The sequence below is a fragment of the Anoplopoma fimbria genome, chromosome 2, assembly GCF_027596085.1.
Source record: "Anoplopoma fimbria isolate UVic2021 breed Golden Eagle Sablefish chromosome 2, Afim_UVic_2022, whole genome shotgun sequence".
NCBI lineage: Eukaryota > Metazoa > Chordata > Actinopteri > Perciformes > Anoplopomatidae > Anoplopoma > Anoplopoma fimbria.
The window spans coordinates 32,708,798-32,762,123 of NC_072450.1; the positions used below are offsets into that span (position 1 = coordinate 32,708,798).

Here is a 53,326-nt window from a genome sequence, read left to right on the forward strand (position 1 = left end):
GTTTATTTTTGAGGCAATAGATTCCCAACCTTTCAGTGCATCATGGAGGGGGCCTAAAGTAGTGAATGTGATTGTCCATAGTTGTCACAGTCTTCAACACGCCCCCATATATTGTATAATCATGTTTTCTTTCTGATCCCAACCCGTATCCTGGCCACGCAATTACCAAAAGTGTATTTGGAAAGCCCCTGATGAACTGGTTGGGGTGCAGAAAATACAGCCCTGCATTGCAAAAACCTGTTAAATTACACTTTATTGTAATACACACACGTCATTTACTGTATTACTTACTGCTTCTCAATACCCATCAAGAATGGGGAGTCCTGGAAGGTCAGCAACTGCACCACAGCTACCTGCACCAATGGCAAGATCAGAGAGACACCCACTCCCTGTCCCACAGTAGAACAACCCATCTGTGCCAATGGACGTAAAGTTGTCGAAGTCTATGATGATGACGGATGCTGCTTCCACTATGAATGTGAATGTAAGTTGAAAATTGAACCTTTCATTACAAGTTACAACTTTTTTTATTTTAAATGCGGCAGAGCAACTTGTGCCAAGATGCTAAGACTATTAGCATATATTCATATTAAACTAAACATAAATATACTTAATTAAAACATCTATTTACTGAAAAATTTCACTTCTAAATTACTTTGGTTATAGTAGTTACTGAAGCAACTATCTACCAAAAAAATACTATGAATAAATATGAATTGCCAATAAACAAAAAAAGCCTTTTTGGTAGAGGTAATTATGCTTTCTGCCTCTTCTAGCTCTTACTTATTGTTTCCAATTGCATTGTTTGTTATCCTGCAGGTGTGTGCAGTGGCTCTGCTGGATCCCAATACTTAACATTCGATGGAAAGTCATACAGTTTCAAGGAGAACTGTTCTTACTACCTGGTCAAAGAGATTATTACTAAATATAACCTGACTATAATAATAAACAACCATAACTGTGAGCCTTCAGACAACACATTCTGTCCCCAGGCTCTCATTGTAACATACGGGTCCTACAGGGTAGTTTTGACTCAGTTGAAGACTGCAGGAACAGCAGCTATCGTGGTAAGCAACATAACTAATTGTCAAAGACATTTATTGTTTTAGTGTTAGTTACTCACTTCCTTTATTACTAAATGGTTTAATCTGTCAATCAAAGTAGTGTTGTGCATTGTACAGTTAGAAATGCTACTGTCTTCTCTAATGTGTTTTGTTACCTTGTTCTACAGGTGTATGTAAATCAAAAACGTATCTATCCTGCCTACGAAAATTCTGTCCTACGCCTCACAGGCACAGATATGGTGATCACATTGGAGATACCTGAGATCAACGCAAAAGTGATCTATAGTGCCTCCTCATTCAGCATTGACCTTCCTTATTCCTCCTTTGGTGGAAACACTGAGGGACAGTGTGGTGAGTTAGCAGAACACTAGATATATAATGTGAGACTAATCAGTGACACTTAGTTGGCCAAAACATTTGGTGAAAGAACTTAGAAAGATTTCTATGCCACTGATAACCAGAGTGCACCGTTGAGAACAGCCTGTTGCACCTGCTGACACTTCACTGCCAATGGCATACCTGCAGTTATTGTAGGATAGGCCTTATATTGAGTGCAGAGTTAGAATAGACAATACAACAATTCACAGATCTGAAGCAACCAGAATGAAAATAAGAACAGGAAGACCCTTCATAAATACTAAGAAAGAGGTATGAACAGGATGAAACTGATATGTTGTACAGCTGAGCCTTAACATTTAGTATCTAGAAGGCAAAACTAAAGTTTAAATTCAAGTCAACCAGTCGACAGCGTAACACTGCTAAAAGACACATTTGGCTAGAAGTTGTTTGTATTCAAATGTTGTCTTCTAAAACTCTCTTCATTCAATTTAGAGGTTTGCTCAGACAAGTGTTCTTCCTTACTTCTTAACTCCACTAACTAGTCGTAAATCACTTGTTTTAGACTGATTATCAATTTCAATAAAATGACGTTTTCGATTTCATGTTCCGTTTCGTGTTAGAGCAGACTCATTCACAAAATTGTTACTAAAGAGTAAAAAGAAGGATTTTACACTATGGAGCTTAAAGTCCTGCTGTCTTAAATCAGCAGACCAAGACAGGGCAAGCTTAGCGGCGTCAGTAGTCATATTTAGAATACTTTCTAAACAGTAAAAAATAATATTACTTTCACAGCTACGCACAATATGGGCAGAGGAGCTGTACTATGAAAGACCTAAAGAGTGAACATCTTTGTAGGTCAGAGTCATCCATGACTAGTATGAGAGGCTGTCAAAGAGACGGCAGAATGAATATTATAATAAATGGTGCTACGAGAAAACTGCATTATAATTCTTGAGTCAAATTACCTTTCCCTTTGTGAAGAAAGGCAGATTATATCTTCAGGTCCGGACTCTTTGTTAAATATCATAAACCTCTTCTCCTCCTCCTGCCTCTTCTTTTCCAGGGACCTGTGACAACTCCCAGAACAACGACTGTCGTTCTCCAAACGGCCAGGTGGGAAGCTGCTCACACACTGCGGGCCAATGGCATGTCCCAGGGACACCCTGTGTCACCCCCACGACCCCAACAACTACCACCACTTCAGAACCACCTGTCTCAACAACAAAGCCTGCTTGCAAACCTGCCATTTGTGATATCCTAACCAGCAGGTAAGGGGAACCACAAAATAGTAAAAGGTCTTCATTCCGTCAGGCTCATGTATTGCTTTAAGGTACATTGCTTTTGTATAGAGCTAATCATGCATCCATCCTGTTAGCTTGCAATCACAACCATATTAAAGTTCTCCGTGATTCCATTCAGAGTTAGGACCGAGCTCAAACTTCGAGTGGCATATCATCTAGTGAAGGTTTAGAGGTTGGATAACACTGTTTTGTGCAGTTTTGTCAGCACAAAACACAGGATCAAAAAGACACATTTACTCTTCCACAGTTAGCTGTAGATGTAGATGTAGTTATATCTTTTTTTTCATAAGCCTTCTGTCAAATGGAGAAAGGTAGAACTGAACATCTGAGTTAAGGTAGACCCTTAGCTTGGATGATGTGATAGAGCATGATTATTGCTATTCATTGACATCCATATTGGTTGTATTTTTTACTGATTAAAAGAGAGAGATGGGGTAAGGGAGATGGTAGGGAAGTAAAATGGATCATTACAAAATAATTCATCTCAACTCAAAGGCTTGAACCAATATTAATTAATTTTTTCTAGATATATATAAATGCTATCTTATATTGAGACCAAAAATGGATGTCTGCATACGTGTATTTGATGAACATTTTCAAAACAGTATCAGAGCTTGCTGTAGTTGACCGTATTCAAACCGATTTCCTTTTTTAATAGTGAATGAATGAGATTGTTGACAGTTAATTGTCTGTTTTAATGCTCTCTTATCTTAATTTAGTCAATGAACATTTTGAAAAGAATAATTCTTTGACGTTCTTGAACTGGGACCGTTTGTCATTAACTCTTAGATGATGATCTCTTCTAATTTCTTTTCCTGACGGCTTGTATGTTCCTTCTAGTGTTTTTGCACCATGCCATACAGTCATACCCCCAGGACCATTTGTGACATCCTGTACGTCTGACATTTGCAACAGTGGCAATGCCATAGGCTGCACCAGCCTGGAGGCCTATGCCACTCAGTGCTCTGATGCAGGAGTCTGTATCGACTGGAGGAATGCAACCAATGGGCAGTGTGGTAAGATATATGGCTAATCATTTATAGAACTACAAGAAATTTCATGGAGTTCTGAAAAATGTGTATATAAACATATCTCCATCTTACAGAGCACAAGTGTCCAAATAACAAGGTGTACATGGCCTGTGGCGCCTCTGTAGTGCCTACATGCAATGACAGGTAAAGAATAAATCAATAATGTGATTTTTTGTTTTTATTATTTATTGTTGTTTTAGAGATTTTTGGCATTTATACACAACTTTCCGAATTGAAATGCTTACACTTCCGCTTCGATGACTTAAATGCTGTTTCTTGTCAGTGTGTGAGAAAAATGAACAGAGAGTGTGCCCCGCTGTGTCTATAATAACCAATAATTATTTTTCTAACATCAGATACAACCGAAAGTTCCAGGCATCCTCTAACAACACTATGGAGGGTTGCTTCTGTCCTCATGGCACCATCTTATTCAACACAGTCTATGACACATGTGTTGCCTCCTGCGGTAAGAGGAGATCCTAAAGAAAACTTTTCACAAAAGCCTTTTTTTTTCAAGCACAACTCAAATCTACAAACAATTGTTTCTGATTGAATTTCAGGTTGTGTTGGACCTGATGGACAACCCAAACAGGTGAGAACTCTGCCTGTCGAATCTATTCATATTCTCTAGCAAAAAACTTAGTTGTGTGTCTGAACTGGCTCCTGTCTCTTAAACAGCCTGGTGACACATGGACAAGTGGCTGCAACACCTGTATGTGTGACAAGGATTCCATGAGCATCCAGTGTCAGCCTGTTCAATGCCCAACAATACAGAGTCCCAACTGCAGTGAACCTGGCCAGCAGCTGGTCAACAAGACAGATGTCTGCTGCACAACCCAGTCTTGTGGTCAGTTGCAGTGTCACAGAACTCAATGTGATTATGTCACTTTTGTTGCCACAGGGTGATAGTTGTTGGTTGTAAAATCTGCCTCTGAAGAGATAAACCCACAGGCCTTCTTTTAATGAGATTGTTTTTTGAACATGTGATCGTATATTCCATCTCCACCTGATATTAACACGTTATCTGTTTCTGCAGGTGTAAATACACACAGCGCAGGATCTACCTGGCCTTATCTAGAAGTGGTCTCATCTCAGCCGCGTTATTCAAGTCAGCTTTTCTGTCTGCGTGTGGATTAAACACACAAAATAGGAAGTGTTACTTGGTGCGCTTCAGACTTATCTCACGGAGAGGAGTTCGATATCCATCTGAACACCTCAATAAATATTACGATTATTTTAGGTTTTTAGTGCATTTATAAATTCATCTTTAAAACTGAACTGACTAAACTGAATCATCAGCTTTTTGCAATGAAGCTCCCCTCACAAGTGTGAGACAGTATCATTGTCAGCTCAGTTGTAATATGGACAATGACAGCCACCGGTGCTCATAGGAGGATGGGTTGTACTGAATCGGATGCAACAGAAGGAACTTACTACCAAACTAATAAATGCATTCAACCATGCTGATACAAAAAGCATGACTTCATCTAATATGCTGAACTGCTTCAAGTGCTACTTTAGGAGAAAGAGTTTTATTCATGGGTCAACCACTTTCTGTAGCCGGGCCTCCCTGGTAGTGAGCTACACAGGATCTACAGAGATGCCATTGTTAAGTTAAGATAACATGACTGAAAAACAGTGACTCCACTATAAATTGTATTGTGTGGGCAGGACAGATATAATGAATACTTGTATCATAATCAGACCGTCATTACAAAGGCCATGATCAGATTAATGTTAATACCAGGTGGAGAAGTAGTTTTAATTTATCTTAAAAATTGTTTTAAACCACTTTTTAAGTGATAACCTACCAGTGTTTGTATGTTGTGTTTGCTTATTTTCTCATGCTATGTCACCTTTACATGTATTGCTATAGGGTTAGAAGTGAATGCCTTGTTGAACAAATAAGATATATCCCTCATACAGTAGCATTATGGACAGGCCTCTGTATGTTGGGAATAAAGTAAACACCAGCAGTAACTCTTGGGCCTTTAGAGGACCCAACAGTGTTGAAGGTGTATTTGTGTGTGTAATTATATATACTTTACATTAGTGCTGGCTGCTGTCCAAAGCAAACGTACATGTTTTATAATGAACAATATGTTTTTCCTACCATCAAGCAGCCAAAGGTTTAAATTATTTTCTGTATGGTAAAATAAGTTTCACACCGAACATCCTCTGCCTTCTCCTAAAAAGTTAATGGCAAGGCCTTTAATCCCCAGCTGCTTGAGTGGAGCTGCTCAGTGACCATCAGATCAGTCAGCTCCCAGGTGTGAAAGTGTCAAACTGTGTCAAAGCAGTGCCTTCCTGTAAAAGAGAGTCTGGGTCTCCATCTAACTTGTCGTGAAACATCTAAACATGCAAAACTGATGTTTTTGTTTTTGAATAGAATGTCTCAGGCACCTTTTCACATTCATATATTATTTCCATCCTTTTGTCCTCAACAGAGTGCAACGTTAACCTGTGTCCCACTCCTGTCACCTGCCCGCTGGGGTTCCAACTCAATTTCATCAACAGCACTTGCTGCCGATCCTACGAGTGTGGTATGTGACTCCACTATCAATTCAGCATTATATACTGGTTTACAATATGTAATACAAACCTCTATGTCATGAAGAAACTCAGTGAGCGTCTAAGATAAAAAAAAGAAACAATGTACTGAATGTATTAGCGCTACCTTAGGGAGACTAAACCTGATGAACCCATTGGGAACTCAGGAATAAGTTCCTGAGCCTTAAGATGACCCTCGCCTTATAGTTGTGTATAATTGTGAATCACTTAAAACTCCCGCTGCACTTTTAACTTATAACGAGGCTGGGAAAAATAGGAGCTCCACATTTTTAATTATAATAGTCCACAGACGAGCAACATGATGTGATTGAGATTGTTCGGGTTCAAAACTGTCAGTGCATCATGGCGGGGTTAGCGCTGTGATAAAATGGGGTAAAAGTAGTGAATGTGTAAAGCACTGACTGTCACAGTCTCAAATGCACCCACCTATAATAAAGTCAATTTTCTGACGCCACCTTGTGGTCAAGTTGGCCACAGGTGCACCAAATGAGATTCAACACATAATTACTAAAATTGCATTTGGCGAGCTCCAGACGCACACAGCAGGGCTCACCTGACTGCGATCTGGCTGCGCTGCTGTAATAGTTATCACACCTGAAAGTGGGGTGACAAAAAGTCTCGTCCAGAGACTGCAGATGGAACAGAGACCTGCTGCCCTCAGATTGCTGTAAAGAGTGTCGCCAGTGTGAAGGAAAGGCCCTCAGTATAGTACAAACTCACTGAGAGTTTGAAAATCCTGTTTTCTTCAGAGGATACTTATTGTGGTCTGGAACTTGGCACAGAATCGTTTATAAGCTTTAATTTAGAACCAGAAAAAGATCTATCAAATCATGTTTCTCACCAAAGTCACGCACTGACCACAACCTTAATATAGTTGACACGCTGCCGTTACCCCGGTTAACCTGAGGATGGATGGGCCTCAGGGAGTTATAGGTGGAGCAAGAAGTTTTATTTGACAATTTCACAAATTGCACAAAAAGGAATCATCTGCCATGCGCAAATGACTCCAGTTAGAGACTGCAGCAGGGGGCACTGTGCTGACTCTCTGTATATAAACTTATCTTATGTGAACAAAATTATCAAAACTTGGCAACCTACTTGTACAAGACAAAAGAACCATACTGGTGGTCATACATGTATCAAGGTTTAGCATATGTGGGGCTACACACTTGAGATTATTGCAGAGCTGTAGAAGTAGATTTGTGTATATAGCACAAACATTTATAATATCAGTATCAAAGACGACTGATTGTTGATGGATTATCAATTTATGGGAAGGCAGAAATACGGTCCAGCTAATTAGTCTTGAAAGAAAGAACGTTGATTTACACGTTTTAATATGTGCTCGGAATGTATTGTTAAAGATATTTTTAAGAAATCAAACAATCGCTACTCATATTAACGGCTTTTTTAAACAATAACAGTTTTGGGGAAAAAACGTATTCTATGGATTAAACTAATAAAATATCTCTGCTGAAGATTTGTTTCTGTGCATCAACTCCAGAGATAGATAAGCCTATCTTATTACATCTGCATTAATTCTCTATACAACCAGTGTCAACCTAACTCATGTGTCTTTTTTTGCAGTTCCTAAAGGTGTTTGTGTCTATAACATGACTGAGTACAAGGTAAGGACACAGTCCAAACTCCAGATGTCAATATATCTGTCAAAGTTCAGAAACGACGGCTAGGAGTATTCAAATACAGACACAGGCAGAGCAGGTGGGATAACAGGTACCGTATTTTCCGCACTATAGGGCGCACTGGATTATAAGGCGCACTGTCAATGAATGGTCTATTTTCAATCTTTTTTCATATATAAGGCGCACCGGACTATAAGGCGCATTAAGCGAAACAAAACAGTCAGTCAGTCAAACTACATTACCCATGACCGTTAGCGGGTTGATGAGTTAATGATGTGGGACGGGGGAACGCGTGTTGTGTTTTCAGAGCGAATGCAGAGTGTGAAATAAAGCCGACGTTTATTTACTCCGTCCACAAAAAGCCTTTCTCAGCCCTTTTGTTTCCCACACTCCTACAATATATAAAATACTGACAGCCTTGAGTTTGAAGTCCGCGTCGTAAGCGTGTCTCTTGACAGGAGCCATGTTGGGTCCTTATACACACACACTGTAATGTGATGGTGAAGCACAGTATGTATTACTCCTGACGCTCCTGACTACGGTGGCCGTAATGCTGCTGCGGTGCGGCTTTGTAGTTTACTAAGTCGTACTAAAACATGTTGACAGAGCGCCGTGTACCACACAAAACCGCTTCGAGGTCAGTAAGCACAACCAGAATTAATCCATATATAAGGCGCTCCGGATTATAAGGCGCACTGTCGTTTTTTGAGAAAATTAAAGGCTTTTAAGTGCGCCTTATAGTGCGGAAAATACGGTACTTTACTTCACTAGAATCAAAGTCCATGTGTGACAACATCTGAGTCCCTCTGCAGGTTTGAACACACAGGAAATATCAACATTCAACAAAGCTCTTACTTAAACAGTCACACCACCTGCCGTCTATTACCGGTTTAAATCACAGTGAGGATGTCTTTATTTACACTGAGATAAAACTCTTCTTTAATGGTCATTGTGTGCATGTGTCCTGTTTCTCTCTTCAGTTCTGTTTGGCCATACCAAAGAAACAATTATTACATTGTTCCCTTTCATATCCACACTTACCAAATTCAAATGATTAATTAATCCCTGGACAGCTTTGGTGCCTGTTGTCCTGGGAGAGCAGAGCTACATGGACCATCGTAGGAAAATCAAAACAAACTTTATTCCTTTATTCCTATTTTACCTCACAAAGAATTAGCTGATGAGAGCGTTAGCTGAAATCAAATCTCATCTGTCATGATTATTCACATACATATAGAAACAGGACCAGAATGATAGTTGCTGTCAAATAACAATCAAAAACAGACCAATTAGCACAAGCTTTCTGTTCGAACCCTTTTCACTTTGGGACGTATCAGAAAATCCCAGAACTCCTGTGCAAGCACACCACAAACAAACCTAACCAGAGTTTTCCTGGAACGGGTCCTGTATTTGTTTGTGCACCCAATGACAGCCACACAAACCTGAACCGCATGAAATTCCATTTTTTTTTTCAATTCAGTTTATTTTGTTTAGCCCAGAATCACAAATTTGCCTCAGAGGGCTTTACAATCTGTACACATGCGACATCCTCTGTCCCGGAAACAGCCTAGATGACTTTTACTGTTTGTCTGGTTCAAAAAACTCTTGTGCTTTGGTTTTGTTTGTGTGGTGTGGACTAAACAGCTGCACCAAAACCTCTTGATGTGGTTTATGAACAAATTCGGATCTGGACTGTGTGATAATAAATACATGATTTACCAAGACTGGTATTAAATTTACATAATCCATACACTGATCACACTGTGAAATAAGCAATATTGTTGCATCTATATGAATATGGATCTTATTTTCCCCTTGGATCCAGAACAATGAATTTAAGTACAGGTTTAAAAACTTCCTTAGAATACAGAATTGATGTTTGAGAGTAAAGCTTTGATTAATGTGTATTTTATAGCCTGGTTCCAAGATACCAACGCCAGAAACACCATCAGAACCCCCACTAGAGGCACCAACAATACCAGAACAACCATCAGGGACAACAACAGCACCATCAGGAGCCGGAGAAACAACATCTGGACCTGTAACTGAGGAGTCTTTTAAACCCAAACCCTGCCATGATTGTTACTGTGGCCCCCAAATGGATCCAATAACCAAGCGAAACATCATCACTTGCAACCCTACTGTCTGCAACACAAACTGCTCCAAAGTAAGATTATTCACAGGACATACCAACACACACACACTCACTGGGATACATTCACACTCAGAGGCAACTTTCTCTGGTACTGATGCACAATGAGGTTAGTGTTAGCAGTTGCACTGGACTCTTCCGTACTGGTGTCATGTATTTAAATGTGGTGGACCAAACATGAGCAATATCTCTCAGTATACTGCAGTATAATTGATTTTTGTGTTTTTTCCTTCTTTGCTTTTTTATGAGCATTTTTTGCCAAACAAAACAGCTTTTGCCCATATTCTAAGCCAAACTGGTATCTCTTACTGTATTGACCAATACAATTTTAGCGAGTTATCATTTTCCCAAAAATGTGCGGGTAGTAAATTAGTCTTTGAGTCTAGCAGGAGTTCATCAAAGATTTATCTTTTTTCCGTGGTATATGGGATGAGGTGTTTAAATAAAACAGAAAAATGTATATGTTCATATACCTGAAAATATGAACAGAAAATCCCAGTATCATGTGCCAGCCTTTGAGAAAGCTACATTACATACATGGTGTGGAAATGCTGTACACAAAAAGTGGCTTAACAGGAGGACACTAACCACCCGCAGTTTCTTACAAAGTCAAAGGAGTTTTTTCTTTTTCTTCTCTCTCCCTCACCCTCTCTCACTTTGTCTCCAGGGTTATAAATATCAGACTGCAGCTGACAAATGCTGCGGTACTTGTGTTCAGCAGAGCTGTATTTTCACCACACCTGAAAACACAACGTATTTCATTGAGGTCAGTACTGCCGCTGTGTGAGTTTCCTCACAATTTTAATAGCCATGGATATTCAAAAGGGACGTCTTTGTACCAAGATAGTTTTTTTTGCTATTGACTATGTATTTATTTGTTAACGAATTTAAGACAAAGAGAAAAGTACATTTTTATTTGATACAAAGCAAAAAAAAATACATTCTTAAAAATGAGGTTGTTCACATTTTTAAAAAGGCATATAAAGATCTGATATCAGAAACCATTAATATCATCTTCATCACATCTGATGGTGTTAGTTGGTAGGCTTCCTTTACTGCAGAAGTAAGTTGGGTTTGTGTATTAGCCAAAGACATAAAAGGATTATCTCTTTTTTGACTTATTTGTTACAGGTCAACAACACATTTGTACCACCTAATGACAAGTGTAAGCAATATACATGTGAGAACATCAATGGACAGCTTGTTACCAAGGAGACCACGACCAAATGTGATCCCATAAACCCCTTGGACTGTGAACCTGTGAGTTTATTTGAACCCGAACCCTAACCCTAACCCCCCCCCCCCCAAAAAAAATAAATGTCTGACCCACAGAATACATGACATGTTTTTATCCTCCAGGGTACCAAGACAACAGAGGCTAACGGATGCTGCACCACCTGTAAGTTACTGGACTCAGAGTTTTTATGATGAACTGACTTTGGAGGACAAAAAATTGTGAGAGCCTAAATGTTGCTGTGTGTTCCAGGCAAGCTGCGGAGCATCTGTAAGGTCCAGAGTAAGCAGACCGTCATCGAGGTGAACGACTGCAAAAGCAGGCAGCCAGTCAACATGACGTCCTGTGCTGGACACTGTGGAAGCTCGTCCATGTGAGTCTATTTAGCAACACAGGTTCAACTTTTAGCCTGTTATATGAATTCAGTTCTCTCAGGTGGAATAACAGTGTGTGTGCGCGAAAGGTGTCTCACTGGCTACTGAGCTGTTGTAATCAGTGGAGAGGGTAAGAGCTGTTGTCTGTGTGTGTGTGTTTGTGTACAGATATTCTGCAGCAGCTAACATGATGATGCACCAGTGTGAGTGTTGCCAAGAGGCCACCACCAGTCAGAAGCAGGTGGAGCTGACCTGCGCCAACGGCTCCAAGGTCAAGCACAACTACATCGTGGTGGAGACATGCCACTGCAGCAAAGCACAGTGTGTGGAGGGGGTAACGTCCAAACCACAGCGCCGCAGGAGACGCTGATCATACTGCTTTAAACCGGACTGAAACCTTACAAACACATTGCAAGACTTAACCTTGGATCTTCCTACCATGGTCAGGTTCCATTATTTATAGCTCAACATGTGCTCTTTTTCTTCACTTAAGGATTCATAGATAATCATTAATAAAATAATATTTCTGCAATATGAACACTGGTATTGACACTTTTTGATCCCTGGGAATGATTCATTCAAAACACTTTTAAATTGCAAGACAAAAGACAATACATAAACAGAACAACAAGAAGAAGACAAGGACAGTGAATACAGGTTAACAACATTTAGTCAGTGGAGGAGCGAACAGGGGGATGTGTGTGTGTGTGTGTGTGTGTGTGTGTGTGTGTGTGTGTGAAATGATAAAAAAAAGTAAATAAAAAAGCAAATAAATAAAATAGCAAATACCATAAGTTTGTGTCGCCCTTAAAGGGGTGGCTGGCCAATTGTGAGCTTGATCCCTTAAAAAACAGCTTGAAGACCTTGAGGAGGGCCCCTGTTTTTGGGTGGATTGACAGTCAGACTCATTCATTTTGATGAACCAGCCTATATATACACTTATATATGTATATATACACACTCTGTATTCTCATACTCGTATATATACAGTGGGTACGGAAAGTATTCAGAACCCTTTAAATTTTTCACTTTTCGCATTAATGTACACTCAGCAACCCATCTTGACAGAAAAAAACAGAAATTTAGAATTTTTTTGAAATTTATTAAAAAAGATAAACTGAAATATCACATGGTCATAAGTATTCAGACCCTTTGCTCAGTATTGAGTAGAAGCACCCTTTTGAGCTAGTACAGCCATGAGTCTTCTTGGGAATGATGCAACAAGTTTCTCACACCTGGATTTGGGGATCCTCTGCCATTCTTCCTTGCAGATCCTCTCCAGTTCTGTCAGGTTGGATGGTGAACGTTGGTGGACAGCCATTTTCAGGTCTCTCCAGAGATGCTCAATTGGGTTTAGGTCAGGGCTCTGGCTGGGCCAGTCAAGAATGGTCACAGACTTGTTCCGAAGCCACTCCTTTGTTATTTTAGCTGTGTGCCTTCGGCCCAGTCTGAGGTCCTGAGCACTCTGGAGGAGGTTTTCTTCCAGGATATCTCTGTACTTGGCCGCATTCATCTTTCCTTCAATTGCAACCAGTCGTCCTGTCCCTGCAGCTGAAAAACACCCCCATAGCATGATGCTGCCACCACCATGTTTCACTGTTGGGATTGTATTGGGCAGGTGATGAGCAGTGCCTGGTTTTCTCCACACATACCGCTTAGAATTAACGCCAAAAAGTTAAATCTTGGTCTCATCAGACCAGAGAATCTTATTTCTCATAGTTTGGGAGTCCTCCATGTGTTTTTTGGCCAACTCTATGCGGGCTTTCATATGTCTTGCACTGAGGAGAGGCTTCCGTCGGGCCACTCTGCCATAAAGCCCCGACTGGTGGAGGGCTGCAGTGATAGTTGACTTTGTGGAACTTTCTCCCATCTCCCTACTGCATCTCTGGAGCTCAGCCACAGTGATCTTTGGGTTCTTCTTTACCTCTCTCACCAAGGCTCTTCTCCCACGATTGCTCAGTTTGGCTGGACAGCCAGGTCTAGGAAGAGTTCTGGTCATCCCATACTTCTTCCATTTAAGGATTATGGAGGCCACTGTGCTCTTAGGAACCTTGAGTGCTGCAGAAATTCTTTTGTAACCTTGGCCAGATCTGTGCCTTGCCACAATTCTGTCTCTGAGCTCCTTGGGCAGTTCCTTCGACCTCATGATTCTCATTTGTTCTGACATGCACTGTGAGCTGTAAGGTCTTATATAGACAGGTGTGTGCCTTTCCTAATCAAGTCCAATCAGTTTAATTAAACACAGCTGGACTCCAATGAAGGAGTAGAACCATCTCAAGGAGGATCAGAAGAAATGGACAGCATGTGAGTTAAATATGAGTGTCACAGCAAAGGGTCTGAATACTTATGGCCATGTGATATTTCAGTTTTTCTTTTTTAATAAATTTGCAAAGATTTCTACATTTCTGTTTTTTTCTGTCAAGATGGGTTGCTGAGTGTACATTAATGCGAAAAAAAATGAACTTTTTCGATTTTAGCAAATGGCTGCAATGAAACAAAGAGTGAAAAATTTAAAGGGGTCTGAATACTTTCCGTACCCACTGTATATATATATATGAATAAAATAATGAGTATGAGAATACTCATTATTGTGTGGGAAGGTTTACAAAAAAAGATATGTTTATGACAAGATAAACTGATGGTACATTGATTGACTTGAGTTAATATCACTACTGGGGAAGATGTGAATTTATGTTAACATATATTAACAGTTTTGAGACAGCTGTATCAATGAGGTTCATTTAGGGTTAGTTTGGGGTTCATTTGAGGTACATTTGAGGTTCATTTGAAAAAAACGTCCAATCACATAAATAATATTATCAACAGAGAGAAAAGACTCTGCCGAACGAGTTGATGTAATTTTATGTTGATATGTGTGTGTGTGTGTGTGTGTGTGTGTGTGTGTGTGTGTGTGTGTGTGTGTGTGTGTGTGTGTTTGTGTGTGGTAGAAGCCAGTCACAACAGATATGAATTAAAGCGGCGAGCAGCACACTATCAACCCACAGTGCATTAAATTCCATAAATCACCTGAAACAATCTTAGATGTCAGCCATTTTGTATAGTTCAACTTCAAAAATACTAATCTATGAGCCTGAACTATAAACGTAGGTAGCTAGCTAGCTAAATACTCAGTTAATGAGAGTCAACAGCAACTCACCTAAAACGAGAAGTCAAAGAGGTCAAAAGAAGGTGAAGAACAGTATTTAAACAAAAGCCATAAAACAACGAGCAAATCACACTTCTCCTATCAGAAGAGTCCAATCGGATTTGTCGTGCTGTCTGTTTCCCCCCAGCAACGGCAGATTCATTGGGTAAAAGGTTCATCCAATCAGAGTAAACTTCAATTTTGAATAAAAACTACTGCTTTCGATGATGGGGCGAAATACACACACACACGCGCTCATGCACACAAACACACACACACAGAATCAACGCGCGTGCGCACACACACACACACACACACACACTCTCTCTTTGTCAATCAAATTACCAAGTTCATGAAGGCCACCTTTCTCACGGAGTAAAATCCCAATAAACAATCTTATATGTCAGCCATTTTTTCCTGCACAACCAAAGCTATCACCATGCTAGTGTGGCAAGGTGGTAAGCGAAAGGAAAATAAACTAAAAGATCTAACTAAGAAATAAGAAAAAGGAACCAACAACGCCACCCTGGGAATTTCACCTCAGGGAATTGATGTAAAGTGCAAAGCACACAGGTAAGTCCACTCGTTTAGAAGGCATGAGACGTAGTTTAAATGTCATAGAAAAATACAATTTATTCAATAACTTCTTTCCTCTTCAATGCAAAATCTTCACCATGCAACCAAAAGAAAACAAACAATCCACACAAAATAGTTGAGATAAACGCAAAACTAAATAAGTAATCAAATCAAAAGAAAACAAACAATACACACAAAATAGTTGAGATAAACGCAGAACTAAATAAGTAATCAAACCAAAAGAAAACAAACATTCAAATAATTAAAACACACATTAACACTCATGCACACACGGATGGGGGGAAACCCCGGTTAAAAGACACACTGGATGAGCACCCTTGGTAGAACTACCCGGGGGGGGGGGGTGCGCCGCAGCGACAGGCGGCAGTAGGCACGAGGTGCCAGCCGGAGCAAAGCACGTGAAGTAAACAACGCGGCGTGCAGCAGCAGTGAAGCGGAGTAGCGTGGGAAGACAATATCAGCCTGGCAAAGCAGCAGCGAAGCGGAGCCTAGCGTGGGAAGACAATATCAGCCTGGCAAAGCAGCAGCGACCCCAATGAGCTGATTGCAGTTGGTCCTGTTTACGAAAACATGATGTTAGTGTGGCTACATAAAACAGAAATGCTACAGTTGTTTGCTATGCTAACACATACCTGTTTACGACCAAACACGGGCACACACACACACACACTCGCGTTCACACAGGAGGAGGGAGGGAGAGAGGGCTCCGGCCGTCATCAGCGTTTACACCATAGCTCGCACGAAAACCCTGAAGCAGCAACAAATAGTCGCCCTATCGGACCAGACTACCTTTTGGCCCGGAAGTGACGCGCAAGTGACAGGAGCGCAAAAAGAAAGAGGCAGGTGGAGGATGGCTGCTTTTATACCGCCCACATCATGACGGCCACTAGTGGTACTTAACCGTGACTAACATGGATAGCACCTCTATCCTGCTACATTCTACCCCACCTTCTTGGATCGTCGTCCCGACGATCAACACAACAAGCTAACTCCAGGGTCTAAACAAGGCAGACACTGAGTTGGACACAGAAGCAGAAGGGTTGGCCACTTGCGCCCCTCCAGCAGGCCGCGGAAGACGATGCACATTCGGGTGCTGACCAGCCGTTTGACGTGGGGTCCGGCGTGGACCCATGTTGCTGGAATCAGGGCAAGTGACCAAAGGAGAACATGAGGATGCCCCCGGGTTTGGAATGGATGAAGGCCCTTGGGACATAATTGGTCCGGCGGATGGTATGGCAGAATTGGCCACAGAAGGTCGTTGGTCAAGGACTAACAAATCATACTCAAATGAAGGCTCCTCTTCTGGAGATGGTTCGTCCCTGGGTGACGAGTTGTGGGAAGAGGCAGGACGAGGTGAGTCCACCCCTACGACCGCCTTCAGCATAGTGCGGTGGACCTGTCTGCCCTTTGTCTCATCGTCTACTGGCGCAATAGTATACACTGAGCCACCCTCTCTAGGCATCCTCAACACTCGATACTTCATCGAGCTCCACCGATCTCGGGTCTTCTGGGGCCCCCTGGCCCTGAAGTCGCGCAAGTACACCAACTGCCCTTCCTGCAAAGGCAAATCTATTACATGCTGATCATGGACTCGCCTTCGCCGAGCGGCAGCATGTTTCAAGCGCTCCCTTGCGCCTTCAAAGGCCACCTCCAAGCGGGCTTGATGCTCTTGCACCCACTCATGGATGGACCCCCCGACCGGGCTCTCAACCCTACCCAACAAGAAATCGAGTGGTAGCCTTGGTTCCTGCCCGAACATCAAGGCAAAGGGAGATTCTCCCGTTGATTGGTGGGGAGTCGTGTTGTAACAATAAAGGACGTGAGGAAGACACATATGCCAATCCCTTTTACGAGACACTGGCAGAGTACGCAGCAGGTTGTGGAGTGTCCGGTTGAACCGCTCGCATTGACCATTTCCTTCGGGGTGGTACGGGGTGGTACGTGATTTTACGATACCATACAAGTTACACAATTGTTGAATGAGCGAGCTTTCGGAAGTTACGGCCCTGGTCAGAATGCAAACGAGCGGGGACACCAAACTTATAAAACCACTCTGACACCAAAACCCTTGCTACGGTGGTTGCGCGCTGGTCCCGAGTAGGGATAGCCATGGTGTACTTACTAAAAACATCAGTAAGGACCAAAACGCTCTCTAGACCATTCTGGGCCGGCTCTAGAGTAGTGTAGTCGATGGCAAGGATTTCGTTGGGGCGGGAAGCCAAGAGATGTCCCATGACTCCGTGCACCCTTGGGTGAACATCCTTGGCCACTTGACACCTCTCACATTGCTGACACCAACGGGCTACATCGGAGGACATAGCAGGCCAGTAGCATCGAGACCGGAGAAGCGCCAGTGTTCGCTCCACCCCTGGTGACCATGCTCTTGGTGCACTTGGGTCAGGACCTCGTCTCTCAGTACATTGGGTAACAACAGCTGGTACATGGCTTCAGCACCATCAGGTCGGAACACTTTTCGGTACAGGACATCATCCCTCTCAAGCAGGCGATCCCACTGCCGCAGCAACACTAGCGTAGCTTGGGAGAGCTGTGCCCGCTCCTCACTACTAGGACGCTGCTTCCTCCTCCAAAACACCAACAGTTCCTGTATCACAGGGTCAGTCTGTTGAGCGAGACGAAGTTCAGGCGGAGTAAGCTGTGGCATGGCTGTGATGGTAGCTTGGGTGGCCTCTGCCTTTCCCAAACCCAACGCTTGCTGCAAAGCCTTCGGTATGGTTGTCCCTGGAAGCATCGCCTCTACATCCTGGGGACCAGATGGGTGCTGACGAGAGAGAGCATCGGCATTGGTGTTGCTCTTCCCTGATCGATACTTGATCTCGAAATCGAAAGAGGCTAGCTGGGCTGCCCACCTCTGCTCAGTAGCAGCCAGCTTAGCAGAAGACAAATGACTGAGGGGGTTGTTATCAGTATACACAACACATCTATTTCCCAACAAGTACTCTCTGAACTTCTCTGTCATGGCCCACTTAAGGGCCAAGAACTCGAGTTTCATAGAGCTATAGTTCGCCATGTTCCTCTCTGTAGGTCGCAGGCCCCTGCTAGCATAGGCTATCGGCCTCACCTTGCCCGCCTGAGTCTGAGAGAGGACTGCGCCCAAGCCACCATAGCTTGCATCGACCTCCAGAATGAATGGAAGGGTGAAGTCTGCATAAGCCAACACGGGCGCAGTGGTGAGCTTCGCTTTCAGTGTTTCAAAGTTCTTGTTACACTCTTCAGTCCAACACCTGGAAAACCGCTGGTCAGGCTTCTTGGTGCCACCACACTCAGCCACAGCCCTATGCAGAGGAGCTGCCAGTTTAGCGAATCCCTCCACAAACCGCCGGTAATAACTGGCGAAACCAAGGAAAGAACGAAGCTCCGAGGCAGTAGCGGGAAACGGCCAATTAGCAACCACTTCAATCTTGGCCGGATCTGTGGAGACACCATCAGCTGATATCACATGGCCCAAGTAGTGCACCTCTTTGCGAAAGAACGAGCACTTGCTGAGCTTGGCTTTAAATATCCCCTCGCATTGAAGCCGCTCCAGCACCACTTTGAGCTATCGCTCCAGATGCTGTTCAATAGTGGAGGAGAACACAACAATATCATCAAGATATAACAATAAAGACTGACACTGCTGGTCACCAAAGATGCGTTGCATCAACCTTTGGAAAGTGCTGGGCGCATTACAGAGCCCAAAAGGCATTCTGTTCCACTCAAATAAACCGAAAGGTGTACAAAACGCGGTCTTTGGCCGGTCGGTCTCAGTGACTGGCACCTGGTGATAGCCACTGGTCAAGTCCAGGGTTGAAAACCAGCAAGCACCGGACAATGCGTCCAAAGACTCTTCTATGCGTGGTAGAGGGAAGGCGTCTCTGCGGGTCTTACGATTAAGCTGCCGGTAATCAACGCACATGCGTAGTTTGCCACTCTTTTTCCGTACCAACACAATCGGGGACGCGTAGGGGCTGCTACTCTCCCGAATTACTTGAGATGAGAGCAGTTGATTGATGTGTTCCTTCACCACCTCATACTCTGAGGGTGGAATGCGCCTATAACGCTGCGCCACTGGAGTATCATCAATCAAAGGAATGTCGTGGGAGATGAGGTTAGTACAACCCAGATCGGTGTCACTGGTGGAGAATACTGAGCGTAATGTCCAAGTAGTGACCTCACCTGACCCTGTTCACCAACCGACAATGGCGACACATCCACATCGTCCACCTGTTGCTGCACACTGGGTGAAGCTGTCTGGGAAGACACAGTGGCCACATTTGATGGCACCTCGGTGACTCCTGCAGGAAGGCTGACCACGTTCACGAAGTCCAGTGTGCCAACAACAGTGCGGGGGTACAACATAACATCGTTGCAGCCAACATTAATAACAGGTATATAGGCTGTACCCCTTATAACGCAAACTAAAGAAGGGGAGGCCAGCAACCCCGCAGGCAAACCAGCATCCAAAGGCTCAAAAAGTACCGTAGAACCTGAGTACTGCTCAGAACATGTGGCGGCCACCATTCTCATAACACCACCCGGAATCTGCCAGCTCCTCTTACCCCTGACCTTCACCGCCCCTGGAGTGTCTGAGGGAGATAGGCCACTTGCATGATGACACTGTTGCAGTGCCTGCACAACTGGCTTGGGGGCTTCAGAGATACAGACCTGGGAGAACAACGCTACACCATGTTGGCCAAAAAGGTCCTGGTAGCACTTACGAATCACGTTCATCCCCAGGATACCAGGCACTCGAGAAGGCATGCCACCAGGCGGGTCCCTAACCACCAAAACACCGCATTGCGGCATCAATTTGCCACAAAGTTTCACGTCAAGTTCCAAATATCCGAGGTAAGGAATAGTCAGACCGTTGGCAGCTCTGAGCTCCAACCAATGACAAGAACGGAGGCGCTCCTGGCCCCAAGGTTCAAGATGTTGGCGAAAGAAGCTCTCAGAAATGGTAGACACCATGGAGCCGGTGTCCACCAGACAAGGGACCTTCATGCCGCCCATATCGACATCCAACTGGGGGCAAGACGAAATCAATCCAGACGCATCCAGGTTATGTGAAACAGCTTGAGAGCCAGTGGCGGCCCCACCCGAACTGTGGCTCTGCAGTTCGATGGGCACTAGTTTTCCGACATGGAATGAGGGCGAGATTGTCGATCAGCATTCAAGGGGGTCGTGAGGGAAACTGTGAACGAGAGGGAACGCGCTCGCCATTACACTCATTTGCATAGTGTCCCGGCTGGTTACAACGCCTGCATATTAAAGGCCCAGGCCGTGGTGGACGACGGTACTGGTTGGAGTTTTGTAGCTGAGCAATGCTTCCCACAAGCTGATCAAGCTGCTCTTGTTGACGCTTCAACATCTCCCTCATCTCGCTCATCTCAGACACCGCGGTAGGTGGGGCAATAGCCTGGGGGGCGCCATGAACACCATACTGGACACCATACACTAAGGGGACCGAGTGGCTGCGACCTCTCACACCACCAGGCAAACCCTCACGCTCCCATCGAATCGCCTCGGCCCTCACCTCAAGCAAGGTGCTATCAGGTTGGCGACGCACCAACTGCTTCAACTCGCGTCGCAAGGAACTATTCAAGATGTGCTCGACAAACTGATCTCTCAGAAGGGCCCCGGCGTGTGGCATGTCAGCGGGGGCGCACCGCTTCACTTTCCCCATGAGGCTCATCAACGCGAGGGAGAACTCCTGAAGCGTTTCTCCTTCTTGTTGACCTCTGGAAAAGAAAGCTTGCTGCACTGCAACATACGACTCTGAGCACCCATACAGCTCGTCTAAAATGGCAAGTATTCTAGCGGGGTCCTCTCTCTCAGAGGCAGAGCGATACTTTATCTCCTCCTTGGCCTCTCCCTCTAGGTGGTCGAACAAAAAAAACGCCTGGTCAGACCGGGACAGATGTCGAGCCCTCACACTCGCCTGCACCTCCTCCACCCACTCACTCAATCCTACGCCTGTCCTTCCCCTAAAGATGGTACACTTCCTATCTCTAGGCACAAAAATTAGTCTCTCTGCTACAGAGGGAACAGAAGTAGGAGAGGCAGCAGGTACTGCTGAAGAGGTAGACGGTAGAGCACTTGAGCCAGCCTGTCCCTGTCGCAACCGCTCATTATCTGCTTTTAACTGTGCAATCAGCTCTCTAAGTTCCAGAGTTTCCTCCTCCATGATTACTACAAACTCACTACACTACTAGTAGCTACGATGATGCAAAAGCACCACGAAAGTCAAACCTATAGTGAGGGAGAACTCCCTCACGAAGATCCACGAGGGGCCACTGCTGCTTTGTCTCTGATCGCCCCAATCTGCACGCACAAAAACAAAATTTAGATCGCACCAAATACAGCGAGCAACACAAAAAAAAAAAAAGAAAATCAAACAAATATGTATACAAAGGAACACACGTCTCAGCCGTTCGAAAAAGAGTGATCCTGTCAACAACGCCAAATGTGGCAAGGTGGTAAGCGAAAGGAAAATAAACTAAAAGATCTAACTAAGAAATAAGAAAAAGGAATCAACAACGCCACCCTGGGAATTTCACCTCAGGGAATTGATGTAAAGTGCAAAGCACACAGGTAAGTCCACTCGTTTAGAAGGCATGAGACGTAGTTTAAATGTCATAGAAAAATACAATTTATTCAATAACTTCTTTCCTCTTCAATGCAAAATCTTCACCATGCAACCAAAAGAAAACAAACAATCCACACAAAATAGTTGAGATAAACGCAAAACTAAATAAGTAATCAAATCAAAAGAAAACAAACAATACACACAAAATAGTTGAGATAAACGCAGAACTAAATAAGTAATCAAACCAAAAGAAAACAAACATTCAAATAATTAAAACACACATTAACACTCATGCACACACGGATGGGGGGAAACCCCGGTTAAAAGACACACTGGATGAGCACCCTTGGTAGGGGGGGTGCGCCGCAGCGACAGGCGGCAGTAGGCACGAGGTGCCAGCCGGAGCAAAGCACGTGAAGTAAACAACGCGGCGTGCAGCAGCAGTGAAGCGGAGTAGCGTGGGAAGACAATATCAGCCTGGCAAAGCAGCAGCGAAGCGGAGTAGCGTGGGAAGACAATATCAGCCTGGCAAAGCAGCAGCGACCCCAATGAGCTGATTGCAGTTGGTCCTGTTTACGAAAACATGATGTTAGTGTGGCTACATAAAACAGAAATGCTACAGTTGTTTGCTATGCTAACACATACCTGTTTACGACCAAACACGGGCACACACACACACACACTCGCGCTCACACAGGAGGAGGGAGGGAGAGAGGGCTCCGGCCGTCATCAGCGTTTACACCATAGCTCGCACGAAAACCCTGAAGCAGCAACAAATAGTCGCCCTATCGGACCAGACTACCTTTTGGCCCGGAAGTGACGCGCAAGTGACAGGAGCGCAAAAAGAAAGAGGCAGGTGGAGGATGGCTGCTTTTATACCGCCCACATCATGACGGCCACTAGTGGTACTTAACCGTGACTAACATGGATAGCACCTCTATCCTGCTACACTAGCATCAAAATCCCTACACTGTGTCTCCTCTCCAAGACTTCAGTTGGTTGGTTTTAAATAAACATATTGTGGAGCCATGTTTAAAGCTATGTTTGTATGTGTTGTATATGTTTAAAATGTGACCATGAGGGTTAGTTTGGGGTTAATGATAATATTATCAATAGAGAAAAAAGACTCTGCCCATCACATTGATGTATTTTTTATGTTTGAAATGTGACCACAAGATCACTTGAGAATGAAGAGCTATCGCTCCTCATCTCTGTTTGAGAGATTCATAGGTCACACACACACACACACACGCACACAAGCATGCAGTGCGTGCGCTCATGCTTCTGTGCGTGTGTCACTGGTTGCCATGGTGAGGGAGCACCTGGGTGAACTAATTAAGAGAGATGAGAGCAGACACTGATTTTGAACAAAACTAGCTGTCAAACTCCTACCTACTATCGTAAAACCATGATTCCAATGGACAACATATTTATATATTCCGAAAGATAAGACTTTGACGAGCGCAGAGATGTACTTTTTATGTTTGTTTTTTTTTAATTTGAGCTTCAGAGCAGGTTAGAAAACTGGTACTATCTGCTTTCTTTGAGAAATTGTCATCAGAATTAACATCAGAGTCTAATGGAGCAGTTGGTTGGAGTTCATGTTGCTTTCAGGCACATGGAGTCAAATGTGTAAGACTGTTGGATTCCATAGACACATGTCTACGACCACCACAACATTTCCTACTTTTTTTTTTATCACAAAATGGTTTATGAAGAGTGAAAATTGTGGAGATTCAATTCAGTTTATTTTGTATAGCCCAGAATCACAAATTACAAATTTGGCTCAGAGGGCTTTACAATCTGTGCACATGCGACATCCTATGTCCCGGAACCCTCAAATCGGCACAGGAAAAACTCCCCTAAAAAAAACCTTTTACAGGGAGAAAAAAGGAAGAAACCTATGGGAGAGCAACAGAGGAGGGATCCTTCTCCCAGGATGGACAGAATGCAATAGATGTCATGTGTACAGAATGAACAGCATAACAGAGATACAACATTCAATGTATATGACATAGATTATTCATATAATAAGAGTAGTAGGCAGAGTAACAAAGGAAAAAATGAAGACTACTTATAATAACAGCAGCAATTACTATAGTAGAATTATAATTATGAAATAGGGAATAGTAATGATAATAATCGAAGTAGCAGTGGGTGTCAGTCGGCTCACAGCAGGAGGCACGACCACGGTCCAGATAACACAACGATTCCTGGAAACCCGCACAGCGAGAAAGCAAAAAGGGCTTCAGGGTGGAGGCAAAGCTAATATGATTAATGGTACAGGTAATAGTAATAGTAATGTGAATAATAATAATAATGGTAGTAGCAGTCGGTGTCAGCAGGGCCATAGCAGGATGCACGACCACAGTCCAGGTACAGCCACGATTTATAGAAGCCTGCGAAGCGAGAAAGCACAAAGACTCCAGGGTAGAAGCAAAATCAATAAGCGTAATAGTACAGGCAATAATAATAGTAATGTGACTAATAATGATAGTGGTAGTAGTAGTGGGTGTCAGCAGGGCCTCAGCAGGTGGCACGATGACAGTCCAAATATAACCCCGATTCCTGGGAACCTGCGAGGCGAGAAAGCACAAGGACACCGGGGAAGAAGCAAAACCAGTAATGTGCATAAATAGGAGATTAATACATAAAGGAGGAGTGAGAGAAGAGGAGAGAGGAGCTCAGCGTATCCTAGGTAGTCCCCCGGCTGTCTGGGCATATAGCAGCATATCTAGGGGCTGGACCAAGGCGAACCAGAACAAGCCCTAACTATAAGCTCTATCAAAAAGGAAGGTCTTAAGCCTGCTCTTAAAAGTGGTGAGTGAGTCTGCCCCCCGGACTGAAACTGGAACCTGGTTCCACAGAAGAGGAGCCTGATAACTGAAGGCTCTGGCTCCCATCCTACTTTTATATACTCTAGGAACCACAAGTACCCCTGCATTGATTGAGCGCAGCTCTCTAGTTGGGTAATATGGAACCATAAGTTCCTTAAGATAAGACGGTGCCTGGCCAGTTAGAGCTTTGTAGTTAAGTAGAATAATTTTAAATTCTATTTTTGATTTAACAGGGAGCCAGTGCAGAGAAGCTAATACTGGAATAATATGATCTCTTTTCTTAGTTTTTGTTAGAACACGTGCTGCAGAATTCTGGATCAACTGTAAAGATCTAAGAGACCTATTAGAGCAGCCTGATAATAAGGAGTTACAGTAATCTAGTCTAGAGGTAACAAATGCATGAACTAGTTTTTCTGCATCACTTTGAGACAGGATTTGCCAGATTTTCGCAATGTTACGTAAATGAAAAAAGGCTGTCCTTGAGATCTGTTTTATATAAGAGTTAAAAGACAGATCCTGGTCAAAGATAACTCCAAGGTTCTTAACGGTAGTGCTGGATGCTAGAGCAATGCCATCTAGAGAAACTATATCGTTAGATAATTGAATTCGAAGGTGATCTGGACCTAGTAGGATAACTTCTGTTTTTTCAGAGTTTAACATTAAAAAGTTACAGGTCATCCAGGTTTTTATGTCCGTAAGACATGCTTGAAGTTTAGAGAACTGGTTAGTTTCGTCTGGCTTAATTGATAGATATAACTGGGTATCATCTGCATAACAATGAAAGTTTACTGAGTGTTTTCTGATAATATTCCCCAAGGGAAGCATATATAAGGTAAATAAAATAGGTCCAAGAACAGACCCCTGTGGAACTCCGTGACTAACCCTGGTTTTCATCGAGCTTTCATTGTTTACATATACAAACTGAGATCGGTCTGATAAATACGACTTAAACCAGCTAAGTGCGATTCCTTTAATGCCTATAAGATGCTCCAATCTCTGTAATAGGATTTGGTGATCAATGGTATCAAATGCAGCACTAAGGTCTAGCAATACAAGTACAGAGACAAGTCCTTTGTCTGAAGCTATTAGAAGGTCATTGGTAATTTTTCAGTGCCGTCTCCATGATTCACTCTAAATCCTGACTGAAAATCCTCAAATAAACTATTGTTATGCATAAAGTCACAGAGCTGATTTCCTACTGCTTTCTCAAGGATCTTAGAGAGGAAGGGAAGGTTAGATATAGGTCTATAGTTAGCCAACACCTCTGGATCTAAAGTAGGTTTCTTAAGAAGAGGTTTAATTACAGCTAGTTTGAAGGCCTGTGGTACATGGCCCGTCAGTAAAGACAGATTGATAATTTCTAATAAGGAGTTGCTAATTAAAGGTAAAACTTCCTTAAGCAGCCTAGTCGGAATCGGGTCTAAGAGACAGGTGGAAGGTTTAGACTTAGAAATAGTTAAAGTCAATTGTTGAAGGTCGATGGGAGAAAAGCCATCTAAATATATTTCAGGTTCTACAGCTATGGATCGATCGGTACTGGTTGAGGGCAGTAGATTATAAATTTTTTCTCTAATAGTTAGAATCTTATCATTAAAGAAGTTCATGAAGTCACTACTACTGAGGTTTATAGGAATACACGGCTCAACAGAGCTGTGACTCTCTGTCAGCCTGGCTACAGTGCTGAAGAGAACCCTAGGGTTGTTCTTATTTTTCTCTATTAATGCTGAATAATAGGCTGCTCTAGCATTACGGAGTGCCTTCTTATATATTTTAAGACTGTCTCGCCAGACTAACCGCGCTTCATCCACATTGGTGGAACGCCATATCCTTTCAAGTTTTCGCGATATTTGCTTTAAATCGCGGGTTTGAGGATTATACCATGGAGCAAACCTCCTTTCTTTTATTAGCTTCTTTTTTAGAGGAGCTATAGAGTCCAGTGTCATTCGCAGTGAGCATGCAGCACTATCAACAAGATGGTCAATCTGAGACGGACTAAAGCTAGCGTAGGAGTCCTCTGTTATATTGAGCAATGGTACTGAATAAAACCCTGAAGAAATCGCTTCTTTAAATTTAGCTACAGCATTATCAGATAGACATCTAGTGTAGAAACTTTTGCCTAATGGCGTACACTCTGGTAGAACAAATTCAAAGGTTATTAGAAAATGGTCCGATAAAAGAGAGTTCTGTTGAGAGACAATTACATTTTCTACTTCAATACCATAAACCAGAACAAAGTCGAGGGTATGGTTAAAAGAGTGAGTCGGTTTATGTACACACTGACAGAAGCCAATAGAATCTAGTAATGAACCAAACGCAGTACTAAGGCTATCATTATACACATCCACATGAATATTAAAATCCCCTACAATAATAACTTTATCTGTCTTAAGGACTAAACTAGATAAAAACTCTGAGAATTCAGATAGGAATTCAGAATACGCACCTGGTGCACGATACATACAACAAATAAAATTGACTTTAATGCTTTCCCGCTCGGGTTTGAAAGACTAAGAACAAGGCTTTCAAATGAGTTGTAATTTAATTTAGGTTTAGGGTTTATTAATAGGCTTGAGTCAAAGATAGCTGCTACTCCACCTCCTCGGCCTGTGCCTCGAGGAATATGAGTATTAATATAACTTGGAGGAGTTGATTCATTAAGGCTAACGTACTCTTCATGACACAGCCAGGTTTCAGTAAGACAAAATAAATCAATATGATTATCTGATATTAAATCATTTACAAGTACACCCTTAGATGACAGAGATCTAATATTTAAGAGTCCACATTTAACTGTCCTGTTTTGATGCACTGTTGCATCGGTTGCCTTAACTTTTATTAAGTTATTTTGTATAACTCCTCTTCTGTTGACTTTAAATAATTGAAGTGGCCGTGGGGCAGACACAGTCTCTATAGGGTTTTGGGTGGGTAACTGGGTGGTAACTGGGTGGGTAACTGCTCCAAAGGAAGCGCAGAGAGGTGTGAAAGACTGCGACTCTGCTTCTGCTTCCTGGTCTGAACTCTGGGTCATGGATTAGGTCCACTAATGAACTGGGTCAGATTTCTAGAGATGAGATCCGCTCCATCCAAAGTAGGATGGATGCCGTCTCTCCTAATCAGACCAGGTTTTCCCCAGAAAGTATGCCAATTGTCTACGAAGCCCACATTGTTTGCAGGACACCACCTCGACAGCCAGCGGCGGAATGATGACATGCGGCTATATCACATTCATCCCAGCCACCAGGAAGATGTCAGACAACTTCCAAGATGGCACTCCACATGTCTGTGAAGAACTGGCCGTACAAGACAATAAATTAAGAACGGACCTGCAGAATGAACCATTGACAGATACAGAAGCATGGCTGTATACGGATGGCTGTTGCTACAGGAGAGAGACAGGCAATGTGGCAGCCTTTGCAGTAGTGCGCCAACTGGCAACTGGAGAACATGTCACAGTAGACTCAGGAATCATCCCGCAGCCAGCCTCTGCACAACTAGCAGAAGTGGTTGCATTGACATCTGCCCTAACATGGGCCAAAGGCAAACGAGTGAACATCTTCACAGACTCAGCATACGCTCATGGTGCGGTGCACACAGACGGCCCCTCGTGGCGACGAAGGGACTTCACCACATCGAACGATCAGCCAATCAAGCACCAGCAAGCTATGAAAACACTGATAGACGCAGTACAGCTGCCAGCACAGCTAGCCATCATGAAATGCAAAGGACATGACAAAATAAAGACCAGAATAAGTGCCGGGAATGATGCGGCAGACGAAGCAGCCAAGAAGGCAGGAGGCTATCAGCCTGCCCAAATGGTACTAAGGCTCAAGCAGACTCAAATACAACTCACCGAAAAACATATACAGGAAATACAAGAAAGGGCAGGTGCTTATGAGTGGTCGGAATGGACCAGAAAAGGAGCATCAAAAGATGAGAAAGGACTCTGGAGGGCACATGACGGACGTCTAGTGGCCCCAGCAGAGCTCTGTCAAGTGCTGCTCCCAGAAGCACATGGACCCACCCACGAGGGAAAAAAGAGAACATTGGAAAGACTGAGTCACTTATGGTGGCATCCACACATGGAAAGCATCACACACTTGTATTGTGACGAGTGCCTGACGTGTGGACAGCACAACCCCCGAAGACCATTCAAGACCCCCATGGGATCATATCCGGTACCTGTTTTCAAGACATCAGCATAGATTATACAGACATGGGAGCAGATAATGTAGTACAAGGAAAGAGATACATGTTGGTAATGGTAGACAGATTTTCAAAGTGGGTAGAAGCAATCCCCACCAAAAAAGAAGATGCACAGTCAGTTGTGAAATGGTTGCAGACAGAGTTGATCCCGCGCTACGGGTTACCACGATGCATTAGATCCGACAACGGAACACATTTTAATAACAAACTGCTAAGTTGTTTGTTAACAAAGAGCTAAGCCTGGGAATCAGCCACAAGTTTGGCTCAGTCTATCATCCACAATCACAGGGTCTGGTCGAAAGAGCTAATCAAACATTGAAGGCTAAAATAGCCAAGACATGTGCAGGTACCAAGTTAACATGGGTAGAGGCCCTCCCACTGGCATTGATGGCAATGAGATCATCGCCAGGGGGAGGAACACACCTCTCCCTACACGAAATTTTGACTGGTAGAGTTATGCCAGGTCCACCCAGGGATGGAGGTCATATGCCACCTCTGGATGTGTGTCAGATTGAGATGTCTGACTATTTGCATGCACTAACATCACTCACCACAGCTCTCTCCAACCAGGTTGTTCGAGCCCAGGCGATCGTCCCGGTGGAAGGAGAGCCATCAAAGGTAAAAGTAGGAGACTGGGTCAGGGTCAAAGTTCACAAACGAAAGTGGACTGACCCCAGGTGGACTGGACCGTACGAAGTGAAGGAAGTTACGTCACACTCGGTCCAGGTCAAAGGTAAATCAGGCGCTCCTTGGCACCACCTGACACATTGTGCCCCAGCTCCGACACCTGACAGGACACTGACAGAGGTCCGAACGAATTTGAGAAATGCAGCGACAGCTGAGGAGGTGCCTGGGGGACCCTGACGAGCCCCCAGGGAGGCGGAGACCGTTCACCTGGAAAGGGAACAATGATGGGAAGACTAATCACAACGGCCCTCTCCAAAGAAAAGCAGCCACCACCCTATGGCCATTTCCCCCTCCTAGATCGAGAAGGTAATGCAGCGAACCCCGACGAGGACGAGGATTCCGACAACGAAGGACAAAAGAATCAGTTCCGTCTTGAAATTGAAGATGAATGAATCATTAATAGAGAATTCACACCTAGCAGGTGTGAAAAGGGGGATTTGTCATGTAAATATTACATTCATATGTATAAATGCACACATACAAATCTCAAACACAGTATATTTTGTCTATGCTTTCACATCACACTATCACTGTGCACATTGCGGTAAATGATTATGAGTTCTCTTAGAAGGTCAAATACTCCGGACAGGGCATTCTAGTGCCTGGCCGTACGATGGAAAAGAACAGAGACACTTAAAGAAGGAATGTGCTTTTACTGCAGAGAAACCAGATAACAGAGGCCCTTTTTACGACCAACTGATGAGGCCCTCAGAAAGTCTAAAAGTCTAAACCAAGAGCCGCCTTCCTCTTTTTTGGACCTATCATATTCAACTCATAAAACCTATATAACATGATGCGCACTCTGTATAAGCGCCTTTTAGTAGCTGAACTTCTCAGTACTGCTAGGCCCGTGCACGTATAACTGCTGGGCGATATACTCCTGTTATCCTACAATAAATGTCACATTTGTTTTAAGACGAATCTGGTGTAGAAGTCTCTCTTGTTTTCCACTCAACACTACCCTCCCCATCGGTGGGCGCATAGTCATTCTAAAACACAAGCTTCACATTCTCAAATGTGGCTCCAACTTTCAATAAAACACCCGGAACTATTTCCTCAGTAACACACGAAACAGGTAAAAAACTTAAAATCACCTCCCCATTAAAAGCCATCCTCCAGTCACTCTCAATGTCAGCTGTGCTGTGGGTTTCCTGTAAAAGCATCACGTCTATTTTTTTCATCTCCATCATTTTAAAAAGTGCAGCTCTTTTAAAATCAGCCTTGGCTCCTTTCAAGTTTAAAATGCTGATATTAAAATCACACATTGGTGGAGAGCTTAAAAAGAAAAAAGCAGTGATAAAACATGTCAGTGTGTAAAAGCACAAGATCTTATGTCTAAACATCATCTTCATCAGTGATGATTTGCATTTTCACTTTTACCACCTGCAGCCTCCACCCGGACACCGCCGCCTGCAGCCTCCACCCGGACACCGCCGCCTGCAGCCTGTCGGGTCGTCTCCGTGGAGGAACAGGAGGAGGTGCCCGGTCCAGCCTTCCTCCTCCTCCCCCTCCTCCTGCCAGCAGTGCTGAGGTAAGGCTGTCTGTCAAACACTGGAGGTGTCCCCGCTGCCCTCGCTCATAACGTGCTGTCCTCGGGTATCAAAGTGTCCTCTATGTTTCTGTTGTTGTCTCACAGCTGCTGCCTCATTCCATTACGAGCAGTTCCTGGCCTTGTGCTCAGTGGGGGGGCAGTTTACAACTCCACCCCAGATACCCCTCTGACATCCCTCTGCTGCTGACGGTGTACAGCTATGACGTCCTGACGCGGCTGAAGTAGAACGAGGCCAGGATCACCTCCACCTTCTTTGTATTCATTTCATTTGTTTTTACAATAAAAAAAAGTTTGACATCTTTACTTTGTCTGGAAGCTTTATTATTTCTTATAATACATCATTCAAAACAAGCTCTACACATTATGATAGTAATGATTATAGGAGAATGATAGCCGTACATACCAACATGATGGGTCATGCTGCTGCACTGAGTTGTGGCAACCCCACGCCATTGGCCAGGGGCCAGCCGCTGCAGCACCCGCCCCGTGGACGGGTGGTGGAAGGAAGGTACCTCCCCCTCCACCCAGCTGCACTAGAGGGAACATCAACCGGGCCCAGGAAATCAAGAAGATTGGGGGCACCTGGGGAACGAGGAGAGAGGAGCTTTAAGGGCGGGAGAGAGGAAGAGAGAGGGAGAGCACATGGCTGGAAGGAGCGCGGAAAGCACATGTGGACTGGAGGACTGCCAAAAGGAGAGGACAGAACCCGACGAGGAAGGGCTGGACAGGAGGACCCGCGCCCTTATTCCCGATTACGGAAGAACCTTAGTTTGTATAAGAATTCCCTACGGAAGAACCTTAGTTTGTATAAGATTTCCTTTTTGTGATTCCCGATTACGGAAGAACCTTAGTTTGTATAAGATTTCCCTTTTTGTGATTCCCGATTACGGAAGAACCTTAGTTTGTATATGATTTCCCTTTTTGTGATTCCCGATTACGGAAGAACCTTAGTTTGTATATGATTTCCCTTTTTGGTGACCGGACTCCCAATAAAACCCGTTGCACCGCAACCCTGCTTCTTTCCTTAATTCCCGAATCCCCGCCGCCGACGAAGGGGTTGCCACAGTGGTGGAGAACGCGGGCAACGCGATCCCTGGACTTAAACACAACCCAGACCACGATGGAGCACGCCGACCAACCCGCCACGAGGGACGAGGAGATAGACATCCTACGGAGATGTATGGTCCGAATGGCCGAGCAGCTCGCTCGGGGTCCTGCATCCGCCGCCCCCACGAAGAGGCTTACCAAGATGGGACCGGACGACGACGTAGAGGCGTACCTTGAGGTGTTCGAGCGGACCGCGGACCGTGAACAATGGCCAGCGGACCAGTGGGGCCACATCCTAGCGCCCTTCCTGACCGGGGAAGCTCAGCGCGCCTACCGGGATCTCCACCCCCAAGAGGCGGGGCATTACCCGACGCTCAAGCGGGCCATCCTCGCCCATTATGGACACAGCCTCCCCGCCCAGGCGCAGCGCTACCACGACTGGAGCTACGAACCGCTCGGCTCAGTGAGAAGCCAGATTTCCCAACTCGTCCGGCTGGCCGAGCGGTGGCTCGTAGAAGGCGACGGCCCCCCTCTGCTGGATCGGCTCGTCATAGACCGCTGCATCCGATCTCTTCCCCCGGCGCCAAACGCTGGGCCTCCGGGAACCAGCCCCGAACGGTGAACGATCTCGTGGAGCTCCTCGAGAACCATCAAGTAACCCAGCGGCTTTGCGGAGGAACAGCCCCGCCTCCCGGAGGGGGGGAGCCGCGGACCGAGCGACGCGGACGGAGGACAGAGACCCCGCGCTCCCAGACACCGGTCGTCCGAGGCCCCGCCTACCCGGCTCAAAACACCGTGGCCCGCAGAGGCCCTGCCCCCCCGACTCCGAGAGAGAAGTGGAGGTGCTACACCTGCGGCCAGGAGGGCCACCTGGCCCGCCACTGTCCCGGCGCAGGGACGTGTCAATGCCCACGGCCAGTCCGTCCGACCAGAGGGGAGGAGCCTGCCTCCGCACCACCTGCTGGTCACACGAGAGGACCGTCTCGCCGAGCCTGCCGGTACGGGTGGGACGGCGCGACACCCATGCCCTCCTGGACTCAGGGAGCGTGGTCACCTTGATCCGGCCCGACTTAGCCTGTGGAACGCCCGGGCAGGACGTGGAGGTGGGCTGCATCCACGGACAGACGGAAACATACCCCACCAACCACATCACAGTACAAACCCCGAAGGGGACCTTCACGGTCCAGGCCGGGGTAGTGCCCAACCTACCCATGCCCCTGTTAATTGGACGCGACTGTCCCATCTTTGGACGACTGTTGGGGGCGGAGCTTCGCCCACCCAGACCCCAACATCCAAGGACGAGACCGCGCCAGCTACGAAGCCGACCCGTCTATATGGCAGGCCAACCCCGCCATCCCCGACTGACTCCGACGAGCCTCCGCAGAGACCCGCGAGAGAGGTAGGACGCCGGCCTCACGCCTCGTCCACGGAATCCCTTCCCCCGGGGACACCGGGCACGATGACTGCCTCCGAGCCGATACCCCCACCAGAGGAGAGTGAGAGCCCACCCTCATCGACTTCTCCGACCTCCCCCTGGCCGTTGAGGGGCGAGCGGACAGGGGCGGACGGCCCGCCACCGCCCAGCTGGAGGATGACTCCTTAAGACCCGCCTGGGGACACGTGCAAACCCACGAGGGACTATCACGGGACTCGGTGAGTCGCCGGCAGTACCCACATTACAGCACACGGGGAGGGTTACTGTATAGGGTAAGTCAGAGGGGGAGAGGAGGTGGAACAGCTGATCGTTCCACGGTCCTATGTTAGCAAGGTGTTGTACATGGCCCACTCACACCTCCTAGGGGCTCATCTGGGGATGGATAAGACCAGGGACCGGGTGTTAGATAGATTTTATTGGCCAGGGGTAAAGAAAGACATAGAGGACTACTGCCGAGCCTGCCCCGAGTGCCAACGTACCGCCCCTAGACCGTCCGTACGGAATCCCCTCATACCCATGCCCCTGATCGAGGTCCCCTTCGACAGACTAGCATTAGACATCGTAGGCCCCCTCCCCAGAACTAGCCGAGGTCACCGCTACATACTGGTCATGGTAGACTACGCGACCCGCTACCCAGAGGCCATACCTCTCCGCGCCGCCACAGCCAAGGCAGTGGCAAGAGAGCTAATGACGTTATTTAGCAGGGTGGGAATAGTTAGGGAGATCTTGACAGATCAAGGCTCCTGCTTTATGTCCCGGGTGTTAAAGGACCTCCTCAGTCTGTTACAGATCCGCCACCTCCGGACCTCCGTCTACCACCCCCAGACCGACGGACTGGTAGAGAGGTTTAATCAGACCTTAAAACGCATGCTGAAAAAGGTGATGGAGGTCGATGGAAAGAACTGGGACCAGCTACTCCCTCACGTCCTGTTCGCCATCAGGGAGGTACCCCAGGCCTCCACCGGCTTCTCCCCGTTCGAGCTACTCTATGGGAGACGACCGAGAGGGCTCCTCGACATCGCCCGGGACGCCTGGGAGAGCCAACCCTCCCCCACCGCACCATCATCGAGCACGTGGAGCAGGTGCGGGACAGGATGGCGCAGGTGTGGCCCGTGGTCCGGGAGCACCTTGGACGAGCCCAGCAAGCCCAAGCTCGGGTGTACAACCGGGGGGCCCAGCTGCGCACCTTCGACCCGGGCGACCAGGTCCTCGTCCTCATCCCGACCTCTGAGTGCAAGTTCCTGGCCAAGTGGCAGGGACCCTATGAGATCATCGACCGGGTGGGCGAGGTCAATTACCGGGTACGGCAACCGGGGAGACGCAAGACCACCCAGCTGTACCACATCAACCTGCTGAAGCGGTGGCAACCACTGACCACGCCGCGGGATCCAACTCTCCTGACGCTGGCCGCTCGACTGCCCCCTCCAGAGGTCCCAATGGGGGAGCTGCTGAGCCCGAGCCAGACACAGGACATGCGGGACATGGTGCTCCAACATCTGGATGTCTTCTCAGAGCGACCCGGCAGGACCACAACCGTCAGCCACGACATCCGGACGGAACCGGGAGTCAGAGTCCGCCTCCGGCCCTACCGCATCCCGGAAGCACGGCGCGCCGTCATCAGAACAGAGGTCGCCCGCATGCTGCAGATGGGGGTCATAGAGGAGTCCCATAGCGCGTGGTCCAGCCCAGTGGTTCTGGTACCCAAACCAGACGGGACCTACCGGTTCTGCAATGACTTTCGCAAACTGAACGAAGCGTCTGCTTTCGACGCCTACCCTATGCCAAGGGTAGACGAGTTGATAGAGCGACTGGGCCCGGCCAGGTTCATATCCACCCTAGACCTCACGAAGGGATACTGGCAGGTCCCCCTCACCAAGCGGGCCCGGGAGAAGACGGCGTTCGCCACACCAGACGGGCTATATCAATACACCGTCCTCCCGTTCGGGGTGCATGGGGCACCCGCAACCTTTCAAAGGATGATGGACCGGATCCTACGGGCCCACAGAGAATACGCTGCCGCGTATATAGATGACATCGTAATACACAGCAGCACCTGGACCATCCATCTCCACCACCTCCGAGCCGTCCTGGGGGCGCTTCGAACCGCCGGCCTCACGGCCAACCCCAAGAAGTGTCGCCTGGGCCTGGAGGAGGCCTCCTACCTGGGCTATCAAGTCGGGAGGGGCTGTGTGAGACCCCAGGACGAAAAAGTGCAAGCCATCCGGACCTGGCCCAGGCCAACCACCAAGAAACAGGTGAAGTCCTTCCTGGGACTAGTCGGGTACTATCAGAGGTTCATCCCTGCGTTCGCAACACTGGCCAGCCCCCTCAACGAGCTAACCCGGAGGACTCTACCCGACCGAGTGAAGTGGACGGAGGAGGTTGAGGAAGCCTTCTCCCACCTACGGCAGGCTCTCTGCACCGAGCCCGTGCTCATCACCCCGGACTTCAGCCTCCCCTTCGTGGTACACACGGACGCGTCTGAGGTGGGGCTGGGAGCCGTTCTATCTCAGGTCCGGTCAGGAGAGGAGCATCCGGTGACCTTCATCAGCCGGAAGCTCCTGGCCAGCGAAAGGGCCTACTCAACGGTGGAAAAGGAGGCGCTGGCAATCAAGTGGACCCTAGAAAAGCTCCGTTACTACCTCCTCGGTCGGAACTTTAGCCTGGTCACCGACCACGCCCCCCTAAAGTGGATGGCAACGGCCAAGGACACCAACGCCAGGGTGACGCGCTGGTTCCTGGCCCTGCAAGACTACCGCTTCCAGGTGGTTCATCGACCCGGAAGGGCTCACGGTAACGCCGACGCACTGTCCCGAAGGGACGCCTGCCTAGGGCTAACAGGAGGAACCCCCGGCTTGCTGCTGAGGATGGGGGTGTGTGGCAACCCCACGCCATTGGCCAGGGGCCAGCCGCTGCAGCACCCGCCCCGTGGACGGGTGGTGGAAGGAAGGTACCTCCCCCTCCACCCAGCTGCACTAGAGGGAACATCAACCGGGCCCAGGAAATCAAGAAGATTGGGGGCACCTGGGGAACGAGGAGAGAGGAGCTTTAAGGGCGGGAGAGAGGAAGAGAGAGGGAGAGCACATGGCTGGAAGGAGCGCGGAAAGCACATGTGGACTGGAGGACTGCCAAAAGGAGAGGACAGAACCCGACGAGGAAGGGCTGGACCAGGAGGACCCGCGCCCTTATTCCCGTTTTACGGAAGAACCTTAGTTTGTATAAGATTTCCCTTTTTGTTATTCCCGATTACGGAAGAACCTTAGTTTGTATAAGATTTCCCTTTTTGTGATTCCCGATTACGGAAGAACCTTAGTTTGTATATGATTTCCCTTTTTGTGATTCCCGATTACGGAAGAACCTTAGTTTGTATATGATTTCCCTTTTTGTGACCGGACTCCCAATAAAACCCGTTGCACCGCAACCCTGCTTCTTTCCTTAATTCCCGAATCCCCGCCGCCGACGAAGGGGAGCCCGTTCTTCTCTGTGCCAATTGTGCCAATTTCTGTCTCAATTTCTGAGCCAATCAGAGTGTCACTGCTTTTGGCGTCCAATCAGATGCCTCGATTGTCTCAATTTCTAAATCTGGAGCCGCCATGTTGGATCCTCGCTAGGAGCTCAGTGTGAACTCGGACTGACAGATAATAACATCATAAGTACAATAATACAGCCGGAGTTTTATAGTTGTTACTCTGTCACACTTTAATTTAATATCTGAAGTTATGACGTCACTGTGTTTATCTCTGCTTTGTGTTAAACAGCTGATGTTGGTGCTGTTTAAACCGTTTTATTCAGCTGTCTGCAAACACCACTAACGCACTGCTGTCTGTGTGTGTATACTGTATATATATACACATATACAGTATATATATACACATATACAGTATATATATATACACATATACAGTATATATACACATATACAGTATATGTGTATATATACTGTCACTGTTATTAATGTAGAGATAATGAAATGAGTTGTTTCATGTATATACATATATGTCAACAGTCCAGTAGAGCTGTAATGTAACCTGCAGAGAGTAAGTGAAGTAAATAATAAATACTAGGAAGATATATTTAATTGATCTGGTTTTCATGAGAGAAAGTACATTTACAGAACATACTGTAATGTAACTGTGTTCTCCTCTCTGTGATATTATAGATCATAACCTTATAAACTATGAATGTAAGTGTCACACATCATTTCTTATTCTCTCTTATGACCATAAAGTATTTACTGCAGTATTCTGCTAATGTTCATCTTCATGTTTAGATGGAACACCCTACATTCAGGAGAGCCCCTAACGGGACCCTCCTGCTCAAGGCCTCTCCAGAGGCCCTTGGCCCTCAGCAGGTAGCCAGGGGCCAGGCTCTCTACAGGGCCAAGAAGCCTGAGGAGGTGGATGCAGAGGCCTGGGCCCACGTCAGTTCCGAGGGTGGAGACACCTCCAACGCCACCCTCGTCCTGAGCCGGTGGAAGATCCAGTTCGGTCGATACCAGGGCAAGACCTTCCACTGGCTCCTAGAGAACGACGTGGGCTACTGCGTCAACCTGGTCTCCTCCCAGCAGAAGGATTCAGAGAGGACGGGGTCTCAGTCCCCACTGACGGACCACACACACACACACACACCGCAAAGGATTCATTCATCAAAAGAGGACTTCCACCCAGCCTCGGCTCAGTTAGAAATTAACGAAATGATTGGACTGTAAAACTAAGTAAATAAGTATTTGAGCTGTTGCTTCGCCCCTGCTAAAAATCCTGCAATAAAAATCTAATCTGCAATTTAAAGTACAAAGTTTTGAGAGTTCAATGAAGAACAAGTGAAGAGTACTCGTGGTAATAAAAAGTTAAGTATTGTGTGCCTGACAACAATAGAGTTCTTAATGGTTATTCTGGTTCTAAGTCCACTGAAACAGACCCTCAGGGCTAATTCCTAGCCTTTAAAGCCTATCCTGGCACCTACCAAGAGCCTAGGTCCATTAGACGAGAGCTGCCATTAACTGACGTGACTGATAGCTGTACACGGTCAGCGGGGCCTCTCTGTCGTGTGCAGTTGTCGGAGGAAGCAGGGTAGACGTCAGAAGGGACGGCAGTTAGGCGAGTTTCCTCGACCACCAGCTTAAACAAGTCTCCAAGTGTCCTTAATACAGGCTTGGAGCTTCGGGCCCTTTAAACGGAGAGCTGATTTAGTATTTAGTCCTGTATTGGGCTTATATCACCCGGATCTAACACGTGGCGACTAGGATGGGAATATCAAGTTGAGTTCTGAAACATTCCATTAACCTCTTTAAATTCACTTCTCTACTCAGATTTAAGGTTGGAAAACTGCTGCAGCTGGATTAGATTCAGTGTTGAAGTCAAACATTAAACCACCATCTTTGTTTTCTTTATCTCCACTGGTGGAAAGACACCAAGTACATTTACTCAAGTACTGTAGTACAGTTTTGAAGTATGTTTACTTTTTACCTGAATACATCCATGTTATGCTACTTTATACTTCTAGTCCACTAGATTTCAGAAGGAACATTGCACTTTTTACTCCATTCATTTATTAAACAGCTATAGTTATTATCAGATTAATATTTAAAATACTAAACATGTGATGAAATATATTTAGATGGCTTTTCTCCCATCGACCTTCAACAATTGACTTTAACTATTTCTAAGTCTAAACCTTCCACCTGTCTCTTAGACCCGATTCCGACTAGGCTGCTTAAGGAAGTGTCGCGGAAGGCGACTAAAGGGGGGAACAGTATATTAACTAAAAAGACTGCTTTTCCCCCCCCAGATCCCGAACAATAGACTCTGGCTAGAGCCGATATTCCCTGCCCCTAGGGGCACTGTGGGTTGGGGTGTACGTTGTGTTTTCAGTGTTTCCTGTACACAGAAGAAGAGACCAGGAAATAAAAGGGGCGAAAACATGGAGTTCGGGGCGTTCCTCAGCCCGAGGACACAAGGATTTATGCCTGGACGCCGACAACCCGGACCGCTCATCACTACCCGGACCGCTCATCACTACCCGGACCGCTCATCACTACCCGCTACCTCCGGAGGACTACGCGACCAGACTTCGCAAGCCAGGAAGGACCTTTCGGACGTACCGTCGTTTCCCTACAACGCCTGCGAGTCCCGTCAGAAAGGGACGTACTCTAGCGTAAGCGTGAGTGAGTCGGATTCCGTAACGTCTGATCACCCTGACGCATCGTTTTGTCTGTTCTGTCTAGAGGATCTGGTGCAGGTCTTCTGGTCCGCTCCGGCCTCCGTGACCAGCGAGGGACGGCGCCGGCGGACGGATCTCCACTCTACATCCTAGAGCACTGTTTATTTGGTTTGCTTTGTTTTTCCAACTCGCCGTTTGAGGGACTGGTCTGGCGCGAGTTGGGACGAACGATTTTATACTCTTTTACTGTTTGTTGTCTGTTATAGGGATATTTTATCAACAAGTCTGTCCTCCTTGTATGGGACCCCTATAAACCAGGGGGTGGCTACGGCAGGCCCTGTTGGATACCAGGCTGAATTGTTCAGCGAGCCCTTCCTTCTGTGTTCTTGAGGTTGGTCCCCCTCACGTGCGTTCAACGTGTGCTGTGTGTAGCGTTCAGCGTTCAGTGTTCGCAGCGTGTAGCGTGCAGTGTGTAGCGTGCAGTGTGTAGCGTGCAGTGTGTAGCGTGCAGTGTGTAGCGTTCAGCGTGTAGCGTTCAGCGTGTGCAGTGTGCAGAGTTCAACGTTTGCTGTGTCTATAGGCTTGCAGTGGGGGTAGGGTGTGCAACGTGTGCGGTGTAGTGTGTCGAGGTTGGCTCACGAAAGTATGGTTACGGTTATCCAGAGTACCAGCCTACCCCTGGCTTTCTCCCTCCCATATTAAGTGATAGGTAGATTTGACTTACTTGTGCTCTTTGTTTTATGAAATTGTATTAATAAAGCATTTCTGTTAATAATTGATCCATCGACTGCTGTTGTGGTATTTGGGGGAATCCTTAGTTAGGGGTTTGCGCGACACCTCTTTTGGCGTTGTCGACAGGATCCCCCAATTCATCACAACAACATGTCTGTAGACGGTCATGCTGAGTCCGAAGAGCATCCAGGGGGTAGCCAAGAACAGGCGTCTGTTAGACCACTAATGAACACAGTGATGATGCCATGGTTTATGAGCTCTTCTTGGGTCCCTAAGTTCACAGGCGAGGACGACGGGCCTCCATTTAGCAAATGGCAACCTAGAGTAAGGTCCTACCTCAGAGCACAGGGATTAGACGCTAGTCAGACAGTAGACTTTGTGCTAGATGCGCTAGAAGGGAAAGCTCACCGACAAGTCATGTTGCTTCCCCCCGAACGGAGACAGTCAGAGGGAACTATTCTGGCGGAGTTGACCAAATTATATGGAGACACTGGGACATCATCCAGCATCCGTGCAGACTTTTTGCCTGTAGACAAGAACAGGGGAGGGAGTGGAAACTTTCACGTTGCGTCTTTGTGAGTGTTTCTCCAGATGGCAGAGGAGCTCCCCCGACACCACAGGCCCTCGAGACGAGGTCCTGAAGGACCACTTCGTTAAGGGCCTAAGGGAGGGCCCACTGAAGATCGAGCTGGAGCGACATGGCAGACGTAACCCTACGGTGACCTTTGGAGCTCTCTGCGTCGAGGCCGAGGCAGTGGAGAAGGAGACAACCAGGAGGGAAACGCTGGCTTGTAGGGCCTATGTGGCCCCCACCACCACAGCCTCACACCAGGGACCCATCCCTCCATTGGAGTGGGACCGGCTGAAGGAAGCTCTCCACGCCGAGCTGAAACAGGAGATACAAAGCCAGGTGTCCCTCCTGGGCAAGACCATTGTAGAGGACATACGCAGTCAGTTACAGCAGGAACCAGCCCTGGCCCCTCGAAGTAACTACCAGCCTACCCGGGGAGGACAACCGACGGGACGAGAGACCCAATCATTCCAGTGGGATGACCAAGGGCCCCCTATGTGCTGAGTGTGGAGTCGCTGGCCACGTTCAACGTTACTGCCCACGACGACGTTCCAACCGGTCGGGTTTTCCTGTTCCTCGGCCACTGTAGGGCAGGTGACCGAAGAGGGTAGCCCCAGCGAGACCCTAGACAAGCCCTCCTTGGTGGGCCAATGCCCCGAAGTAGAGCTGATGATCCATGGGGTTAAAATTCCCTGCGTTTTGGACACGGGTTCCCAAGTGACTCTGTTCAGTTACTCCTTATTTCAGCGCTGCGTGGCTCCAGAACTGCTACAAGACCCGGAAAGGATCCCCTGGCTAACCCTCAAAGCCGCCAACGGACTGCGGATCCCCTACGTAGGATATGCAGTGTTAGACTTTGCCGTTGGAGGGATCGAGGTCAAGAACAAAGGGATAGTGATTGTAGAGGACAGCTGTATGGGCACAGAGTATGGCCTTCTAGGGATGAACGTGATCAAAGACTGTTGGGAGAAGCTTTTCCTAAATGGCCATCCTGGGGAAATGGCGTTCAAGTCCACCGTACCCCAAGCCTCGGTCAAGGCGTGGGACAAGGCATTTGCCATATGCAAGAGGATCCAGGCCCCAGACGAGCCCCTTCAAGTAAGGGCAAGGCTGACTCAGCAGAGCCCCATCTCCATCCCCCACGCACGGAGATGATCGTCTGGACTGAGGTTTCCCCAGTAGCAGGCTCCCTGATCATCTCGTTCTGGTGGAAAACCTCCCAGACGATACCGGAGCAGAGGAGCGCGGTTGGCGAGTGGCCCGGACCTTGAGCTGGGCACGAGGAGGTAAAGTCCCAGTACGTATCTGTAACCCCCAGCTGTTCCCTGTGTTTCTCCCCCACCGACAGGCATTGGCAACCGTTACTTCAGTTGACCCCGGGGACGTCCAGGGGCGGAACCATTTGGTACTACGAGACTCGACCCCAGGAGTGGTGGAGGTGGACGTGCGGCCCGTGTGCCAGGGCCCAGCAAGAGAGACACCACTGCAGGGAGAGGAGAGCACTGAACTTCTTCCAGGGCAGTCGGAACAGTTCTCAGCCTTGCTACGAAAGTGGCCAGGGGTGTTTTCTGCCCACGAGGAGGACTTTGGTTTTACCACGGCCGTGCACCATCGTATCCCTACCGGCACGGCACCCCCATCCGGGAAAGGTATAGACCTGTTCCACCCACATTGTACCCTGAACTACGCGGACTGCTGAAGAGTATGCTGGACAGTGGTGTGATTCAAGAGAGTTCGAGTCCCTGGGCCGCCGCAGTAGTCCTGGTTAAGAAAAAGATGGCTCATTGCGCTTCTGTGTAGACTATCGGAGACTTAACGCAGTGACTCATAAAGATTCGTTTCCCCTCCCTAGGATTGAGGAGTCCCTGACGGGCCTCCACCAGGCGGAATGGTACTCGACGCTGGACTTAGCCAGTGGGTACTGGCAGGTCGGGGTGGCACCCCTGACCAGGAGAAAACTGCGTTTGTCACCCCACTGGGCCTGTATGAGTTCTCCCGGATGCCTTTTGGTTTGTGCAATGCCCCCGCCACATTCCAGCGACTGATGCAACGTTGCCTAGGGGACAAGGTACACGACCACCTTCTGATATACCTGGACGACGTCATCATTTACTCCCCTGACTTTGAGACCCACCTGCGACACCTGGAACAGGTTTTCGAACGCCTCCAAAGCCATGGCCTTAAGCTGCAGCCCAAGAAGTGCCAGTTCTTCCAGCGACAGGTCCTCTACCTGGGACATGTTGTAAGTGGCCGAGGAGTGGCCACCGATCCAGAGAAGACGAGAGCGGTCCAAGATTGGCCTGTCCCCACCACTGTCAAACAGGTACGCTCCTTCCTGGGCTTTGTAGGGTATTATAGGAGATTTATCGCTTCCTTCTCAAAGTTAGCTGCCCCCCTCAATCGCCTTCTCCAAGGGACAGCCAGCCGCTCCTCGGCACCAGTAACGTGGACCGCAGAGTGTCAAACTGCTTTTGAATTCTTGAAACAACAGTTGCTCAGTGCACCCATCCTGGCCTTTGCTAATTTCAATCTACCCTTTAAGCTATACACTGATGCCAGTCTGGACGGCTTGGGTGCAGTACTAGCCCAAGTGCAGGATGGCAAGGAACGAGTGATAGCTTACGTGAGCCGCAGCCTGGTTCCGGCCGAACGCAACGACCAGAACTATAGCTCCTTTAAATTGGAGCTACTCGGTATGAAATGGGCTATAACCGAAAAGTTTAAGGACTACCTTTGGGGTGCAACGTTTACCGTATTCACTGACAACAACCCGTTAGTACACCTCGACACCGCCCGTCTTGGAGCGACCGAACAGAGATGGGCCGCCCAACTGGCCAATTTCTCTTACAACATCAAGTATCGGCCAGGTGCCTCTAACCAAAATGCAGACTTGTTGTCCAGGCTCCCAGGGGCCCTGAGTGCAGGTGTCCAGGTGACAGAGGACAGAGCGGAGGCCACCCCTGCTGAACCCCCGACCCACCTGGGAGACCCAGAAGAGACGCCCTGGTTGGAGTGGCAACGCCAGGACCCCGACCTCCAACAGATCTGCCTCTGGGTAGAAGTGGGCACTCTACCACCGGACCTGGACAAGCGTTCCCTCTCTCTCCAGATGCGCCAACTACTGCGTGAGTGGGACCGACTGAAGATGGACAGGGGTCTCCTGACGAGGCAGGTGCTAGAACCTGATACTGGGGTGACAGGCCTCCAAATAATCCTCCCGCCTAAGTGCTGTTTTGGACTTTGGCTGGAGTACCACCGGGCCGCGGGGCATAGTGGAGTGGAGAAGGTCCTGTCCATTCTAAGACGACGGTTCTTTTGGCCAGGAATGAGTAGGGACGTCCGAGTGTGGACGCAAGAATGCCCTACGTGCCTTGTAAGTAAGATTCGTGCACCCCTGCAGTCAATAAAATGTAGCTACCCCTTTGAACTAGTAGGGCTAGATTACCTATCCTTGGGGAGACCGGCTGATGCCTTCCCATACATCTTAGTTATTACTGACTTATTTTCCCGCTACGCTCTGGCCGTACCCACACGGGACCAGACAGCCACAACCACGGTAAAAGCTTTATGGACAGCCCTAATCCAGCCGTTTGGGTGTCCAGAACGAATTCTGACCGACCAAGGGGGCGCCTTCGAGTCAGCATTGATGCGTCAACTCTGCGAGTTGTATGGCTGTACAAAAGTCGTACCACCCCGTATCACCCCCAAGGGAACGGGGCATGTGAGCGGTTCAACCAAACAATTCTGGGATTGCTGAGCTCGCTGGATCCCACAGACCACCCGCGATGGCATCACAAACTTCCAGCCCTGATACAAGTTTATAATAACTCTGTCCATGCAAGCACAGGGATGACCCCCACTTTGTTCTGTTTGGACGCCATGCCAGACTACCGATTGACATGATCCATGGAGTGACCCCGCCCCAGCGGCGAGGTGACCTCGAAGAGTGGGTCCACCAGCACCATAATACCCTGATGGACGCTTACGCCCGAGTGCAGCGGAACGTCTCCCGCCGGCAGGCGTGGGACCAGAAACGGTACAATAGACGGGCATTGGCTGTTCCTCTGCTACCTGGCGAGCGAGTGCTGATCAAGAACTTCCGCAGAAGGGCGCGGGGAAACTGGCATCGAGGTGGCTTCCCACACCTTATGTTGTGCTAGATCGACCCCGGCCAGAACAGCCCGTCTACCTCATTCGTCCGGAAGGGGAAGAAGGGCCCACTCGCACTTTGCATCGGAACAACCTCCGCCCATGCCCAGCAGGAGTGCTGGGCAGCCCGCAGGTACAAGAGGAAGGCCCACCTGGGGCCAATGTGGATGTCCCGCCCCAGTTCAATCTTCCCAGTTTCCTAGTGCCCCCGTGCCCCTCCCGTCCAGCCGTCACTGGTGTCTCGCCTAGGGCAGTACACCCCACGCTACCCTCCGGTCGTTTTTCCCCTATACAATCCACCTCCATTCCCATAGGTCCTCCAAGGCCTTCCTTAAGCATCCCCACAATGATGCCTCCTCACCCCCCTACTGCCCGACCCTTTGAGTTGGGGACCCAAGGTAGGACCACTGGGGGGGACCAGGGTTAGTAAGTGATAGGAATGTTGTTAACAATGATTCGTTGTTGATTAATGATAGGAATGTTGTTAATTATGATCCGCTGTTGGTTGATGATGAGGATGTTGTGTTAAATGATGAGGTATCCGTGTCCACTGATTCGGAAGCGGACCAGCACACAATGGGGCCTCGTCGCTCCCAGCGAAGCAACTTTGGGGTACGACCTACACGCTATACTTGATTCACCAGGTCGGGCGACCATGGTTAAAGGGGGGGGGAGTGTCGCGGAAGGCGACTAAAGGGGGGAACAGTATATTAACTAAAAAGACTGCTTTTCCCCCCCCAGATCCCGAACAATAGACTCTGGCTAGAGCCGATATTCCCTGCCCCTAGGGGCACTGTGGGTTGGGGTGTACGTTGTGTTTTCAGTGTTTCCTGTACACAGAAGAAGAGACCAGGAAATAAAAGGGGCGAAAACATGGAGTTCGGGCGTTCCTCAGCCCGAGGACACAAGGATTTATGCCTGGACGCCGACAACCCGGACCGCTCATCACTACCCGGACCGCTCATCACTACCCGGACCGCTCATCACTACCCGCTACCTCCGGAGGACTACGCGACCAGACTTCGCAAGCCAGGAAGGACCTTTCGGACGTACCGTCGTTTCCCTACAACGCCTGCGAGTCCCGTCAGAAAGGGACGTACTCTAGCGTAAGCGTGAGTGAGTCGGATTCCGTAACGTCTGATCACCCTGACGCATCGTTTTGTCTGTTCTGTCTAGAGGATCTGGTGCAGGTCTTCTGGTCCGCTCCGGCCTCCGTGACCAGCGAGGGACGGCGCCGGCGGACGGATCTCCACTCTACATCCTAGAGCACTGTTTATTTGGTTTGCTTTGTTTTTCCAACTCGCCGTTTGAGGGACTGGTCTGGCGCGAGTTGGGACGAACGATTTTATACTCTTTTACTGTTTGTTGTCTGTTATAGGGATATTTTATCAACAAGTCTGTCCTCCTTGTATGGGACCCCTATAAACCAGGGGGTGGCTACGGCAGGCCCTGTTGGATACCAGGCTGAATTGTTCAGCGAGCCCTTCCTTCTGTGTTCTTGAGGTTGGTCCCCCTCACGTGTGTTCAACGTGTGCTGTGTGTAGCGTTCAGCGTTCAGTGTTCGCAGCGTGTAGCGTGCAGTGTGTAGCGTGCAGTGTGTAGCGTGCAGTGTGTAGCGTGCAGTGTGTAGCGTTCAGCGTGTAGCGTTCAGCGTGTGCAGTGTGCAGAGTTCAACGTTTGCTGTGTCTATAGGCTTGCAGTGGGGGTAGGGTGTGCAACGTGTGCGGTGTAGTGTGTCGAGGTTGGCTCACGAAAGTATGGTTACGGTTATCCAGAGTACCAGCCTACCCCCTGGCTTTCTCCCTCCCATATTAAGTGATAGGTAGATTTGACTTACTTGTGCTCTTTGTTTTATGAAATTGTATTAATAAAGCATTTATGTTAATAATTGATCCATCGACTGCTGTTGTGGTATTTGGGGGAATCCTTAGTTAGGGGTTTGCGCGACAGAAGTTTTACCTTTAATTAGCAACTCCTTATTAGAAATTATCAATCTGTCTTTACTGACGGGCCATGTACCACAGGCCTTCAAACTAGCTGTAATTAAACCTCTTCTTAAGAAACCTACTCTAGATCCAGAGGTGTTGGCTAACTATAGACCTATATCTAACCTTCCGTTCCTCTCTAAGATCCTTGAGAAAGCAGTAGCAAATCAGCTCTGTGACTTTATGCATAACAATAGTTTATTTGAGGATTTTCAGTCAGGATTTAGAGTGAATCATAGCACAGAGACGGCACTGGTGAAAATTACCAATGACCTTCTAATAGCTTCAGACAAAGGACTTGTCTCTGTACTTGTATTGCTAGACCTTAGTGCTGCATTTGATACCATTGATCACCAAATCCTATTACAGAGATTGGAGCATCTTATAGGCATTAAAGGAATCGCACTTAGCTGGTTTAAGTCGTATTTATCAGACCGATCTCAGTTTGTATATGTAAACAATGAAAGCTCGATGAAAACCAGGGTTAGTCACGGAGTTCCACAGGGGTCTGTTCTTGGACCTATTTTATTTACCTTATATATGCTTCCCTTGGGGAATATTATCAGAAAACACTCAGTAAACTTTCATTGTTATGCAGATGATACCCAGTTATATCTTTCAATTAAGCCAGACGAAACTAACCAGTTCTCTAAACTTCAAGCATGTCTTACGGACATAAAAACCTGGATGACCTGTAACTTTTTAATGTTAAACTCTGAAAAAACAGAAGTTATCCTACTAGGTCCAGATCACCTTCGAATTCAATTATCTAACGATATAGTTTCTCTAGATGGCATTGCTCTAGCATCCAGCACTACCGTTAAGAACCTTGGAGTTATCTTTGACCAGGATCTGTCTTTTAACTCTTATATAAAACAGATCTCAAGGACAGCCTTTTTTCATTTACGTAACATTACGAAAATCAGGCAAATCCTGTCTCAAAGTGATGCAGAAAAACTAGTTCATGCATTTGTTACCTCTAGACTAGATTACTGTAACTCCTTATTATCAGGCTGCTCTAATAGGTCTCTTAGATCTTTACAGTTGATCCAGAATGCTGCAGCACGTGTTCTAACAAAAACTAAGAAAAGAGATCATATTACTCCAGTATTAGCTTCTCTGCACTGGCTCCCTGTTAAATCAAGAATAGAATTTAAAATTATTTTACTTACCTACAAAGCTCTAACTGGTCAGGCACCGTCTTATCTTAAGGAACTTATAGTTCCATATTACCCAACTAGAGAGCTGCGCTCAATCAATGCAGGGTTACTTGTGGTTCCTAGAGTATATAAAAGTAGGATGGGAGCCAGAGCCTTCAGTTATCAGGCTCCTCTTCTGTGGAACCAGGTTCCAGTTTCAGTCCGGGGGCAGACACTCACTCACCACTTTCAAGAGCAGGCTTAAGACCTTCCTTTTTGATAGCGCTTATAGTTAGGGCTGGTTCAGGTTCGCCTTGGTCCAGCCCCTAGATATGCTGCTATATGCCTAGACAGCCGGGGACTACCTAGGATACACTGAGCTCCTCTCTCCTCTTCTCTCCCTCCTTCTTTATGTATTAATCTCCTATTTATGCACATTACTGATTTTGCTTCTTCCCCGGAGTTCTTGTGCTTTCTCGCCTCGCAGGTTCCCAGGAATCGGGGTTATATTTGGACTATCATCGTGCCACCTACTGAGGCCCTGCTGACACCCACTACTACTACCACTATCATTATTAGTCACATTACTATTATTATTGCCTGTACTATTACGCTTATTGACTTGCTTCTACCCTGGAGTCTTTGTGCTTTCTCGCTTCGCAGGCTTCTATAAATCGTGGCTGTACCTGGACCGTGGTCGTGCATCCTGCTACGGCCCTGCTGACACCGACTGCTACCACCATTATTATTATTACTAGTCACATTACTATTACTATTACCTGTACCATTAAGCATTTTAGCTTTACTTCCACCCTGAAGCCCCTTTGCTTTCTCGTTCTGCAGGTTTCCATGAATCGTGGTGGTACCTGGATCGTAGTCGTGCCTCCTGCTGTGAGCCGACTGCCACCCACTGCTACTTCGATTATTATTATTAGTCACATTACTATCCCTATTTTCATAACTATAATTCTACTGTAATAATTGCTGCTGTTATTATAAGTAGTCTTATTATATGAATCATTTATGTCATATACATTGAATGTGTTGTATCTAAGAACTGTTATGCTGCTCATTCTGTACACATGACATCTATTGCATTCTGTCCATCCTGGGAGAAGGATCCCTCCTCTGTCGTTCTCCCATAGGTTTCTTCCTTTTTTTTCCCTCCCTGTTAAAGGGGTTTTTTAGGGGAGTTTTTCCTGTGCCGATGTGAGGGAAGGACAGAGGATGTCGCATGTGCACAGATTGTAAAGCCCTCTGAGGCAAATTTGTAATTTGTGATTCTGGGCTATACAAAATAAACTGAATTGAATTGAATTGAATTGAATTATGTGCTTTTGACAGAGGACGTTGTGAGCTCACAATGCAGTCAGTCAGTTAGATTACAGCAGGTCATACATAAGATACAGTAGTTTGGTCTAAGAGTAAACTCAAACAGAAGACATTGGTAAACAGTTAAGTTAAAGTATGGTATACATAGGTGGATATAAATTACATAGAGAATAAAGTAATAAATTGCCAGTGTGTAAAGTTTCAGAAAATAGTCCAAAAAAGAAAAGCTGCAATTGGTGAATTACGCTTATGGTTATTAAAAAAAATGTATTCACTTGATTGTAAAAATAGTTGCCTATCGACTTATAATTAATGAGCTAATCCTTTCAGCTCTGACTGATGCGTATCTGTTCTGGTGCAGGTATTGATAAGACTCTTATGATAGCTCTCCCTAACCTCTACTTAGTATCTCACCTGTCCCTGGCTATAAGAACCTGCCTGACTGTACTGAGGACCTGGCTGCATGAGGTTTACTGGTCCTTGGTAGACGATGGGAGCAGCCGGTCCAACATTCAGAGTCTGAGGAGCCATTGAAGGATTTGGCTGCTCAAATGTGTGTGGAGCTCCAAGGGGGGTGCACCCATCAAACGCTCCGATAACACTTTGCTCAAGCTGAGGGTGCACATTAAGATTCATCCCAGGATGAGTCGGAAGTGGAGGTGGTGTTGGAGGATTGGGTGTTTCCACGATATCACCAATCACATCCTTGAGTCTGAAGAACAGGTCGTCGAACTCCATATCCAGATCTAATGTAGATTCTGCTACGTGATCCATGTTGAAAGACATTTTGTTTGCTGTCTTCCTACGGTTTGTTGTCACTTTCAGAATAGTGACTCTTATCTGAAGGTAACTGGGATCCTGTGACAAACATTGATAAGTGATCCTGTTGTCCTATCAGGAGATTTGAATAGGTCTCATAAATGAAGTTTACGATGCTGTGCCACGTGCGTAAAATGCGCACAGCGCCTCTTTCAATGTGGAGACATATCGATCCTGCTGCTGTGTGATGATTACAAGTATTTATCAAACTTAAGGAAAAGATAATAAATTCAAACAATCAGCATGAATAAACACATTAGTGCGAGGATAACACTTATTGTTAAAACTCATTAAGTTAACTCTTTACAGACTTAAACACATCAGTCTAAACAATGTATTTGAGCATTTCAAACTGTTATAGAGCAAAGTGAAAGAGCCATAACTCAACTAGATGTTGGCGATCCACTTTCAAGCTTTTCAATTCAATAGTCTCTTGTTTTGAAGCGTCAGAACAGGTCTAACTTGTATTAGGTGTGAAGTTATGTTTCGAATAACCTGGTGTTTTTTTTTCTATAACTAAGAGAATAATATTTTATTAGTGAGGGAGTCTGTGGAAAATTGTACACATCCTTATCAAACTGCAACGTTACAGCTGCAAGTTTTGTTTTTGTCACTAGATGCCGCTGGAGCGTGCATCCTGATGACATCACGTTTGCAAAAACACAAAACCTCTCTGAATGAGCTGCAGTCTCGCCGGGTGCGGTGGCGCGCGCCTATAATCCAAGTTACCGGGAGGCTGAGGCTGGCGGATCGTTTGAGCTCAGGAGCTCTGAGCTGCAGCGGACTATGTCGATCGGGTGTCCGCACTAAGTTCGGTATCGGTATGGTGCTCCTGGGGGAGCCCGGGACCACCAGGTCGTCTAAGGAGGGGTGCATCGGCCCAGGTCGGAGACGGAGCAGGTCAAAGCCCCCGTGCCGCTCAGTAGTGGGATCGCCTTGTGTCTGTTTGTCCCACACCGCCTCCATCTTGGAGGAGAGGAGCAATGAGCATCAATCACAGCAGTCAGTGCAGCAGCACAGATACAGCAAACTAACGGGGGTTTCTTTATGATACATGCATATTGATCAAAAGAAGCAATGGACCCCAAGTATCTTGCATCAATCATTATAAGACTTCTTACATTTCAATCATTTAATTTTCACAGTTTAAAATGTTTTCATCATATTTTTTCATGGATTTCCTCATCTTTACCAGAGATAAAAGTCCTGCTGTATTTTTAGAGTAAAAACTGTTTTGTAGCCGTAATTTGGACGTTATCACATCAATTGGCCAACAAGATCCAAAATCAAGGATCATATTCAGAGGGATGTCCGTTCTGTATTTTTTTAGGTGATGTTTTATCAAACACTAGCATAAACATTTGTCTTCATCAGACACATTATTACAAGAATAAAATGATATTACTATTATCAAGCCATGTCGTGTGTATATTTGTACTTTATGTTGTTAATTTCCCAAAATGTTGGGCTGTTACTCTCATGAATACTGTTCTCAATATGAAGCAACACTAAACAAAACAAGACAAGTTTTTTGATAGTGAATGCAGCTTGTGGGTAAAATACTCTGAGTCGTCTCATCCGGGTAATGAGACGACTACAGTTATTGTATTGTATCACTTATGTTAAAATAACATGAGAAAATGTTATGTTTCTGTTGAAAATATTGTGAGACTGGACTCATCCTGAGGACTGCTGCTGTGTTCCAGATGTTGTGTGACGGTCAGGTCACTTACCGTTAAATCTTCACTGATCCTGTTGTCCTATCAGGAGATTTGAATAGGTCTCATAAATGAAGTTTACGATGCTGTGCCACGTGCGTAAAATGCGCACAGCGCCTCTTTCAATGTGGAGACATATCGATCCTGCTGCTGTGTGATGATTACAAGTATTTATCAAACTTAAGGAAATGATAATAAATTCAAACAATCAGCATGAATAAACACATTAGTGCGAGGATAACACTTATTGTTAAAACTCATTAAGTTAACTCTTTACAGACTTAAACACATCAGTCTAAACAATGTATTTGAGCATTTCAAACTGTTATAGAGCAAAGTGAAAGAGCCATAACTCAACTAGATGTTGGCAATCCACTTTCAAGCTTTTCAATTCAATAGTCTCTTGTAACTGCAACGTTACAGCTGCAAGTTTTGTTTTTGTCACTAGATGCCGCTGGAGCGTGCATCCTGATGACATCACGTTTGCAAAAACACAAAACCTCTCTGAATGAGCTGCAGTCTCGCCGGGTGCGGTGGCGCGCGCCTATAATCCAAGTTACCGGGAGGCTGAGGCTGGCGGATCGTTTGAGCTCAGGAGCTCTGAGCTGCAGCGGACTATGTCGATCGGGTGTCCGCACTAAGTTCGGTATCGGTATGGTGCTCCTGGGGAGCCCGGGACCACCAGGTCGTCTAAGGAGGGGTGCATCGGCCCAGGTCGGAGACGGAGCAGGTCAAAGCCCCCGTGCCGCTCAGTAGTGGGATCGCGCCTGTGAATAGACGCTGTAGTGCAGCCTGAATAATACAGCGGGACCCAGTCTTTTTACACTCTTTTTACTGTTCAACAAACAGCTGCGACAACAACAACATCTCTACATGTTCTACTTCCCAACAGAACATTCACAAACCACTTGTGTCTGTTTGTCCCAC

The 53,326-nt window shown here is 46.6% G+C and overlaps 2 protein-coding genes across 2 annotated transcripts; both read left to right on the forward strand.

Moving 5' to 3' along the window:
• Positions 1 to 451: 451 nt before the first annotated feature.
• LOC129098922 (mucin-5B-like) lies at positions 452 to 9,998 on the forward strand. Its single transcript, XM_054608062.1, has 11 exons — positions 452 to 484; positions 993 to 1,067; positions 1,232 to 1,415; positions 2,467 to 2,671; positions 3,545 to 3,720; positions 3,810 to 3,879; positions 4,092 to 4,201; positions 4,296 to 4,327; positions 4,414 to 4,582; positions 6,183 to 6,278; positions 9,865 to 9,998. Exons 1-11 carry the CDS (start codon positions 452 to 454, stop codon positions 9,996 to 9,998), a joined length of 1,284 nt encoding a protein of 427 aa, XP_054464037.1.
• Positions 9,999 to 10,032: 34 nt separating this feature from the next.
• Positions 10,033 to 12,092, forward strand: LOC129106967 (intestinal mucin-like protein). The gene is made up of 6 exons (XM_054618275.1): positions 10,033 to 10,116; positions 10,769 to 10,867; positions 11,233 to 11,361; positions 11,461 to 11,500; positions 11,588 to 11,708; positions 11,878 to 12,092. Exons 1-6 carry the CDS (start codon positions 10,048 to 10,050, stop codon positions 12,077 to 12,079), a joined length of 660 nt encoding a protein of 219 aa, XP_054474250.1. The 5' UTR covers positions 10,033 to 10,047; the 3' UTR covers positions 12,080 to 12,092.
• Positions 12,093 to 53,326: the final 41,234 nt, after the last annotated feature.

What these genes read in the sequence shown, in the direction of transcription:
- LOC129098922 (XM_054608062.1), top strand. Translation starts at nt 452, where the DNA reads ATGACGGATGCTGCTTCCACTATGAATGTGAAT. An exon ending in CTTCCACTATGAATGTGAAT is followed by an intron (nt 485 to 992) that starts GTAAGTTGAAAA and finishes TTCTGTCCCCAG; the next exon opens with GCTCTCATTGTAACATACGG. An exon ending in AAACACTGAGGGACAGTGTG is followed by an intron (nt 1,416 to 2,466) that starts GTGAGTTAGCAG and finishes CTTCTTTTCCAG; the next exon opens with GGACCTGTGACAACTCCCAG.
- LOC129106967 (XM_054618275.1), top strand. Translation starts at nt 10,048, where the DNA reads ATGGATCCAATAACCAAGCGAAACATCATCACTTGCAACCCTACTGTC. An exon ending in GCAACACAAACTGCTCCAAA is followed by an intron (nt 10,117 to 10,768) that starts GTAAGATTATTC and finishes CTTTGTCTCCAG; the next exon opens with GGTTATAAATATCAGACTGC. An exon ending in ACCCCTTGGACTGTGAACCT is followed by an intron (nt 11,362 to 11,460) that starts GTGAGTTTATTT and finishes TTTATCCTCCAG; the next exon opens with GGTACCAAGACAACAGAGGC.